General features: G+C 45.3%; 1 protein-coding gene across 1 annotated transcript; it reads right to left on the reverse strand.

Moving 5' to 3' along the window:
• Positions 1 to 1,925: 1,925 nt before the first annotated feature.
• Positions 1,926 to 57,672, reverse strand: Actr3b (actin related protein 3B). The gene is made up of 10 exons (XM_038320001.1): positions 57,547 to 57,672; positions 55,807 to 55,917; positions 42,320 to 42,415; positions 39,854 to 39,961; positions 34,790 to 34,933; positions 32,762 to 32,935; positions 31,617 to 31,709; positions 3,599 to 3,724; positions 2,882 to 2,965; positions 1,926 to 2,021 (listed from the first exon to the last, which is right to left on the reverse strand). Exons 2-10 carry the CDS (start codon positions 55,876 to 55,878, stop codon positions 1,926 to 1,928), a joined length of 993 nt encoding a protein of 330 aa, XP_038175929.1. The 5' UTR covers positions 55,879 to 55,917; positions 57,547 to 57,672.
• Positions 57,673 to 72,089: the final 14,417 nt, after the last annotated feature.

Raw genomic sequence — 72,089 nt, forward strand, 5'->3', positions numbered from 1 at the left:
TAGTTACTTGAATGTAGTCTCTCTGCTTATCAGAATTTTTCATTGAATATTCTCAGACTTTGACTGTGAGTAACTGAAGATAAAGGAGGCTACAAAGCTCAAACTTGCTTCCCAATGTAAACAGTAAACCAAATGTTACAAAGGGGAGTCTTCTGAGAGGAAAACATATCTCACAATTGGAAGGACGATAATAACCATCTTTAAAGTAACAAGGATTATAGGGGGAGGGGAGCAGCCTGGATCTCCTGACCTCCATCTGAGTGAGAGAAAGACTCAGCAGACACCCGAGAAGCCCTGAAAACTTTCCTAGGAAGGGGGCCTGGACGGCTCAAGGATGCACCCACCCGCCCAAAACACATCAAGCAGGTTATCTAGCCACTCCTGGGGTTAGTGTCATCACTTTTAAGACATTCTATACACACATACACACACACACACACACACACACACACATACACACACAGACACACACATACACAAACATACACACACATACACACACATACACAAACATACACACAAACATACACACACATACACACACATACACACACACAAACATACATACACATACGCACATACACACACATACACACACATACACACACATGCACACACATACATACACACACATACACAAACATACACACACATACACACACATACACAAACATACACACACATACACAAACATACACATACATACACACACATACACATACACACACATACACACACACATACACATACATACACAAACATACACATACATACACACATACACACACATACACACAGACACACACATACACACACAGACACACACATACACACAGACACACATATACACACACATACACACAGACACACACATACACAGACACACACATACACACACATACACACACACATACACACACAAACATACACACACACATACACACATACACACACATACACACACAGACACACACAGACACACACATACACACAGACACACATATACACACACATACACACAGACACACACATACTCACACACACACACACACACACACACACTGTATCGATCCTCAAATCCTCTGCAGACCTGTAACAGAGCTCAAGGATCTCTGAATGGGCAGGGAAGCCGGAAGACACCACAAGGAGCAGTTATAAAGGTTCTAGCAGCTTTTATTACAACAGTGTGGCTAGCATTTCATCCAACATCAGCAACATTGACCCGTCCGTCATATTCTAGAAAACAGCCCAGGAAGCTCAGGCACATCTGGAGCAATGCTCACCCAACACTGGTTAGTGTCCAGACTTCACATCACCCCGATAACATGTGATCGTTTCCCAGCAGGCGTGTGGCATAAAGCCTGCTGCTTTGTTTGCCTATACACACATCAGAACATGCCTCACAGTTAAACACTTTATTACAGAACTCCGTGACATCCAGACTTACTCATGCTTGGTGTCAGTCGGTTATACCAAATACCATAAAATACAAAATGATAGGAAATATAAACATGTATTTCAAGTTTATAACATTTTATTTACAAAAATAGGCTGAGAAGGCCAGGGGTCCACCCCACATTCTTTCCTGGAGAAACCGCTTGGCATCACGGTTCCTTTAGTAGTTTCTAAGGTTGCGAGGAACTTCTTCAGAGCTGTACTTTTCAACTAGAAGCTCAGATGGAACGGAGAGAAAGTGGGAGGGGAAGGGGGAGGGGGGAGGGCAAAGGGGAGAGGGAGGAGGGCAAGGGGGGAGGGTCTCGAACAGTAACTGGATAGATGGCTTGACGGGAAGGACTGCAGCCGGCCCGCGCACTGGTGGTGAGAGCACCCTGCTTGCACTGCTATCTACAGGAGCCCGGCTGCTCAGTTCTGAAGGACACTTATTCCCAACACGACACTGTCAGACGATGGCGCCCAGGCAGACACTAGGACATGACTCCAAAGACGGGGTTGTGGCGGCAGATGCTGGGGCCGTACTCCTCATAGTCCTTCTTGGTGTGACAGACCTGGAAGAACTCCGGCTGCAGGAGGAGCAGCGGGAGGGAGAGGATGAGCAGGGGAAGGGGAAACCAGTGAGCTAAGGGGCACGGGGGCTGTCCTCATCCAGAGGTCCCTCTGCCAACCACTGGGTGACACCCAGGCAGAAGTTCATTTCACTTTTAAAAATTCCCTCAGCAGTTCCCAGCACTGGAAAACAACAGATTTACTCAGTTTCCACTTATTGGGATCAAATATCTGTTAACCTGAACTAAAAATAGCTGCTAACAAACTCAAGGGGGGAGTATTAATACATTAAAATAATCATTTGGAAAGGACCCAAGGAGGTGCTGGGGAGAGGGCTCAGTTGTATACGCTTGTCATATAAACGTGAGAACCTGAGCCCATCCATGCACCCTAGGGAAGCCAGGCATGGCAATGTACACCTTTAATCCTACTGCTGGGGAGACAGACAGGTGGAGCCCTTGAGATCCCTCACCAGCCTAGGCTAATTGGTGAGCCAGGTCCTAGAGAGAAAGCTGACTCAAAAAGAAAAGGGGATTGAAGAAGATCCAATATTGACCTCTGGCCTCCTCACACAATTTGCACACTCCTGCACGTACATGTGCACTCATGTGCACACACATAGGAGAAAGCCAGGATGCTCTAGATTACTTTCAGATTTCATGTACACATGTTTATCTGCAACCCACAATTAGCAGGGTGCTTGTGAATGAGATATACAATTTAACTGATAACTAACATTTTTATATCAAACAGAATTTAGTCTGTTTAAAGCCATGCAAACAGAACACATGGTATTTAATTTTCATAGACAGTATTTATCCAAACCCTACAGAGACGAACAGATGACAATGTAAAAGTCATATGAAAAGGGACTTACAGTTGAGGCCAGCATGGAGCCTCCAAACCACACGGCATAGCGCTGCATATGGTGTGTTATCACCTGCACCTCCACAGGCTTAGGCTGCAAAAGAAAGCAACTGCAGTTAGTCTGCACAGTACATCCTATCAGCTCCTCCAGTGACGGCCTCAGCCACACTGCAGTGCCAGCCCCGGGAGACTCAGGAAAGGAAGTGCTCGTGCCTGACCGAGACCCTCTCTTCTGGTACTAACACAATTAACCTAACTGATGGCTTTATTCAAACAACCCAGATGGCTTATCAAGGTCAATAACAAAGTGAACCCCAAACACTACAACAAAATAAACACTGCAACAGGTCCCTCACGGCAGAGGGCTCTTTGCTCTCACTTCCCTACCAACACCCATCTCAGGGAGATGCCCAGGCGGCACCCCAGTGGCTGAGAGCCGTGATGGGCACAGCCTCGCTCCCTGGCCCAGGCGGCACCCCAGTGGCTGAGAGCCGCGATGGGCACAGCCTCGCACGCATCGGTTGTCTCGCTGTAACGGGGACGTTCCCTCACCGTAAGTGCTGCCATCTTGTCTCGGTAGCACCCTGGTCGCACAAACACACCCATGCCTGATCTTGCAGAAGAGGGGATGAGTGGTCTTAAAGACATCCTCCAATGAACATGGCCATCCAACCTAGCTGCCCTGCTGGCCATGCTGGAGGACAGTGGGCCTGCACACTGCCCCTACCTTTATCCTGCCCCCACTGAGCTCTTCACTCAGCTTCAACCTGGCGTCCACCACTCTTTTCAAGTCTCTCTGTAGACGACGTCCAAAGTCTCTAAACATGGTGGAGCCTCCAGAAAGAACGACATTCTGAAAGACAAAAGCAGATGGTGAGCGGCCTTGGGTGAGACCAAGCTGCCTGTGACTGTCCAGTAACTGCTCCCCAGCAGGCCTGCTTGTGTGACTAAGGCTAATGCAGATGTAAGACACTAACCGAAACACCTGCCCTCCCTTCTCCCAGTCTCGCGGGGTTACCAGCGGCAGCACACCCCTCCCCACATCCCAGAAGTCTGCAGAGAGTCCACAGGAATTCCTGGGAAGGAACTGTGTCTGCAAAGACAGGTGAGAACGGTCGTGATGTGGGGAGGTTGGGACGCTGAAGCTCTAGAGGCGAGTTACCTACCCCAGGCCAGCGTGAGCCCTCTGCAGAGCCATTCCTTGCCCACCTCTGTGCCCAAACTAACATCCTGTGACTAATGGCTAAAAACCCCTGTGATCTATTAACTTAGAAGATGCCTAGCTTCCACCAAGCCAGAGCCAGTCATCAGACAGCATCTAGGCTACAGAACAGCTCCCCCATCTCCTTGCAGCCACCTCTCTGATGTGTCCACCACTGTACTTTAAACTTGCCTTGACTGACAGCTTCCTTTCTTCTGTAAAACCATCAGGCTTTATGAAACCACTTTCATATTGGAACACAGAATTTGGGGTAACCTACATCTGCAGTTCTGGGACATGGTCACTCAAATTGGGCTCCAGTTTTCTGTTTCCTTTAAGGTGAGAGCTATATTTTTTTTCATTTTGAAGGGGAATCAGAGACAGCCTGGCTGCAGAATCTTTCTGAGACATCTTCCTCCTTCCTCAGAGACCTATAAAGAAGGCCTCTGCTCCTGCCTCATGAGTCGATTCTCCTCAGAGCTCTGCTGTGCCGTCTGTCTGTGGAGCTGGGACCTGACTCCTCAGAGTCCCCAACATGTCTGACTGTCTACTGTGGTACTAACAGCTGTGTCCCCCTTGACTCCCTCACATGAGACCTTTCACTAGCCAAGAGCCATAGGTTGTATGTTTTCCATATGAACAGGCCACCAATCCCTCCCTCGGAACTTTCCTCCACTGTAAACAGCCGAAAGCACACAGCTACTCAGCCTGCGCTGCCCCCACCCCGCTCACCCCTGCCCCCGGCAGAACCCTCACAAGAGCCGAGGAAACAGGAAAGCTGTACTGACCAACACTGGCTCTTGACAAATCACTAACATTGATCTTCAACTGTTTTGCCTTAATAACCAACCCCAACTGGGCCTTTCGTTCATACTGGAACCCCTTCAGAAGGGCGGCGTGGGAAGAAAGCATATCAAATCACCTGGGGAAACATTTTCAAATGAGTCCCCCACACCCACCCACAGCTCATGAGGACTCCAGCTCTGTCACATGACTGCATCAGATGCTTGATGAGTGAGGAAGGACAAGAATCATTAAACCGTCCGGCTGTTAGAATGAAAGATAACAGTTCTATTCTCTCAGGCTACAGAATATTATTTAGGACAATGAAAGCGAAATTGCCCTCATTTAACTTTGTGACAGAAAATATCATTTGAGAAAACTATAGAGAAAATAAAAATCATCTTTCAAGGAGCCCCAAGTCCCCAACCTTGCCTTCTGGGATGCCTTGTGCAGCTGCATTTCCTCAGCCAGAAAACCCCTCGCAAGTTTATGAGGAAGAGATGTCGTACAGGCCTAGGCCAGAGAGCCCAGGTTATGGCAGGTCTGCTCTGCTCACTGCTCTCCCACGCCAGCTGAGGCCACAGTGGCAGAGGCAGGATTTGCAGAGCAGGCAGTAGAGACAGAGGCAGAAGAACAGAGTCCTGCGAAGCCACCTCAGATCTGGTCTCATGCCTTGCGACCTATTCCAGTTCCAACCTGAGTATCTGTAGAAATTTTCCCTCTAATAACCTGCCCATAGACTTGGGAGAGCCTACAGGAAGCCCTCACTGTTCCAAGAGCTGAGGACCTTCAGGGACAACACATGACAGGCCATGACAAGAGTTGAGCCAAAAGGCCATGCATGAGAAAGCACAGCTGAGTAGCCACTGCAGCCAGATGTCTTTGGGAGGGTCCTGGAGGGCGCTTGCAGGTCAGATACGAAACACTTCTGGGGAGAGCCTTCCAGAGCTCTCCAGTAGGAAGAGGTCCTCCAAGGCCATACCCTGACCATCCCTGGAGCTCTCCCCAATTCTTCCCAGTCAACGGGAGAACTACATTAAGCAAGAGGTCCCTTTCTCATGGAGCCCACCTAGTAACAGGTGTGCTGGGCAAAGCAAACCTGAAGTGTGCCATCTGGTCCTTGCTTGGGCTTGGTGGTCAAGGCACCTGATAGTAGGAGCTCTGCAAGATTGGAGTAGGAGAAAGCAGGCTGCTGCTGACTCCTTTCTTAGACAGGGATTCTAGAGTCCTCACCACCCGGACTCCAGCCCTAAGACAGGGATTCTAGACCTTCAGCACCCAGACTGCAGCCCTACTAAGCCCCAGCCTCCTTCTGGGTGACTGGTTACATCTAGATCCCCAGGCCAGTGTCCTGACCATGCTGTCTTCCTCTGTTGCCATGTGGAGAAACCCTCAGACAAGGTGTGACTGTCAGAGACCAGACTCACGGGCACAGCTATGCCAAGCTCAGGGTGGTTTGTCTATGGAATTAATATCAAGGGTGCCCAGAAGGCTAGACAAGAGGCAGTGTTCAAGAATGAGTGTGTTCTGACCCAGCTCCTCTCAGACACGGACCTTAACCCCGCATAGCTGTTTACTGGTCAGAAGACTTTAAACGTGGTCTTGGCATTCGTGTCTTTAGGAAAAGCCTCAAGCAGTCACTGGCACCTCTCTCAAATAGACACAGTCAGTTATTCCTAGAGCAACAGAAGCCGGATCCTGTCCAGTTAAGAATGAGCTGAGGGCTGGGGATGGACAAGGATGCAATGTGACTTAAGTGCGTGTTTCTAAGGGTACTCTGGTTTCTACTCTACCTTCTCTTCTGACCACTATAAATAAGTCCTTCTTGAAATCTTCAGACTCCAGTTACCACAGCCCGTCAGAATCCTGGGGCCCTGGACATGTCAGGGGGCCTCACATAGCTCCTGGGGAGCCTGGGTCCTACTGGGCTCTTGCCTGCTCATGTCCATACAGAGGGAAGACCAATGAGTGCCAGGTGCTTCTGTGGCTGTCACAGAAAATTATTATTCCTGCACATAACAGCCAAAGCAAGGCACTGGGCACACAGTGCCCCTCACAAGGACTCCCCTCCCCCAACCCCAAACCTGTGGCTTTGTCCCTCTAAGAGATAATGAGATGGGTATGGAGCATGCCCACTCTGCTTCCTACCATTCCAGACTCTGTAGGAGCACTCTCATGGGCTCACGACTCTTCCGTATGTATCCACCCAAAGCACGTTTGTCATACTAAGACAGGTGAAGGTATGACTGAGGAGGTTCTAAAGAAAACTGTCCCCAGGCCCAGTGTCAGGAAATCATGGCCCCTGGGCAAACACAACCAGCAGTAACACAGCAGTCTCGCTTCCCACCGGCCCTGCGACTTCCACCACGGAGCCAGCTTCCCTCTTCCCGGACTGCCAGAAGGCTCAGCACAGTGTGGCTGGGATGACAGACACATACCCACTGCCCTTGGCCTGCTGGTCTCATGCCCCTAACTCTGACTCCTCTAGCTAGCTCCTTCTTTTCTACTGGACCAACTTCCCTGATGGTCTTACACCACGCAACGGACAGACAGCCAGCAGGGAAAGAAAGGTGTGCATATTCGAGTTGGGCAAACTGAACATGGAAACAGAATTATCTTCATGCAAAATAGGGAGAGGTAAGCAGACCGCTTCGCTAAAGAGTCTGCAGGCGACGAAGGACTGCTGGAACGAGAGAATCAGCCTTCGCCAGGAACGAACCCCTGTTACCCAAAACCAAGTCATCAGTCCTGAAATCATCACAGACATACAAGCAACACTCAATGAACTGAGCAAATTGTATTTATACATTTGTGTGTGTGTGTGTGTGTGTGTGTGTGTGAATAACAACTAAAGATAAAGAGGCCATAAATTTGAAAGGGAATGGGGAAGGACCCAGCACAGTATGAGTTGGAGGGAGGAAAAAAGGAAGGGGGGAAATGATACAATTATATTTTAATTTTTTTTGGGGGGGGGGTTTTCGAGACAGGGTTTCTCTGTAGCTTTGGAGCCTGTCCTGGAACTAGCTCTTGTAGACCAGGCTGGTCTCGAACTCACAGAGATCCGCCTGCCTCTGCCTCCCGAGTGCTGGGATTAAAGGCGTGCACCACCGCCGCCTGGCTATATTTTAATTTTATAAATAAAAAACATTTTAAAAATTAAAAAGAATGTCTAGTCCTCTAACAGAATTCCTTTCTCCCTTCTCTCTGAAAAGCTTCAGATTCTCCCCAGATACTGCCTCTCTCTTCCTGTCCCTTCCCAGCTTGCACCCAGAACCCACCCCACCCCCGCCCCCGCCTCATCCTCCCGTCTTTGGGGCCACAAAATCCCACAGCTCAGCCTGTTTGGGCGCCGGGGACCTGGAATTGAGTGCACCCAGGCCGGTGGGAGGTCCCCTCCTTCATTAGCCTGCCTGCGGCAAGGTAGGCCCTTTGTCAGAGAGCTGCTTGGCCTGCAAGGGGACCTGACAGTCTGCCAGAGGATCCATCATTCATTGGGGTGAGTGAGGAGTGAGTGCCCGAACCGCGGCAGCTGCCAGGAGAGGGACCACAGACATTCCCCAACTCCCCCCTGCCACCCGCACACTTCCTGCTCTTCCAGCAGGGGTTATTCTCCCCGATACTGCCTCTCTCTTCCTGTCCCTTCCCAGCTTGCACCCAGAACCCCCCCCCCCCCCCCGCCTCATCCTCCCGTCTTTGGGGGCCACAAAATCCCACAGCTCAGCCTGTTTGGGCGCCGGGGACCTGGAATTGAGTGCACCCGGGCCGGTGGGAGGTCCCCTCCTTCATTAGCCTGCCTGCAGCAAGGTAGGCCCTTTGTCAGTGAGCTGCTTGGCCTGCAAGGAGACCTGACAGTCTGCCAGAGGATCCATCATTCATTGGGGTGAGTGAATTTAATTCATTGGGTGAATTGAACTTCTAAAAGAAGACCCAAAAGGGATTATTCAGAGGAACAAATGGGCAGGCGCCAATGCAAGAATTCCTCCAACAATTTGAAAAACAACATGAAAGCACCAGAACCCAGCGAACTTATAACAGGAGGACTTGAACACACTAATCAAGAAGAAGTAGAAAAAAATTGACTTTATGAAAGTAATAGAGTCCCTTAAACAGGAGGTGAAAAACTCCCTTAAGGAAATGGACGAGGAGAATAACAAAAAGTTTGAAGAATTGAGTAAATCCATAAATGATATCCTAGGAAACCAAGAAAAAACAATCAAACAGATAATGGAAACAGTGCAAGACTTGAAAACTGAAATGGAGGCAAGGAAGAAAACACAACCCGAGGGCCAGCTGGATATAGAAAATCTATGTAAACGAACAAGCATAACCAACAGAATACAAGAGATAGAAGAAAGAATCTCAGATTCTGAAGATACCATAGAGAAAATAAACGCACTGATCAAAGAAAACAGCAAATCCAACAAATTCTCATCACAAAACATTCAGGAAATCTGGGACACAATAAAAAGACTAAACCTAAGAATAATAGGCGTAGAAGAAGGAGAAGAAATACAGCTCAGTGGTCCAGAAAATATATTTAATAAAATTATAGAAGAAAACTTCCCAAACCTAAAAAAAGATATGCCTATTAAGGTTCAAGAAGCTTACAGAACACCAAATAGACTGGATCAAAAAAAAAATCCCCTCGCCATATTATAATCAAAACACAAAACATACAGAATAAAGAAAGAATATTAAGAGCTGCAAAGGAAAAAGGTCAAGTAACATATAAAGGTAAACCTATCAGACTAACACCTGACTTCTCTATGGAAACCATGAAAGCCAGAAGGTCCTGGATAGATGTTTTGCAGAAACTAAGAGACCATGGATGGAAGCCCAGATTACTATACCCAGCCAAGCTTTCATTCACTATAAATGGAGAAAACAAAATATTCCAGGATAAAAACAAATTTAAACAATACATAGCCACAAATCCAGCCTTACAGAAAGTAATAGAAGGAAATTCACAAACAAAGGAGTCCAGCATTGCCCAAAATAACTCAGACATCTAGCGACCCTTCACCAGCACATCTCAAAGAAAGGAAACACACAATCTCTACTACCGAATAAAAAATGACAACCGGAGTTAACATCCACTGGTCATTAATATCACTTAATATCAATGGACTCAATTCACCTATAAAAAGGCACAGGCTAAGAGATTGGATACGAAAACAGGATCCAACATTCTGCTGTTTACAAGAAACACACCTCAACCACAAAGACAGACATCTACTCAGAGTAAAGGGTTGGGAAAAGGTTTATCAAGCAAATGGACCTAAGAAACAAGCGGGTGTGGCCATACTAATTTCTAACAAAGTTGACTTCAAACTAAAATCAATCAGAAGAGATGGAAAGGGACACTTTATACTCATTACAGGAAAAATCTATCAGAATGAAGTCTCAATCCTGAATATCTATGCCCCTAATACAAAAGCACCCACTTATATAAAAGAAACATTACTAGAACTCAAGACAGCCATCAAACCAAACACACTGATAGTGGGAGACTTCAACACTCCTCTTTCACCAATGGACAGGTCAATTCGACAGAAACCTAACAGAGAATTAAGAGACTTAATAGAGGTAATGAACCAAATGGACTTAACAGACATCTATAGAACATTCCACCCAAACAGGAAAGAATATACCTTCTTCTCTGCGGCTCATGGAACCTTTTCGAAAATTGACCACATGCTCGGTAACAAAGCAAACTTCCACAGTTACAAAAACATATTAGTAACCACCTGCATCTTATCGGATCACCATGGATTAAAATTAGAATTCAACAACAATGCTACCCCCAGAAAGCCTACAAACTCATGGAAACTGAACAGTCAACTACTGAACCACACCTGGGTCAAGGAAGAAATAAAGAAAGAAATTAAAGTCTTTCTTGAATTTAATGAAAATAAAGACACAACATACTCAAACTTATGGGACACTATGAAAGCAGTGCTAAGAGGAAAATTCATAGCACTAAGTGCCCACTTAAAAAAAAACGGAGAAAGCACACATTGGAGACTTAACAGCACACCTGAAAGCTTTAGAAAAGAAAGAAGCAGACTCACCTAGGAGGAGTAGAAGACTGGAAATTATCAAACTGAGGGCAGAAATCAACAAAATAGAAACACAGAAAACAATCCAAAGAATCAATGAAACAAAAAGCTGGTTCTTGGAGAAAATCAACAAGATTGACAAACCCCTAGCCAAACTAATGAAACGGCAGAGAGAGAACACACAAATTAATAAGATCAGAAATGAAAAAGGGGACATAACCACAGACACAGAGGAAATTCAGAGAATCATTAGATCTTACTACAAAAGCCTGTATGCCACAAAATTGGAAAATGTAAAAGAAATGGACACTTTTTTAGATAAGTACCATATACCAAAGTTAAACCAGGACCAAGTAAATGCTCTAAATAGTCCTGTTAGTCGCGAAGAATTGGAAACTGTTATCAGAAACCTCCCTACCAAAAAGAGTCCAGGACCTGATGGGTTCAATGCAAAATTCTACCAGAACTTCCAAGAAGACCTAATACCTATACTCCTTAAGGTATTTCATAATATAGAAACAGAACAGTCATTGCCAAACTCCTTTTATGAAGCTACAATTACCCTGATACCTAAACCACACAAAGACTTAACCAAGAAAGAGAATTACAGGCCACTCTCACTCATGAACATCGATGCAAAAATTCTCAATAAAATACTGGCAAACAGAATCCAAGAACACATTAGAAAAATTATCCACTATGATCAAGTAGGCTTCACCCCAGAGATGCAGGGCTGGTTCAACATACGAAAATCTATCAATGTAATCCATCACATAAATAAACTGAAGGATAAAAACCATATGATCATCTCATTAGATGCAGAAAAAGCATTTGACAAAATTCAGCACCCCTTTATGATAAAGGTCTTGGAGAGATTAGGGATACAGGGGTCATTCCTAAATATAATAAAGGCTATTTACAGCAAGCCGACAGCTAACATCAAATTAAATGGAGAGAAACTCAAGGCCATCCCACTAAATTCAGGAACGCGACAAGGCTGTCCACTCTCTCCTTATCTCTTCAATATAGTGCTTGAAGTTCTAGCAATAGCAATAAGACAAAACAAGGGGATCAAGGGGATTCGAATTGGAAAGGAAGAAGTTAAACTTTCGTTATTTGCAGATGATATGATAGTGTACATAAGCAACCCCAAAAACTCCACCAAATAACTCCTACAGCTGATAAACTCCTTTAGTATCGTGGAAGGTTACAAGATCAACTCCAAAAAATCAGTCGCCCTCCTATATACAAAGGATAAGGAAGCAGAGAAAGAAATCAGAGAAGCTTCACCTTTCACGATAGCCACAAATACCATAAAATATCTTGGGGTAACTCTAACCAAGGAAGTGAAAGACCTATTTGACAAGAACTTTAAGTCTTTGAAGAAAGAAATTGAAGAGGATACCAGAAAATGGAAGGATCCCCCTTGCTCTTGGATTGGGAGGATCAACATAGTAAAAATGGCAATACTACCAAAGGCAATCTATAGATTTAATGCAATCCCCTTAAAGATCCCATCAAAATTCTTCACAGATCTTGAGAGGACAATAATCAACTTTATATGGAAGAACAGGAAACCCAGGATAGCCAAAACAATCTTATACAATAAAGGAACTTCTGGAGGCATTACCATCCCTGACTTCAAACTCTATTACAGAGCTACAGTATTGAAAACAGCTTGGTATTGGCATAAAAATAGAGAAGTCGACCAATGGAATCGAATAGAAGACCCAGATCTTAACCCACAAACCTATGAACACCTGATTTTTGATAAAGGAGCTAAGGGCACACAATGGAAGAAAGAGGGCATCTTCAACAAATGGTGCTGGCATAACTGGATGTCAACCTGTAGAAGAATGAAAGTAGATCCGTGTCTATCACCATGCACAAAACTCAAGTCCAAATGGATTAAAGACCTCAATATCAATCTGAACACACTGAACCTGTTAGAGGAGAAAGTGGGAAGTACTCTACAACATTTGGGCACAGGAGACCGCTTCCTACGTATAGCCCCAGCAGCACAGACATTAAGGGCAACATTGAATAAATGGGACCTCCTGAAGCTGAGCAGCTTCTGTAAAGCAAAGGACACTGTCACTAAGACAAAAAGGCAGCCTACTGACTGGGAAAAGATCTTCACCAACCCCACAACAGACAAAGGTCTGATCTCCAAAATATATAAGGAACTCAAGAGACTAGACTTTAAAATGCTAATGGACCCAATTAAAAAATGGGGCACTGAACTGAACAGAGAATTCTCAACAGAAGAAGTTCGAATGGCCAAAAGACACTTAAGGGCATGCTCAACCTCCTTAGCAATCAGGGAAATGCAAATCAAAACAACGTTGAGATATCATCTTACACCTGTCAGAATGGCTAAAATCAAAAACACCAATGATAGCCTTTGCTGGAGAGGATGTGGAGTAAGGGGTACACTCATCCATTGCTGGTGGGAATACAAACTTGTGCAACCGCTTTGGAAAGCAGTGTGGAGGTTTCTCAGGAAATTTGGGATCAACCTACCCCAGGACCCAGCAATCCCACTCTTGGGAATTTACCCAAGAGATGCCCAATCATATTACAAAAGCATTTGTTCAACTATGTTTATAGCAGCATTATTTGTAATAGCCAGAACCTGGAAACAACCTAGATGCCCTTCAGTGGAAGAATGGATGAAGAAAGTGTGGAATATATACATATTAGAGTACTACTCAGCGGTAAAAAACAATGACATCTTGAATTTTGCATGAAAATGGAGGGAAATAGAAAACACCATCCTGAATGAGGTAACCCAGGCCCAAAAAGATGAACATGGGATGTACTCACTCATAATTGGGTTCTAGCCATAAATAAAGGACATCGAGCCTATAATTCATAAAAAAATCCTAGAGAAGCTATATAAGAAGGTGAACCCAAAGAAAAACATATAGTTATCCTCCTGGATACTGGAAGTAGACAAGATTGCCGGACAAAAAATGGGAACATGGGAGTGGGGAGGGATGGGGGGAGGGGAGGATGGGGAGAGAAAAGTGTGAAATGGAGGATGGGAAGAGCTTGGGGGAATAGGATGGTTGGGATATAGGAAGGGTGGATATGGGAACAAGGAATTATATATCTTACTTAAGGGAGCCATTCTAGGGTTGACAGAGACTTGACTCTAGAGGGGTTCCCAGGTGTCCAGGAAGACGCCCCCAGCTAGGTCCTTGGGCAGCTGAGGAGAGGGTGCCAGAAATGTACAGATCCTATTGCCATACTCATGAATATCTTGCATATCACTATAGAACCTTCACCTGGCATTGGATGGAGAAAATGACAGAGCCCCACATAGGAGCACCGGACTGAGCTCCCAAGGTCCCGATGAGGAGCAAAAGGAGGGAAATCATGAGCAAGGAAGTCAGGACCGTGAGGAGTGCGTTTACCCATTGAGATGGTGGGACAGATCTAATGGGAGACCACCAAGTCCAGTTGGAATGGGACTGATGGAACTGGGGACCAAACCGGACTCTCTGAATGTGGCTGACGGTGGAGGAGGACTGAGAAACCAAGGACAACGGCAATGAACATGAACTCTACAGCATGGACGGGCTCACTGTGAGCCTTGTCAGTTTGGTTGCTCACCTTCCTGGACTTAGGGGGAGCTGGGAGAACCTTGGACTTAACATAGTGAAGGGAACCCTGATGGCTCTTTGTCTTGGAGAGGGGTGGAGTGGGGGTATGGGTGGAAGGGAGGGGAGGGAAGGGGGAGGAGGAGGGAAGGAGATGGAAATCTTTAATTAAAAAAATGAGGAAAAAAAAGCTTCAAAGATAAGCACTGTGACAGACGGGACACAGCCTCTTCCGTCACCCAGCACTATCTCTGGAAAACTCCATGTACCAACAAACACCTCAGGTGGCCTGAGCAGACCCTGAACCAACGGGAGCACAAGCTGGCTTGAAGAGGGGCTTCGAACCTCTAAATCTAGACATTTTTAAAGGGGCCTATAACCTTGAAAGTTTTTGAGAAATGTGAAAATCACATTTTAAGATAGAAAATTTCTGTAATTCTAGAGACAAACATTTCAGAAAAAATACTTGCGATCTCATAACAACATTCATTCCAGGGTCCATGAAAAAGAACTGTGCTTGTTTCTTACATGGAAAAAAAGGGGAAGACGGGGCAGGGGAGATGGCACGGGGTGTGAGGGGGAGGGAGGAAGCACTGGCCACATTTGTGTGAGGGCCTGTGTTTGAATCCCTAGAACTCACAGCAAGATGATGGTGTGTGTGTGTGTGTGTGTGTGTGTGTGTGTGTGTGTGTGAGTGATCCTAAAATGAGGTGGGAGGCAGAGACAGGAGACTCCCTGAGGATCATGGGGCAGCCATCCTGATTACACAGTGAATAAGAGACAAAGTGGAAGGGGAAGGCCAACACCCAAGGTTGTCTACTGACCACACACACCTGCACTCACAGCCACAAATGTCCCCACAAACCACACAGTCACACACACACACACACACACACACACACGCACATGCACAGAAGAAAGGGATTTGGTGTTTTTGTTTTTAAGTCAAAGCAAAGTTTATCTTTCACCAGGAAACATGTGTGGCAACTTGCAAGTGCCCAGGGGACAGGTGAGAGAGCTGTGAAAGCCTGGGCCTGCAGGGCAGATAGGGACCGTGCATGAAGTCATGCTGTCCTCAGAGTACGCCGTGGCAGCACAGGGACCCTGCCAACAGTCCAACAGTCCCTGAACAAGGGCTGACAGCTCAGTCACAATGCCTGCTTGCGATCTGAAATTCACACTTCCTCACTGAGAGACTTTCCATGAGCTGAGTATTCAGAGCTCAGAACAGTGACCATGCTCATACCAGGGAGGTCAGCACAGTCAAGGGCTCAAAGAGGACTAAACAAACAAACAAACAAACAAACAAAACCCCACACTGTGTAGACAAAAGCTGAAAACAGCAGCATGAATATAGGCAGGATGCAGGCAGCCTTGGCCATTAGAACGGCTCTCAGAAGTTAAGACATTCACTGAGGCAGTGAGAAGGTGGACGGGTCAGTAAAAAGAGGGGACATAGAAGGACAGCTATGCACAGAACACATCATGTGTGAACATGTATGAAAACCTCACAGCAACAGTGATGCTGAGGGACACGAAGCCCCTAGAAGACGCGAACAGAAGGATGACAACAGCAATAAGTCACCTGAGAAGCGCCATTCTTTGAGAGCCCACGGGTTGTCCTGACTCCCGCCAAGTCCTCTCAGATTCCCACCCTGTGAGCAGGTCGTCTGGACCTGGCAGCCTGCTGCAAGCTTGTTTGAGTGGACTTTGTTGAGGCAGAAAACTGATTAAACACAGAATGGCGCTTAAAACACAAGTCAGTTCACACTGAAGGTCCTGGCACAAGAGTTGATCTTAATGGCAAGTCTACCTTCTCCACAAGGACTTACTGGCGGGTGTGCAAATGACCTGGTAACAACCTCAATAGTCCATCTCCATCTAAAGGACACTGAAGGAAGTAAGACTGACCATTAGGAAACTTCTACTAAGTAGTCCGGCCAACACCACTCTGGCTTCAGGGACAGATAGCAATATAGGACATCATCCCAGTGACACCTTACTCCTAGAACGGCCATTCTTTTTTTTTTTTCTCAAGGAAATGTCTTTTCATGGGCTGGGGTTACTCAGGGTAGAGAGCTTGCCTTAGCAGACAAGGCCCGGAGCCCAACCCCAACAAGAACAACAAAATGCCTATTCGGAAAAAAAAAAGCGCTGTTAACAGATATTTTAGTCCATTTAAATACTACATTTACAGAAAAGGGCAATCTTAAGCAGCTAGTTAATGTAACGACCTCTCGTGTTTCTTAGACGAAGGCACAGGCTACATGAATCTGTTACACCATTTTTATCTGAACACAGTTGCTATTTAGAAATATCATCAAGTCAGCGTGAGTGATGTGCCCTGCAGTGTAGGTGGATCTTCCTGAACGTTCGGTCAGCCATGTTCCTCCTAGCACCACTTCCTTCGTTTGAACCCCCGAGCTCACCATGTGTGCTCCTACACACTTCAGATGTGTCTTAGGAAGAATGCCACCACCGTCCAGCCACCCTCTGCATAGCTGCATCCATGCGCTGTCCTTTCCTGCCTTGTTCCTGTGCCCTTCAACAACGTTTACAGCATTTTCCATCCCAGTCCAAAATCCAGTTCGACTTTTACAACTACTTGTCATGTCCCTGCAATGGATTTCTTGATTATTAAAAGAATAATAATTTCCTAAGCTATAAAATAAATGTTCGCCAGAATACTTCTGGAGTGCGGTCAGCTCTTGGGTTGCCTCTCGAGGTGGAACATTTGGGATCATCTGCCTCTCTGCAGCTTCAAGAGGAAGCACTACACAGAGACTACGCACTGCACACCGTGCTGCACATAAACATCACCAGCAGCCTCACTGGGAAAGAGCAAGCTCTCCAGACAAATGGTGTGCGGTCCCGCGACCTCCTCACATTCATCTCACCTACATCAGACGCACAAGCCAACGCCAAACAGACTGCGGGCCTAGACACAACAGCTAACGACAGAGTTGCTAAAACGAGCTAGTGATAGAGATGTAGATATTTCTAAAGCTTTAAGACCTGAGGGTAAATTAAATATTTAGATAGTCCACAAAAAGCAAAAATACATAGACAAAAAAAAATTGAACCTCATGAATTCAACATTTCCATTTTTTTTTATTACGTATACAATATTCTGTCTGTGTGTGTGCCTGCAGGCCAGAAGAGGGCACCAGATCCCATTAGAGATGGTTGTGAGCCACCATGTGGTTGCTGGGAATTGAACTCAGGACCTTTGGAAGAGCAGGCAATGCTCTTAACCTCTGAGCCATCTCTCTAGCCCCCAACATTTCCATTCTTGTTCAAAATATGTAACAAAGAAAATTAGCTGGGTGGTGGTGGCGCATACCTTTAATCCCAGCTCTGTAAGTCAGAGGCAGGCAGATCTCTATGAGTTTGGGGCCAGCCTGGTCTATAAGAGCCAGGGCTGTTACACAGAGAAACCCTGTCTCGAAAAACCAAAAAGAAAAAAAAAGAAGAAAAAGAAAAAGAACTAAGAAAATTAAAACAATCCACAGACTAGGGGGGAAAAAAGATCTGCAACTCACATACTTGACTAGAAATTATAGAAAGAACATTTATAACGCAATAATAAACTAACAGTAAAACATGGGTTGAAGATCAAGCAGTCATCTTCCCAGGATACTCCTCAGCAGAGTCCCCTCCTGGCACACCCTGGAATGGGCTCCACAAGCCCACACTTCCTGAGGACACAGAGCCCCATACTGGCTACTTCTGTGTCAACTTGACATAGGCTAGAGTCATTTGGAAATAGGAAACCTCACCTGAGAAAATACCCTGACCCGACAGGCCCCATGTGCAAACCTATGGTGCATTTTCCTGATTGGTGATTGAGGTGGGAGGGCCCAGCTCACTGTGGGTGGTGCCACCCTGGGCTGGCTGGCAGCTCTGGGTGCTATGAGAAGGCAGGCTGGGCAAGCCATGAGGAGCGAGCCAGTCAGCAGCGTTCCTCTCTGCCTCGGCTTCAGTTCCTGGTGATGGAGTATGACAGATGAAATAATCCCTTGTTTGTGGGCGTGGTGTTTTACCACAGCAACAGAGACCCAACCTAAAGAAGCCCTACCCTTGAGCCCTAGCCCTCCCTTCCTCCCTTCCTCCTATCTCACTTTCCTCCTTAACTGTCACAGTGGTTCACCCCTCACCCACTGGCCTGCTGCCCCCAACAGCATCATCCACACAGTGCCAGGTAACCCTGCAGTCTCTGAATGATTACCAGAGATAGCAGGTCCTCTAAACACCAACAGGACAGCTCCTGTGCCGCTGCCACCCTCCCCCATAGCGGGTCCTGTGCCGCTGCCACCCTCCCCCTCTCTATACACACACACACACACACACACACACACACACACACACACTTCAGTGCCTTCCTTACCTTCTACCTTCCCTGGCCAGAGCTCAGCTCCTTCCCTGGACCCTCAACAAACCAGCCCCAACAGACGGGCCCCCTTCCCCCTTCATTTTCACAATATACAATCTTCAATAGTCTTATAATCAGAAGTAAAACCCAATGTACACTCAGCTGCTGCAGTCAAAACAATCTGACTTATTACAGTCACAGCACAGAGCTCCCCTCTCCTCCGTGGGCTAATTCAGCTAATTCAATTTATACAGGTGTCCTATCCGAGAAGATAACCGCAGCTTCTTCTCTGAAGTAAATCTAAGCTGATCTTACATATCTCAAGTTCCCAGCTGCCCCACCTGATCAGGGTCTGCTCCCGGGACCTCGTGACCTGGCATCCCTCTACTGTATCTCCACTAGGCCACTTTAATTAGTGAGACTGGGTCCCACTGACAGCAGTGCCAACAGAAACAACCACTCAGTGGTATTGATTGCGTGTGAAATGCCTCTCCCAAGCGCCTATGTTGAGATACTTGTTCCCAGCCAGTGGCACTGTTTTTGCAAGGTTGTAGAACTCTGGAAAATTGGGGTCTGGCTGGAAAAAGTGGGTCTCTGGGGAGATGGGCTTAGGGTTTATAGCCTGACCCTGTTTCTTTATATGTCTTTGCTGTCTGGCTGCTGATCTGTGAGAAAGCAGCTGCCACCACACAGGCCCCAAGCCACATGCTCACCACCATACCCCACCACCAGGCACCACCACCACCACATAGGCCCACTAACACATGCCCACTCAACATGCGTCGGTCACTATGCCACATGCTGTTTGTCCCACATAAGCCTCCTTACCCCTTTTTTCTTTTTAAAGGACCAATAAATGGAAGTGAAATACTGGCCCAAAGGCACACAGCTAGGAAGCTGCAGGCCTGCATAACTCAGAGCTCAAGGACCTGGGAGAAAGGGAACAGACATTTACTTGGAAACTAAATTCCTTCACCCTGCCCATATTCCTGCATGCCAAATACTACTGCATGCCTTTACAAGTAGTCCCTAGTTATAGCAGCCAGCAGACCTCTGACAGCACAGACCTTCCGCACCACAGCATCCCTATGAGGGCCTTGCTCCAAGGAAGCAAGGCTAAGAAACTGATGCTCATGCATGGCTAGGTTAGTACACAGTCCAGGCCGTCTGTGCCACAGAACCCACTCCTGACCATGAAGACAGGGAGATGGTGGGAGACGGTGGGAGATGGCGGGAGACGGTGGGAGATGGCGGGAGACGGTGGGAGGCGGTGGGAGATGGAGGGAGGCGGTGGGAGACGGTGGGAGACGGCGGGAGACGGCGGGAGACGGTGGGAGATGGTGGGAGATGGTGGGAGATGGCAGGAGGCGGTGGGAGACGGTGGGAGGCGGTGGGAGGCGGTGGGAGATGGCAGGAGGCGGTGGGAGACGGTGGGAGGCGGTGGGAGACAGTGGGAGATGGTGGGAGACGGTGGGAGATGGTGGGAGACAGTGGGAGGCGGTGGGAGGCGGTGGGAGACAGTAGGAGATGGCAGGAGATGGTAAGAGACAGTGGGAGACGGTTGGGAGACAGTGCATCTCAAGAAGCCTTGAATAGGAGCCAGTTCTTATTAGACAATCAGCGCATCTCATGGGTGCCAACCCTGGCTGTAACAATCCTCTGAAAAGACATTTTCCTATACCCAGCCACTCCACAAACCCATTTAACACTGTCACTGAAGATCTAACTGTATGTACTCAAAGGCCCAGTGAGGTGGGAGGGCATCTCAGTCAGCAAGAGCCAGTTCTGCTCCAGTCAGCAAGTGTTAAATTAGAACCATTCAACTCGAAAGCTTGGGAAACAGACTCTCACCCTAAAACATAGCACAGTAGAGAAAAACTGTGACCTGAGGAGAGAAAAACACCAAACACCCAAACCTAGGAAAGCATCAGTATTGAAACAGGCTTCATTAAAAATGATGTTTTTACAGAGTTCTGACTTGCTAAGTGTTTTCAATACCATGCTAAGTGAACACACAGAATAGAGAATATCACATTCATTACCTACTTACACTTCAGTTCAGGGCAATAGGAAAAGTTCTGCAATACCGACAATCAGAGACTGCAGAGTGACTTCTGCTTGTATGGAAGTTTTGGGAACATTTCAAGTCTCCGAATTTGAGTATGCATTTTAAATGAGAATAATGACCTTTGCGCCCCTACGGCGTCTAAACTTCCTATGATGAAGAAGGTTTTTACACCTAATGCTTTGGCCACCTGCCTCCCTCTGTTACGCCCCCTGCTCCAGTGGCTCTGGCTCCATGTACAGTGTCCCTTTGCACCATGTGAGGGTGTCAAGTGATCATGAAACCCAATGTCTTGTCTAGATTTTTTTCAAGTGTGGTTATGCAATTACCTCCCTGCCAAAAGGTCTCCATTTGAAGTTATCTTTGCACATGGAAAGGCCCCTTCTCTCTGCTGGTAGAGAATGCCAGGGCACAACATTAGACACACATATAACCTGTCAGTCTCCTGAAGTTTAAGTCAGAAAGGTTTAAAATAAAATCTGTACCACTAGCAAGTTCATTTGCTAGCCCCTAATATGGACTGGGGGCATAGCTCTCTGAGGGGGGCTGGCCACGCTCCAGGCACTAAGTCCCACCTTCTACCTGCTTGAAAAAGTAACACAATATCAAAAATAACCAAATTGCCGGCTCCTGTTCACATCAATGCATCTCAGGCTTGAGGCATTCCTAATTCCGTTTGATGGGTACACGGCGCCACCTATGAGCCATGATGTGTAACTGCAGGTATAATGTTAACGGCCCATGCAATCCCAGCTACTACTGCAATTCCAGCGACTCTGGAGGCTGAGGAAAGACGATTGCAAGCAAGATCTGCCTGGGCCAAGAGCAAATTCAAGACCACCCTTGGCAGCTTAATGGGACCTTGTCTCAAAAAAATTAAGGGGCTGAGAATGTAGCTCAATGGTACAATACTTAGCATATACAAAGCCCTAGCTAGGTTCAATCCCTAGCACAGGCGAAAAGGGGAACACTTGCACACACCGCATGTGGGGGGTTCCATCGGTTCCATTCCCTGTAGTGAAGAAAAAACAAACACAGAGAGACAGGCTGCGTCTCCTCTCTTGCAGTTTAGATGTCACGGCAGCTCCAGGTTCAACTGACAACTGAAGTGCACAGAGTTTGAGCACACACCTGAGTGACACACAACTGTGTGGCGCCCAACCTGTCCCTGTTGAAATCCAAGCAACTGCTCAGGGCTGCTCTAGGGGCCGTCACCACCAGTGACAATTCGTGCAGGAATTGCCCCATCTCTTAGCTTCCTTCAACTGCATTACTTTGGCCTCTGCACAACTCCCCTTTCAAAGCTAGTTCTGTGGGGACAGTGCCACCTGGCAGGCCCAGGGACAGTCACCCGTCCAGCATTCTCTCTGAGACTCTCCTGGCTTCTAGGGTGATTAATTTTGTATGTTGACTGGCTACACTATCACACCTGGTGACTGAACCAAACACGAATTCAGGTGCCGCGTGCAGTAAGTGACATGCTGTGGAAGGTGATGACCCAGTCAGCTGAAGGCAGTCTGGGGTGTCCCCAGGATGGGACTCTATCCCAACATGCAGTAGCAGTGCCTGCCTGAGTTTCCAGCCTGCTCTACAAATTCCAGGCTCGGCAGCTCCACGGCCCATCCTTATGCACGTCCTTAAAATACGTCTTAAAAAAAAAAAAAACATACATCTTATAGTGATTTCACTGTGGGGGAGAAGGGAGGAGAGAGTGGAGAGAAGGAAGGAAAGAGAAGAGAAAGAACAGAGATAGGGGAGGAGGAAGGAAGAGCCCTGCTTCTGCTTCTCTGCTTAGGCCACTGCACAACCATTCCAAAATCCTCGGCGACCCTCAGGACACAGGACAAACTCAATCTAAATCCATGCCAAGTCTGGTCTTGCCTAAGAGTCACAGCCAGCACGCAGTAGGTCACCCCTCTCCTCCACGCCCCATGTGATCTGGCTCTTTGTACATCTCGGGTTCCTTGCTCACTACCATGTCTACACATCAGGTCCAGGGTTGCCAAATCCATTTCCACCACAACACACTCCTGGCCCTGCAAACATAAGGATCTATTGTATTCTTGTAGTTATGTGTATGTATGTGCACACTCTATGTGTATGTTCATACATATGTGCAGGTGCCCACAGAGGCCAGCTGAGGGCACTGGAGTCCCTGGAGTTGGGGTGCGAGCTTCTGTGAGCCACCCACTGTGCAGGGTCTTATGTAAAAGCAGTGCATGCTCTTAACTAATGAGCCATATCTCTAGACCCAAATGATTGGTTTTGTTTGGTTTTGCTTTTGCTTTTGGTTTTTTCAAGACAGGTTCTCTGTAAAGACCTGACTGTCCTGGAACTTGCTCTGTAAACCGTAAACCAGGCCGTGAACTCAAAGATTCACCTGGAAAAGGACTATTTGGAAAGGACAGTGGGCTGGGATGTAGCTCACTTAGTGCAGTGCCTGTCTAGAATGACCCGTATCTGATCCCCAGAACTGAAGGACAGGGGAAGAAAAAGGATAAAAACGCTGTTGGTAAATATGTTTTCTAATTTTCTGTTTCAACTGTTGAAGATATCAGAACCATTCAGCATTAATAAACAGTGTACACAGCTCACTTACTTTGCCCCATGCTGTTCTGATTTAGAAGGCACTGAGATAATTACTACAACAGACCTGACTCAAGCCACTGGTTACAAAAAACCAACCGTGAGCATTATCGAGATGCATTCTCACTTCTTGACGACAGAACAGACAGGGTACTTTCCCAGCCTCCACTCCAGGGCCACAGCAGGACGGCAGACATCCTCTTACTGCTCCTCTCCCACCCCACTGCACCCCAGGCTTCAGAAAGGATGAATTCCTTATGCACCCCTAAGTCCCCACTCAATGCTCAGGGTCTTATGCCAGGCCAGCCTCTCCCCTACCAGTTCCACAGGCCAGGTCTGACAGGCTCAGAAGACACCTCCTCAAAGCCCGTCTTGATCCTCTCTAATTAAATGCAATCTGCTCATTCCTCAATTGCCATAACTGTATGATTCACTTTAATGACATTTAGCTTGTAGCGGTTCCCGTTCGTTATTTTGGTTTTTTTTTTTTTTTTTTTTGGCTTTTTGATCAATTCCTGAAGAACACCACCACATACATATTGAATCTCCTTAAATTTAACAATAAGCCTAGTACCAGCAGGCACCCAAGGCACCTCACAAACCAGTTCCATGAGAGAGCAACTGTAACTATTCCACCTTCATGCAGAGCAGACAAATTACTAAATACGAGATCATCCAAGAAAGGACCAGCTGCTGACAGCAGCTGCCAACTTAGCTAAGCCCTAGAAATGCTTTTCATACGCAGGTGCCCCCCTCCACTCTAGCCTGGGCCCAGCTGCATGAGGCTCTCTGGGGCAGGACACAGGCTTCTGTTAACACCAAGGTAGACTGTACAAGCATCCCAACACCTGAACACACGGGAAGCTACGCGAGGTAGGGAGTAAGTCAGTTAACTTGGCAGGTCTCTGCAATGGACACATACATCAGATCAACCTGGCTATACCTTAAACATACACAGATTTTATGTTAATACCCCCTCAAAAGAGATGAGCAAACGGTCCACATTTTCAGAACCATCTTCATTCTTGCCATTTTTTTCTTCTTGTCTGAGAGCCTGGCCAAGTTGTTGGCTGGAGGCCAGGAAAGCATCAGGTCTTCCAGCAATCTAAAGTGAGCTGCCTCTTCCTCACTAGATCATAATAAACCCCTGTAGGCCACCAAGATTTTGGCCCTACAGGTCTGGATTACTCAGGGAAGGGGAAGGAGCCCTCTGGTGCTGAAGAGAGTACCACAGAGCTTGCTCCAATCTCCTTCCCAGGAGCTCTCTGTGGTCGCCTTCTTGTCATTGTGTCCGCCCCTATTGTCGAGATCAGCGGTGCTCAACCTTCCTGATGCTGCGACCCTTTAATGATGCAGCTCCTCATGTTGTGGTGACCCCCAACCATAAAATCATTTGCTGCTACTTCATAACTGTAATTTTGCTACTGTTATAAAGCTTGGTGCAAATATCTGTGTTTTCCGGGGGTCTTAGGCAACCCTTGTGAAAGGGTCATTCAACACCCAAAGGAGTCTCCGGCCACAGGTTGGAAACAGCTGGCCGAGATAAAGTCCTAAGACTAGAGGGAAGACACACGGGAGGATGAGGTCAGGATCCCAGCTGCCTCAGTCCTGGGAGAGGGCAGCCCTACCCGTCAGGTAATCCATCATGGCCCAGAAGATGTGTTCTTTTCCTGTTCTAATCTGAGTTTCCCTGGCCCAGACCATGCTCCCTATCATTCTGATCCACTGATTGCTGCCTCGGTGTGAAGGGGACCTGAGGTATTGGCAAGAATGGGTCCAACATTGGTCCTGGAGAAGGCAAGCACCTGGGGGCAAGAATAAAAGAGAGGCATCCCCTAGAGACCCCTGCAGGTGTTTGGCTATGCACAGAAAGAGATCCGGGTATGGTACAGATTACTCAGTGTGTTTTCTTACATATTTGATTTATATACTCACACACCTACTATCTGTACATTTAGCCACTGAGAAAGAGGTAGAAGGATAATTTTCATGGCAAGCTTCTGCCCACACTCAGGAGAAGGAGCTAGGAAGGGTCCCAGATAGAGCGTGCCCCACACAGGAGCAAAGCATCACAGTAAAACATCGTTGCTCCAGGATGCTGCTTCCAAAGAACGCTTCCTCCATCCCACACAGTGTGGGTCCATCTGGGCAGAGGACTGACCACTTCCAAATACCCAGGGAGCAGAAGTGCTGCCTCAGCATCCTGCAGCTCTCACTGGGCAGTGCCAGTCAAAGTCATAAACCCTAGAGTGCCACAAGCCCGGCAGCCATGATTTCACAGAGTCTTCTCTAGACACGGCCCTGACTGGCTCATGAACTAAACACACACCTGCACACGCAGCCAGCCGCAAAGAAGTCCCACCTACCTCTCAAAAGCGTAGAGAGCACTACAATTAGGAACTAGACTCAACTGTCTATAGCAAGCTGCCTGCTGTTTTTTGTAAATAACGTTTTACGGAAGCCAGCCTCTTCTGGTGGTGCCCATATTGTCTACAGCAGCATTGGCAGAATGGAGTGAATGCAACTAAGACCATATGGCTCCGCAAAGCCAAAAGATTTCCCATCTGGCCCTTTTCAGAAAATGTTGGCCAACTCCTGGTTTGAGATTTCCATAGAGAAAGAACCTCTCTAGTGGCTGCACTGGTATGGATTAACACATAGCAAGTGGGCATTTGTAAATCTCAATAGTAAACTTCAGTTTACTCCTCACAGCCCTGGCTTTCGAAAGAGTCCCTTTCTTAAGTGACTGTAGAAGCTGTGGTGCCCACCAAATACTTCCAGAGAGAACAAAGCGACCCGAGGGCTGCCTATCCTGCAGCAGCAACCAAGAGTGGCAGCTTCCTGAAGGAGTCACAAAGGACGACAGCCCACTCAGGTTCCACAATGGACACCGCCATGAGAAAGACAAAAATCTCCACAGCTCAGCCCCGAGGTTCGTTTTCCACGTCAGAATCTGGTCTACATTAATGAATGTCTCAGGAGACAAAGCAGAGGGCAGCCCCATTTGACTCTCTGTTCTCATGCAGAGTTCAGCTCCATGATAAATGACAGAAAGCGTGCCCAACTTCATTGAGACTTGAATTCTATATCAATCCCAAAGCTGCAATAACAACTAGCAACCCCAACCCTGTCTGCCTGCCAGCCTACCTACCCTCCCCCCCACTACTGCTGGGATAACTGGCTTTGATGTCAACACAAGCTAAAGTTATTTGAGAAGAGAGAACCTCAACTGAGAAAACCTCAGATTGTGCCAAATTGGCCTGGGGTACATTTCCTTGACTGACTGATATGGGGGACCGAGCTCACTGGAGGTAGTGCGGCCCCTAGGCTGGTGGTCCTGGCTACTGTAAGAAAGCGGACTGAGCGAGGAGGGGCAAGCCAGTAAGCAGTACACCTTCATAGGCTCTGCATCAGCTCCTGCCTCCAGGTTCCTGCCTTGAGCACCTGCCCTGGCTTCCCTTATGTGGTTGAGACACATAAGCCAAATAAACTCTTCACTCTTCAGGCTGGTTCTGGTCACGGTGTTTACCACAGCACTAGAAAACCCGAATAAGACAACCATCTGCACATCTACTCTCTTCTCTCTCATGCAAAGGCAGCCGGTAGGACACTAGTTACTGGCACAAACTGGATTGTCAGCCAAGGAGTGGTTACCTAGGGAGAAAAAGACTCGGTTTCCTTTGCACCGCCTCTTCTGTGATGTGCCATGTAACAAAGTGGGAGAGGCCTAACTTTTTCAAGACACAGGGATCTGGCTCAAAATCCACCCTTGCCATTTAGCAGTTAACATGACTCTCCCAAATGTACCCAAGTTCAAAGATACAGTGTGCTGCAGACTCCCTGCATGCAGAAGCCTCACTAACACAGAACTGCAGGGATGGGCCTTGAGCTGAGGCTTGTCTCAGTTTGCCTGTGATGTGGAGACAGGAACAGCAGCCCCACAGGGAGCGGCCATGGGCAAATGCTTAATCCAGGTCTTCAACACATACTATGGCTGCCCGGGGGGGGGGGGGGGGGGGGGGGGGGGAGCAGCCTCCAGCAGCAGCAGGGCCGGGGGATCCACATAGTCAGCGCACTATGACCTTTTATCTGAGGGGGTGAAGGGAAAATACACTCACACACTCTCTTGATGGCTTCCTTCAGACTTTTCTTTATCCTTCTCTTACACTCTCTAGTCTTTAGTTTCCTAGTGAATTCCTTCTCTCATTCTCAATGTTTTCCTTCTAACTTTCTCATTCCTTTTGTTGTTGTTGTTTTGAGACAGATTTTCTCTGTGTATCTTTGACTGTCCTGTGACTCTATAAACAAGGCTGGCCTCGAACTCACAGAGATCCACCTGCTCTGCCTCCCAAGTGCTGGGTTAAAAAAGCGTGCACTACCACCACCCGGCTTCCTCCTAACTCATTTTAACTCTATCTTTATTCTTTTCCCTACAGCTTATATACCTCATTAAAATCTTTCAGGCAATATAAAAATTACAATGTGGTTACATTCTGTTTTTCAAGTGAATGATTACAATGAACACAAGTTAAAAAACAGCATTTTTCCCATATCTTTTACATGATTAAACATTTTACATATTACAGGTGAAAAACAAATTAGCCTAAGAACCCACGTACATTCACACCCAAGCAACTTGCTGTGGAGTAGGAGAGCGTAAGCAAACAAAGTGTTTCTTCACTGGCAGGCTGCATTTTGCGTTACAAAGAAAGGACCAATCACTTTATTACTTATCCTGAAAGGTAATCTCACAAGGACCCTTAAAGGAAACAGAAATCTAAACTTTCATATACGAAAAAGTATTAGCCAGCTCTATTTTAAATCTTTAAATCTTTAGGGTGCATACCCACTTCCTTCAGGAGACTGAGGGCAAGAGTGGGTACACTGAATTTATCATCATCTTTGATCAACAACCAGCCCTAGCAAGGAAAGTACATCCAAACTCTGTATAAACCAGCATTATTATCAACTAGATGGTACAGCTTAGGGAGGAATCCTCTTCCTAATTATCCACAGGTAATCCAGTAGAACGGGATGCTCCCACGAGATAAACACCCTACACTACAGGCAGTGGGGATCTCCCCACGCCCATTCACACCATGCCAGATACCAGAGAAGGACAGCAGCAGCAAATGTGTAAAGGCACAGTAGAGAAGCAAAGCTATTCTGGAGTCTGTGTTGGTGGGGCCTTGCTATCCAAGATTCACCCATCAGAGATGCGCCTCCTGGTGGCTGACACCTGAACTTCAACTGCCACCTGCTGCTCCTCGGACACAGCCACCAGCAATAAACATACTCAGAGCATCACAGCTATTTATTAAATGATTTCAGGCCTATGGTTAATAATATAATTTCAAAAACAATCTGTTCAGATGGAAGAAGCTCAAGGTTGCTTCTGAACATTAACAGGACCTAGAAAAGTAACAAGACACAAAAACTCAGTCACACATTTCCAGTCACGTGGTTACTCTCGGCACAGGACTAATGAAAACTGACACTTTCAAAATTAGCAAATACTATACATATAATCCAACAATCAGAGGGACTGAAAGTTCAGGGCCAACCTAGGCTACACAGAAACACCCAATTAATTAATTAATTAATGAGGGAATGCAACCCCCACATAGTTATTCACGGGTGACTTGTCTCGGCCTTTACTCGGAGTCTCTTCTGACACCATGCTTCCATTACAGTCCTCCGTCAATCCTGACCCTAACCACAATGGACTCTGCTCTCAACTCCTTTAAGTAAATGGCCCATAGAAAAGGCTAGCTTGTACTCCTGCCACTACCCAAGATAATTACAGTAGCTGGCCAATCCCCACTTCTACTCTTTGTTCCACAACCACTGTAGGAACAGCCCTGGGGCACGGTAGTGCACTTCTGCCATCCCAATACTCAGGAGGCTGAGGCAGGAGAACTGCAAGTTCAAGGACAGCATTATTGAAAAACCAAAGGCTGGAGATGTAGTTCACCATATGTCAGATCCAGAGAGCAAGAGAGAGACAGAAACTCTAAAGAGACATATATAGCTAATTAACATCTCATATTATCTCCCGCTATCAGGGTACCATGGTTAGTGTCAGACTTTGACATCCTTGCTGTACCTCAGCACTCACGGTTAGGGCAGCCTGGAGAAGAGTACCAGAATTGCGGACAAAACTGTAAACAAGGATCACCTCTATACAGCTTTGGAGGGGCCAAGGTAGCTAATCAGCCATGTCTAGAAAACAGATGCAAGCTGGATTTGGTGGCTCACACCTGTCATCCAGGGCTTGAGAGCTGAGATGGAATAATCCCCATGAATCTGAAGCCTAACTAGGCTACACAGTGAGTTCCAGGTCAGCCTGACCTATAGTATGAGACCCTGTCAAAAAACTAAAAAGCAGATGGAATTTTAAGTGGACTCTCCATAGAGGGGGATGGGGGAGATTCAGGTCAGAGCAACGCCACTGCCACCACAACATCCCCTGCAGAAGACATCCCCATTCCTAGCCCAACACCCACTTCCTCCTCTTCCGCATAAGCCACTTTCACTCCCTAATTCTAACAGCACACCTGACCCAGGCCCTCATCTGCTGGGCCAACCCCACCCTCTAGGAACTGTCTGCACGTGACCTAGTATGCCGCAGAGGCCATGTGCATCCTTGTCTTGCTATTTCAGGAAGCTTTCTTGAGTTCAGGGTTAGCACATTCTGCAGTGTTACTTAATAATTGAGTAATTCCAAAATGGAAAGGGCATTCCAGCTACGCTACCAGATTCAAAGGAGGTTCGTGCAGGTGAGTGCTGCCTCATTCAAACTACCTTTAGTTTGAATCAGTGAGATTAAGAAACTGAGAAATTCCTTAATAAAATAAACACAACAAGACCTAAGTACAAGGCCCCTGAGCCCATTCTGCCCTTCACCTTTCCATTCCGGGTCACCATGCTTTAAGGGCTGGTCTGCATGAGCTCCAAGGCCACCGCAGCCCAAGGGCTGCATTAGTGCAGTTCTCACTCAGCAGAGCTGATTCACTTTTCCTGCAGCTATGCACTGTATGTTCCCAGCCTTCACCAAGACCACACAGCCACATGAGCGACACTGAAGAGCAACACAGCAACACACGCATCTAACGTAAACCCAGTCTATTTAGCTTATCTTTCCTGCTGCTTCCTATTAACTGTTTAACATATATCACTCAGAACTGTAAAGTACATGCATATGAGCTGCAGGCCAGTAGCTGCTTTCCTACCAGAGACTTCCTCGTGGGAATGTAGTGGATTTACCTCCGTCTCTCAAAAGGTGTGTAGGATCTACTGTGGAGTGGAGCAGTAGTTACTTCATTGCGACCGAGAACCTTTCTCTGTTTAAAATGCAGATGTCCACGTGTGCAGAGTGCAATATGGAATCATGAAGCTGAGTGTCAAAGGCTTGATGCATGCATGCAAATGTTAGCTGGAGATGAAGGAGTGATTTCTGCTCTTGCTAACTGGCTGTCAGCAATATTTCCTTTTATGCAATAATTATTAGATTCCTCTTATTTCAAGTTTTACAATTCTGGACAACAAAAGAATTCTTTTAAAAAATTCACATTCTTACTTGATCTGATTGTCCCACTAGAAGCCCTCACTGTCATGCTACCCCAGCACTGACGGACCCTAAATGCCCATGGACGAATAAGAGCAGTTCCCAGGTAGCAGGAAGGGGGCACACCTTCCTCTTACAATCAGTACATATGGCTCAGACTGTCTACCTTCAGATCCAGTTTGCCAGATAAGAAGAAAAGATAGCTCAAGCCAGGCATGGAGACACGGGCCTGAAAGCCTAGTGCTAGGGAGGTGGAGGCAGAAGAGTCACAGGTTCTAAACCTGGGCCAGCCTGGGTTCAAGAAGAAGGGGAAGGAGGGTGAGGAAGGAGGAAGAGTCTTAAAAACCCCTCGGTTGGTGGTGTCATATTCCCGAACATCCCGCTCCTCTCCTCTGACAAAGAGCTCTCCGTCACCGCACTGGAGCAGGCCCAGGAGCGGGAGCACGGATGACGGCACACATCATCGGGAGCTGAAATCTTAACACGGGAACAAACAAGGCACCTTACCTTATACAGCGGCCGGCGCACATCGATGGGACAGTTCTGTATAACCTCATCAACAACATCCGAGATGGACTCCATGAAATCTGGGTTGGCAAACTAAATTTTATAAAGATAGAAAAGAAACATTATACATTTTCTTCAAATAACACAAGCTTTGTTCAGATGACATTTTAAGACTTTGTTTTTAAAACTCTTGTTTTAATTATATGTGTAGGTGAGTGTGTCTGAGTGTGGGTTTGTGCACATGAATACCGTATGCACTGGTGCTGGAACCGAGCTGGGATCCTCTGCAAAAGCAGTCCATGCCGTTACACGGGGGCATGCTTCCAGGCCCCTCAGCTACATTTCTTTAAAGGTAACCAACAAATACACAGTTCCCTAGAACTGAAAGTTCATTGCATGAAAATCAAAGGCCGACCACATGTGCGTGGAGCGATGTGAACATGACATGTGTGTGGTTAGCCAAGGAAAAGTACCCATCAGTCACCAGGACAGGCAGCCCTGCTAAGGAGAGCACAGCACCTCACATCAGTCAGAGAGAGGGGAGGGCACACACACCAGCTACAGGCACGCAATGAGAATTACACTTGTGAGTATTGGTACAACAAAATAGTTAACCAGGCTTTGAGAGGAAAACATGCTATAGTGATGGCAGTGATGTTAGAACCGAACAGCCCTTGCCACAGTCACGGCGAGCAAACAAATAAACCCCTTTACGAGAGTATGAACATGTCAACTCCAAATACACTTCAAAACCCAGTGTGTACTCCAAGGTCTCGGAGGAAGAAGGTGACATCCAGTCATTCACCAGCTGGTCATGCACTGGTTTAGGACAGTCACAGAGCTGGACAGACTCTGTCCTAATCCCACTTCCATGCAGGGGCCAGAGTACACCAGTATCCGGGATTAGTGACTTAGATTACCACCGACCCCTTAAGGTCAGTTTCAAATCCATTTTCTTCTATTGCTATTCAAAGTTTTCCTCATCTCAAGGAGCCTTAAGTGTTAAAGGTAAGTCGATGGCAAGGCAAACCAGGCAGCCACGCATGCTCTCTGGGCCCCTGTACTGAGAGCTGCTCCTGGTGCCCACTAGGGGGCAGCATTGCTCCACATGCACTGTACTCTGCAGCCTCAGAGACAGCTCTTACCTCAGGGTGAAAGAATATTTCAGGTCCCAGGAACCTTTCATAACCAACATCTATAATGAACTTTTTCTGGTTGATCGCATTGATTCCCGTGTACTGTTTGATCCACTTCCGGGAATCCATGTCATATTTAGCAAATTCTTTGACAATATCAGGGCAAATGTAACAGTGCTTCTCCTGTGTATACACAAAAAGACATCGCCAAGCATTAGTAACCGCCAGTCTCTGCCCTCTGCCAAATACACAGGAACCCACACATTACAGACAGCTGAGTCCACCTCTGCTACACTGTAACCCGTGTAGCTGGACTGTCAAGCTCTTCTCCCGCTGTCTTTCAGCTCAGACATGACTGAGCTTGAGCAAGTAAGTCTGCTTTTTCTGCAACTTGGTTATTCATCACTAACAAGTCCACCTAATTTTGTTGCCATATTGTCTGCAATAATACCTCTCTGTAAACATCAGCACCTTGTCTCCATCCAGGCTTTACAGGCTCCCTCGGGCTCTCTCGGGCTCCCTCTCCGGTGCCTTCTCACCACTGCCCATGTCTGGATCAGCAAACTAAGCTTCGCCTACTGTAAAGTACAGTAACCAACCATATCCTAACGTGTGTGCGCGTGGGTGGGATACAGAGGGAGTGCCCTCTAGCTTCCGCTAGACGTCTGCCTGCAGGGAGACCCCTGGCCCGCAACGTGCCTGAGATTGTACCTTGCTGGTCATGTGTTCTAAGTCACTTAATCAACACTGGAGATACAGTCAACGAAATCCTTAGATCCCAGTCAGAAATAACCTAGCACTGACGTAAGTAAACAACGCAGGATAGCAGATACTACAGAATAAAAGCAGGATCAGGCAGGAGCACTGGGGTTGCTAAGAGATGGCCGCCACTGAAGAAAGGAAAAGAGAGGCTAAGGGAAACGAGAACACTTTAGCCTACAAGGAAGTCTTGGGACACTTGACAAACCTCTCCACAATGGAGAAGGGACCAGCTCCACCTTTCGCTTTAGCACGGAGAGTTTCCCCAGTCCTGGAAGGTCCAGGCCCAGGAGGCAGGGGTTAGTGGCGCCCTTTTTGTAGGATCCTGCCTGATATCTGCCCCATCCTGAAAGGACGGTTTTCAACGAGTATCAGCCAAATGTGGAAATCTTGTCTCATGCATCCTTGTATTCAACCAGCCTCGGGAGATGCTCAGCTGAGAGGAAAACAGCAGGGGGGATAACCCTCACCCCCCCACACACACACACAACTACCCTGAACCTCAAAACCAGAGAAAGGAGATACTTAAGGTCACACGTCACACCCCACCTCAGACTCTTCTCCAGATCCAAACAGAACCTTTCCTCCTTCACTCTATAGAATAATCAGCCTTGGACTCTTAAGAATCTCCTTCATTCTCATTTTTTTTCATGCTTTGAGTTTGATAGCTGAGAAGAAAATTCCTTTAAAAGGCTCTGTAACTGCTATACACAGAGCAATACAAAGACAGCCAGGTCAAGTAGATACTCTAAATAATGACCAAAGAACCACTTTGGTTCTTTTGTTATTAAAGATTCCTGTCACTGGTCTAGTGCTGAACCGAGGTCTGGAGCCATGCAGGGGGATTGTGTTCAAGGATGCTAAGACTCAGACTGGCCTGGTTCTGAGGTGCACTCTCAGGGCACAAAGGCAGGCAGGCACCCCGGGATTCCTGACAGCCACGCTGCTGCTGTGACTTGCTCCTGATTCCAAAAGGAAGCATGGAAGGAGATGTGGAAGCAGTGTGCAGCTAATTGAAGGTTTTGTTTAATTAGGCTCCAATTAAACGATGCTCTACTGCACACGCCGGTGGCTCAACACCCGTTATCAAGTCGCTCTCTGTGTAGAAGAGCGCACTGAACCTCAAGTTCCCTGCACATTGAACTCACTGGTAAGACAGTCAAGGCCACACTCTCGGGGACAGGAAGGGAGCAGGAGGGGGATGATGGGCATCGAGGGAACGTCCAAGCACCATTTCTCTCTCACCCCCAAACCAGCCAGGGTCCCTTCTGTTTTTACCTTAATGGCTTTTGCGGTCTCCAGTGACTGCTCAGGAGGGATTCCCACCTCCCTCTCCCTTAGCAGCTGTTGAATGAAATACGTAATATCTCTACCTGCAATTGGGATGTGTTTGATGCAGCTTCCAATTACATAACCTTCTGCCTGGAGAATAAGAGGAAGCAGGACAGCCATATCAGTAACCACAGTCCAGAGCCAACTGGACCCAGGAGGTTCCCAGCCACACCTTCCCAGCCTCCCCTCTGGTTACTGAACTAGTGTGTAAGGGCTCCCATTCATGAGGCTCAGCGCCTAAGGTCCTTTTAAATGACTGCATCTGCAGTTCTATTAATATTTAAAATTCTAAATGACTCCAATAACCTGAATCTCCATAAGCAACCAAAACGTTGTTTTCATTAGGAACACAAGAGAAACTGCACAGGTTTGGTTCATTTCTAAAAGATAATGCTGTCTGAGAGAAGCCATGTTTTCTTCTAACTAGACAGGAAAGACTGTCTATGTGCTATAAACCAACTGTAAAACTCCTAATTCAAAGTCAGTGACAGGCCTGGTACAAAGGCCTGTGGTCCCAAAACAACTTGGATCCCAACTTTTTTTAAAAAGATTATTTATTTATTACATATACAGTATTCTGCCTGCATGTGTACCTGCACCCCAGAAGAGGGCACCAGATTTCATTATAAGATGGCTGTGAGCGACCATGTGGTTGCTGGAATTGAACTCAGGACCTCTGGAAGAAGAGTCAGTGCTCTTAACTCTGAACCATCTCTCCAGCCCCCTGGATCCAGACTTCTAACCTTCAGCCTAGTGTGGAGAAAATACTCTGAGGACATTTATAGTGTAGATGGAACAAAACCCTGCCTGCCGGATATGTGCCTTACGGCAGATACTACAAATTCAACGAAGGGTTCCACTCAGCACACTGAAAAATGACTTAAAGAAGCTGACCAGCCAGTGCCTCTGCAGACTGGTGAGGCTCAGGCTCTGCATTCTCCCTGCTGACCAACCAGTGCCTCTGCAGACTGGTGAGGCCAGGCTCTGCATTCTCCCTGCTGACCAGCCAGTGCCTCTGCAGACTGGTGAGGCCAGGCTCTGCATTCTCCCTGCTGACCAGCCAGTGCCTCTGCAGACTGGTGAGGCCAGGCTCTGCATTCTCCCTGCCGCCCTGCCGCCCTGCCGCCTTCCTTAGCTACTGAAGGCATGTCTGCTAATGCCCGCAGCACTACAGTCCCCCCACTGACCTTTTGTGGGTGCAGGCTTGCCACACAAGCCACAAGCCTGCTACCCATCCAGCTTGTCTGCAGAGATACAGACTGGGGACTGATGGTCGGGTTCGCACTCTAGCACTTCATGGTCTCCGGGCCACAAGGCCCAAGGAAAGAGAGGGCACGGAGGTGAGCTACTGCTCCACGCTGCAGGTGTGCGATCTCGGCACGCATGCAGATGGAGCCCCACACACACATATAAGCTGCAAGGACCGCCTTCCCAAGGCTTCTGGGCTTTTGGCTCATGGTCCTAACTTCTAAACAAAAAATTAGGCCTTTCTGCAAGGTACGGGTATTTGTAAAATATTAAAGATGGAGATAAGAGGCACGGACAGGTGATTAAAATATTTCCTTCCTACACGCTGCCTCTTCACAATCACACTCGGCCTCACACACCATTTCCTAAATGAGCACTAATGAGCGTGCAGCATGCCACACACCAGCAGCAGGAGAGTCAGCACTGGGTCACTTCAGGACCACACACCTGCTGTGGGACAATGGTCTTTTATCCTGTCACCTGTATTATATTTAATAACATGCTGACTGGTCGGTAGCCAGGCAGGAAGTAAGGGCAGGGCAATGAGAATGCAGGGAAGAGGGAAGGGCAGTCTGCAGTCGTGTCCCAGACACAGAGGAAGCAAGTGACTGCCTCGCTGAGAAAGGTAGCAAGCCACGTGGCTAACAAAGACAAGAATTACGGGCTAATATATGTTATAAGAGTTAAGAAGCCTGAGCTACTAGGCAAATCAGTTTATAACTAATGTAGACCTATGTGTAGTTCTTTGGGACTGAATGACTGCAGGACCGGGTGGGACAGAAACTTCAGTCAACACACACCATGGCTTTAGATAATTATTCTTCATAGACTATTTGACCGTAATAGAAAAAAAGTATCATTAAATTTATATGCAAAATATAACTTTAGCATCATTTATATGGTATAAATTCTACCCCAATTTAAAATGTGGACATATATTTACATATATCTGTGTCTTAACCAAAGCTTGACAGACAGTGCAGCTGATAACGTGGCTGTCTGAATGGGTTTTCTTATTGTTTATGGTTTTACCCAAATTTTCAGTAACAAATAATTTTTGTAAACGGGGGAAAAAACTAAACTACAACACGGTGAAAAGTTACCTGGGTTCTAACGTTTCCGGCCACACTGTGCTGAGCGGCCCTGGACAACTGAACAAGTGACTAAAGAACAGGCATCTGCCTTGCCATCCACAGTGTGTGGGTGATGGGGAACCAAATGCACACAGGTCTGGGGCCACACACCTGCAGCTGCCCTGCTGCTCCGCATCAGAGGGACAGCAGGGAGCCAGAGTGCCAGACTGCTCTGAAGGACCCCGGTCTGGCTCACACACCCCTCCCGTGGAGAAGACACATTGGCAGGGGTGCAAGGGTAAGAGAGACTTGGAGTGTCCTTCCTGGCCATTAAGGCTTTCACAGTGTTAGCCTTTCAGCAAACACAAAAGCAGCAGAATGTCGCTCCTTCAGTTACTGAACCAAAATTGTGACTATCGCTTCTCAATTAAAGGAAATGTACTTGTTTTGCCTGGTTTGGGCTTAGTTTTGCTTTTGCTTGCTTATTTTTAGTTAGTTGTGTGCGTACACGCACGAGCGTGGATGTGCACATACATGTAGGTGCCTATGGAGGCAGATGTCGGAATCCATGGCTTTGGTTTAGACAGGGTCTCACGTATCCCAGGCTGAACTTAACTTCAGAATACAGCCAGAATGACCTTCTGAACCACCTGTGTTCACCTCCCAAATGCTGGAACTATAGGCATGTGCTTGGAATATTCCTTTACACTGTGTGAGGATATGTCACTGTGATTGGTTTAAAAGCTAAATGGCCAATAGCTAGGCAGGATTCTCGGGCATAGAGAATGCTGGGAAGAAGAAGGGTGGAGAAGACAGAGAGATGCGGAACAAGTCAGACACACGAAATGGGACAGATGTAAAAACCACATGATAGAATGCAGATTAATAAAAAATAGGTTAGTTTAAGTTTATAAGACCTAGTTAGGAACAAGCAAGCCTAAGCTACAGGCTGAGCTTTCATAATTAATAATAAATCTCCATGTCATTTTCTGTGAGCTGGTATCCCATAAAGAAAAATCCACCTACAGGTATGTGCCACCTCACTCAGCTTTGGATTTTTTTAATATCCTAATCTGTATTTTCAGAACAGGTATAAGGGCCAGAGAAATGGCTCAGTGGTTAAGATTATGCATTGCTCTTGCAGTGGGCTGAAGTTCTGTTCCCAGCACTGACATCCGACAGCTTACAACCACCCTTAACTCCAGTTCCGGGGATTCTGATGCCTCTGGCCTCTGGGGGAACCTGCATTCACATGCACAAACAAATACAGAGACAAATCCATATAATTAAATAAACCTTTACAAATTTTTTTTTCAAAATTTAATCTTGGGCTGGAGAAATGGCTCAGAGGTTAAGAGCATTGCCTGCTCTTCCAAAGGTCCTGAGTTCAATTCCCAGCAACCATATGGTGGCTCATAACCATCTCTAATGGGGTCTGGTGCCCTCTTCTGGCCTTCAGGCATACACACAGACAGAATATTGTATAATAAATAAATAAATAAATAAATAAATAAATAAATAAATAAATAAATATAAAAGAACTTAATCTTAAGGACTGTAAAATGGTTTAGCAGATAAAGGTGCTTGACCTGAGCTGATACCTGAAACCCACATGGTAAAATGAATCAACAGAGTCCCCCAGTCGTCCTATGACTACTACATATGATCATGGCATGCACTCCCATGCAAACATGTACATACATATATTATTTTTCAAAAGCAAAAATATCAGAATTTAAAAGGAACTTCATATATTTATGTGTGTGTTTATAACTGTAGTTAACATTGTATCCATGGTTACTGAGGAACCTAAGGGGAGTGATCAGGAATGACTGACTTTCCACTGTCACTAGTTGATTTTTCAGAAGAATAATTTTTAAATAATTTCTTGGACCAAAAGAAAGACACAAAAGTCTCCTGAAATTGGAATTTGGAGTCACTGCCTTAAATGTCTTAAGACCCAAAGGTATTGCATGGCCTTCTGCAGTCAAAACATGAGCTCTCTCTTTCTTAACTCTTAAATACATTCAGAGGTAAGAGCAAGTTCTCCAAAGCCCCAGCTGATCAAGCCCTTCACGGGCATGCCCTGCCCCTCAGCTCTGGCCTCCAGAACCAGGTCTGGCTGCAGCAGCTTGAGTGAAGAGTCAGGACACCAATGCGGCACCTGTGGGAATACTGCAGAAGCCTTGGGGTGGGGGAGAATGACTACAGAATCTGCTCCACGATTTTGAAAATGCCAAAGGCACAAACATGGCCATCTTTTGAACTCCTTAACACCTTCCAAGGCTTTCTAAATTTCTATTGCCTAGACCAGGTACATACTCTTTTAATCCCAGCACTTGCGAGGAAAGCAAATGAATCTCTGTGAGTTCAAAGCCAGCCTGATCTACACAGGGAGTTCCAGGCCAACTAGGGAGACCCTGTCTCTAAAAAAAAAAAAAAAAAAAAAAAAAAGGAAAGAAGAAAAGAAAAGAAGGAGGGGGGAAGGAAGGAAGGAAAATGAAGGAAAGAAGGGAGGAAGGGAAGGGAAGGAGGGAGGAAATGAGGGAGGGAGAATCCCATTGCCATTTTTAAGTACATCACATAAAAAGTCAGAGGGGGTTGAGTTTTGCCTTGCCCTTTTCAATTCTCCTCTTACCTCAGGACAGGTGTTAAGCCTCAGAGAGTAAAACAGGAACCCTGTGCTTACCACTGGGATAACGTGGGTGACACCATCTCCACTATCTATGACTATCCCCGTCAGTGTACGCTCACCAACTTGCCGGGATGTCCATGAGGCTGCCAGAGCCAGCACTGCCTGGAGAGAGACATTGAACACCCTCTGAAGAGAGATGGCACCTGGAAGGTCAGCAGCCATCACTGACGGGTCTCAGGTTCTGCAGTGAACGTTTCATACTTAAGGAGTCTGAGACACCTCCCTTTTTCCCATTCCACATCTCCCAAACTACAATGCCCACCTAGTCAACTGGCATGCCAGTTTTCATTTCAAATGAAGCTGGGTTTTTGACAAAAACAAAGTTTTACAAGCAAGAAACAGTGAAATGGAATTCCACTGCTAAATCCCAAGATTTCACTTCTAATCTACTGATGATCCAAGGGCAGCCACAAACACAGCCTGGGTTAGTTGGTTGGTTTGTTTGTTCACAGAATTTGTCTGTGGTTTGAGGCGGGGGTCTCATGTAACCTAGGCTGGCTTCAAACTCATCATGGGCCAAGGATAGCCTTGAACTCATAATCTTCGAGAATCCGAGGAATTCAGATGTGCTCCACCATACAGCTTCTTCCACACTTGATTTCTTGTCAGTCATTTCTTGATTCCCTGGGATCAAACCCAGGGCTTTGTGCTGGGCAAGCACTCTCCCTAACTCGGCCCACATGGAGCTCTTCTCTCACAGGTGATGAGACCTCCATGCAGAAACTTTGATCAGGTAGGAACAAGACAGTGGTTCTCAGCCAGGGGCAGCTCTGCTCTTCACAGAACGTCTGGCCACTTCTGCCATTGCTCCCTATCAACAATTACTATCAGAGAGGAGGCTGGCTGCTGCTCTACACTCTGCAATGCACAGGACATGCTACAGCAAGGAACTAGCCAGCCCAAAGCCAGGCCAGGCCAAGATGGAGCACAGGAATTTAAAGGTTCCCCTTTTTTAAAAAAAGATTTATTTAGTATGTACAGTGTTCTGCTTGCATGTATGCAGGCAGGCCAGAAGAGGGCGCCAGATCTCATTACAGCCAGTTGTGAGCCACCATGTGGTTGCTGAAAATTGAACTCAGGACCTTTGGGAAAGCAGCCAGTGCTATCAAGCACTGAGTCATCTCTCCAACCCAGGAATTTAAACTTTTGAAAAGCATATTCTGGGTGAAGTTGACATATAGACCATCTAAAGAACCATTAGGCCTTGTGGGACATGGTAGCAAACACAGTTCATCACAGCACTCAAGAGGTTAGGACAGGAGGATCACCCTGAGTTTGAGCCCAGAGTAGGCTATAGAGTGAGGTCCTGTATAAATAATAATAATAACAACAACAACAACAACAATAATGAAATCCAGTATCTGAGTACCTCCCTGCACTATGTATGCCTTAGGAGAGAACAGAATTAGTAGATTTCTTCTGTGGGAATGGGTGGAGTCTTTACTGTGTGAACAGGCACTATGATTCATTACGGGGAGACTACAGCACCTACAAAATGCATCTCTCCACAAAACACTTCTTTCTTAGAAGGATATACTATTATGCAGGAAATTTTGGAGAAAGACTCAGCTCAGTTACTCCTCAAGACTCCAACCAGCTCCCTTGTATATACCAAAGCAACAACAAAACTGTAAGCCAAGAAGAAGAAGCTTCGAGATGAGCTCTGGAAGCTCCCGGAAACTCCGGGCCTCTTGGAGCAAGAGCTCATGGAACTAATGGAGCCTAATCAAGGGGCTCTCCCAAGGCATTTACTCTGTTTTAGCTTTTGTTTGCTCTGTTGTTGAGACAGAGTCTCGCTCCGTAACCCAGACCTGCCTCAGAACACATGCTATAGCCCAGGCTGGCCTAGATCCTCCTGCTCGCCCTCCCAAGTAGTAGGATCATTGCTTGCGCTCACTTTGTTTTCCAGTGGATGTTATGCTTCTGTGCTGTCTTGTCATTTTATTTGTTTGTTGTTTCTTATACTCACAATGATCCAAAGTAAGTGTAAAACGCTTTAAAAAATAAAAACAAAAACCAAAAAAGCACATCTACACCTCTAATTTGACACCCAAACACATAAGACTCCACCTGGGAAAACTGTAGAGCCAGACCAACTTTACATCAGTGGTAGTTATATAAAAATAAATTACAGAGTCGGCAGTACTGGCACAAGCCTTTAATCCCAGCACTTGGGAGGCAGAGGCGGGTGGATCTCAGTGAGTCTGAGGGCAGCCTGGTCTACAACGCAAGTTCTAGGACAGCCATTGTGGTTACATAGAGAAATTCTCTTTCCAAGAAAAAAACAAAAACAAAAAACAATAAATAAATAAATAAATAAATAAATTACAGGCAAGATTCTTTATGGTGCTTTGATTCAAACCTGTGATGGGGTGAGAGAAAAGAGAAACATCTAGCCTGGTCTGAGCACAGAAGGCCTTGGGATTACTGTGAGAATCAGAACGACAATACTGTTTTTACCTGTACTGCAATGTAGAGTCCTGGTACATTAAATGATTCAAACATGATTTCTGCAAGGTACTCTCTGTTTTCTGGTGTGTTCAGTGGAGGTTCTGTCTGTAAGAAAAAGTTAGATTTAATGCTCTCTCGAATTTCACATAACTACATCAGAATTATAAAAGGCTAACTTAACAGCCTGTTGGATAGGGAATTAGAGAACTCCCTAGTTGCAAAGACAGGGTTCACTAGTTAAAGGTATCTGACTGTGGGTCTCGAAAGCTTTAACAAGGCAGAGTGAAGACTCTATGGGGCTTCTGGTATCAGGACTCACCCAAAGTTCAAAGTTCAACAAGACACAGAAAAAGAGGAGCTCGTTCATTACCTACATTACACAGAGCATCCAGAACTGAGAACCATGATGCAGGATGCCAAAGGCATGTATTCCTGAATACAGCCAAGCGTGAAGACTCATGATGCTATTCCCAGTACCCAGACCAGAGACAGATGAGCTCTCCAAAGAACAGGCAGAGGGAAAGCTGCTGCTTGAAGCAACAGAAGTTTCCTCCCACCTGGCACTCACAGTGGCTCAACGCACCACACTTCAGGATGGCTGCCATGTCCCCAGGGCAACGACCTCCTGTGCCTACCAAGCCCACACTCACACATGCAATGAAGGCAAATGTTAACGGCTAATGTTACATAAAAATGCTAAAAGAAAGAGAAAAGTAATCAAAACACAAATGGATACAAACCAAAAACATACAGAGGAAGCATCCTAAGATGCCTCAACCTGAAACTCTGAGCACCGACCTGACACCACAGTAATGTGAAATTACCCTCTGGCTACGTGTACAGATCTTTATGAAACATAATGCATTTAGCACTTAGACCTCAGTCCTAACCCCATGATATCTCATTATGTATGTTCAAGCTTTCCGAACTCCAGAAATCTGAAAGCTTCTGGCTGCATGCATTTTGAGCAAGGGATACCAAGTGTACACCTAGAGCGATATGAAACAAAGCAGAAGAAAATCTTGAGAAACTGTCAACAATCCAAATCCTTTTTAAAACAGTGTTATCAGATAGGATAAAAAATCATCAGACAACAACCACATTAAAACAAGGTGCTGTTCTTTTCCAAAATAATAAAAATCTACATCTTGTATTAACATAAACTACAAAAATAATGAAAATGTTCTGGACTGTCTGGCAAAAGGTCCACATTGCCGTTTACTATGGACTGAATTGTGATTCCCCCAAAATTCATGCATTAAAATCCTAACCCACAAGTCTCCCCTTCCTCTTTCTCTCCCTTCCTTTTTCCTCTCTCTGCCTCTCTCCCTTCCTGATGTGGACTATTCCTTTATACTGTGTGAATATATGTCACAGTGATTGGTTTAATAAAAAACTAAACAACCAATAGCTAGGCAGGATTTCAGGGCAGAGAGAACACTGGGAAGTGGAAGATGACCAGGAGTAGCCAGCGGATGTGGAGTGAGTCAGACACACAAAATGGGCACAGGTAAAAGCCATGTGGTAGGGTATAAATTAAAGACACGGGTTAATCTACATTATAAGAACTAGTTATAGAAGAGCCTAAGCTATCAGCTGAGCTTTTGTAATTAGTAATAAGGTCTCCGTGTCATTATTGGGGAGTTGGCAGTCCCAACAAAAAGTCAGACTACACCTCCCTTCTCCTTATACGCATTAGCACAGAGAAGAGGCCATCAAAAGCCAGGAAGAGGGCCCTGGCCAGGAACCATCCTGGCTGTACCTCCCTAATCTTGAACGTGCAGCCTCCAGGACTGAAAAAATAAGCCTCTCCTGTTTAAGCCTCTTTGTCTGTGGCATTCTGTCAAGACAGCAGAGCACACCACTAACACTTCAAGCAGGGAATAAAGCCTCTGGCTTTAGAATGGCTACTTAAACCCCGTGGCATACAGGGATATACTTAAGCGTCTCCATGGCAGGAAGGATAACCCAATAATTTGGTATCTGGCCACAATGTCAATCCAGAATTTTGCAAAACCAAAATATCTTTAACTGTGTATAAACTCAGGAAATCAATTAATGCTGCGAAGGCCTTTTATGTACTGCTCAGGGTGAGGTGAGGTGCTACACTGTACACAGTCCCAACACTGTTCCTGCTCAAGATCCCAAAATTAAACCCAATTCTCTCTAAACAAAGAATGCTCAGATGAAGCCTCCTCCCTGAGGACTAGCTTCATAGTATCAGAAGGTGCTATGCAAACTGCCAAAGGAGGTTAGCAATTAATAGCCCTACCCAACTGTGCCGCCTATGAACCACAACAATGACCAGCCCTGCAAGACAGTCCTAAAGAGTGGCACTCAGACTTTCTGGTAACCAACAGCCCTCTAATTGGACCTAGGGCCTTCCCAACAGCCTAGTACTGAAAACCTAGCCAACTACCGGGGGCTATTGAGGTCAAGGATCTTAGGGGAGAACCTGCTAACACCACTTTACTAGAACAGCTAACTCCCAACTGCATTCTAAACCCTTATCCTTACACCCATAGGTGAGTGTCGCTCTCGTCCCCCATCAGAAGCTTGTTTTCACAGGAGACGGAGACCATCACAAAAAACCACAGCTGGTCAAAATCCAGCCACAACAAATACACCGACCACACAACTCCTGCACCCTTTAAGGCTCGGGGAGCATCAAAGAAGAAAGGAAAGAAAGATTGTAAGAGCCAGGGGACCAGAAAATCTGCTTTGAGATCGTGTCTCCTAGAAATGACCCAGAAGCTTCACCCATGATACTGAAAAAATATGGCTGCCTAAACAAGACCCAAACAATATCAACAGACATGCTGATGTGCAAGAGGGAACGCTCATGACGCTCTACCCGAGACACGCTGCTAACCACTGCTGAGAGAGAAAGAATTAGATTTCCCCAGGGATGAGCCCCCTTAGTGGCTATGCAATACCAAGTGGTCAGCCCTGAAATCGTGCACATACAAGCAACACTAAGTGGACTTGGCAAGTTATATTTCTGCATTTACACATATAATAATAATAGCAATAGTAGAAGTAGTATGAATTTGAGAGGGTAATGGGGCACACTGGAGGAGGTGCAGCAAAAGAACACTGTTGTTCTGACCTCTGCACAGTGCTGCACCTTAGTCCACTGCCATCTCAGTCAGCAATGGCAACGCTGCAGTTACCAGTCTGGCTGGCTGCTCAGGCCTCAGTCTGGCCAGAACTCTGCTCCCACAGGCACCGGCCCTATTACTGCCACCACCTGTAGCTCTGATTAAATCTCTAGCGTTCTAATTATGAATAAGACCCAAGATTCAAAGGCTGGGGTGAAAACCTAAGAGCTCAGAGAGGCTGAGCAGGAACCAGTTAATCTTCTTTCCTTGCTGGTGTCCACAGAAGACCCAGAGACTTCCACTTAGACAAACCCCAGAGAGAGCTGTGCCACTCCACACCCCACCCCACTGCTTCCTGTGACTATCTCTTGAGGATGCCCACTGAGGCTCTAGGATGACTTTCTGTCAACTAGTTGCTACTCAACCTCCTGTCCCAAGGTTAACTTTATTTAATTAATGCAAATGCAAACTTGGGGTTCGTGGTGTGATCAAATATCCCTAAACAGAACACAGGAGGGGTTCAAGGGAGGAAAAGAAAGGAGGGGGAAATAATATATTTTAATTTAAAAAAATGTTAAATTAAGAAAAAAAAGAATGGCTGGGCAATAGTAGTGCACACCTTTAATCCCAGCCATTGGGAGGCAAAGGCAGGTGGACCTCTGTGAATCTGAGGTCAGCCTGGTCTACAAAATCAGTTCCAGGACAGACTCCAAAGCTACACAGAGAAACTCTGTCTCAAAAGAGAGAGAGAAAATGCTCTAGGAATAACATGATACATAGAGCTGTGGGTGGTGGCACACACCTTTTATCCCAGCACTCAGGAGGCAGAGGCAGACAGAGCTATGAGTTCAAGGCCAGCCTGGTCTATATAGGGAGTACCAGGCCAGCCAGTACTATACAGTGATACAGCAACAACAAACAAACAAAAACTGTATCCCTTTATCCACAAAATTATACTGTTTCTTAGCGATCACAAGCAGAAGTCAAAACAGACAAGAGCCAGCTGCTGGCTAGCTAGCCATGCAACTGTGATGGCCATGGCTATGGGAACTGGTGGTTTGAAGCGAAATGTCTCCCATGGGCTCCCAAACTTGAACACAGACCCTGTAGGTGAAGCTTCTGGAGAGTTTTGGAGATGCAGCCTTGATGAAGGAAGTATGTCATTGGGAGTGGGCCTTGAGATCTCACAACTCCACCCATTTCCTGTTTACTCTCTCTGCTTCCTGTCTGTAGTAAAGATGTGACCTCTCAGCTTCCTGCAGCTGTCACCATGCCTGGTGCTTGCTGCCATGCCTCCCAGTCAGACAGACTCTCCTCTCTCTGGAACCGTAAGCCAAAATTGAAGTCTCTTCCTTAATTTGCCTTTGGTCACAGTGTTTTATCACAGCAATAGAAAGGTAACTAATATAGAAACTGCAAATAAAAAGGAGCAAGGGCCACCAAGAAGGCTCAGTGTGTAAAGGTGTTTGCCACCAAGCCTGACGACCTGAGTTCAAGCCCCAGGCACTACATGGAAGAAAGAAAACTGACTCCTTCAAGTTGTCTTCTGGCCTCCACATGAGCATACATATACTGCACACACAAACAAAAAAAAGAGACATAAACAAGAAAATGGAGTGTAATACTGTACATAAAGTATAAAAACATGGGTGAAAAGGGAGAAACTAAAAAATGTTCACCATCTCTATGTTAATGGGATGTGACTGAGAAAGGCACAGACATTATTTCCAGACATTCTGATTCCTCCCTTCATCTCTACCATTACAGGAAGGAAGCTTACACCCCGGTGAGACTCTGCACCAGCACCTATATACCCCTCACATAGCAATGCAACCTCCTTAGCCACAGACCAAGCACTAAGCAGAAGTAAACCCATCACAGAGCTGGAGCAGACAGAGCATGGCCATGGCACTCCTGGCCACTGGGCCCCTGATTCAGGACACTCAAGATGGACAGAACACAGCAGAAGACACAAGAGCAGTTGAGCTCTATTCGAGCTGCTGTCTTCAGACCCGTGAACTGCCTCACCCTGGCAGGCAGTATGAGCTGTACTTTATTAGCCCTGTGGGGTCATGACTGATTAGTCATTGGTTAATACTAGAAATGGCAACAGGTCCAGACAAAAAGTATAACCTAGACTTCTTCATGGACAAGGATGACTAAGTAGCTAAGCTCTAGCCAGTCAGATACAAAAGCAGATACCTGTAGAAGGAGTTGCAGGCCGCTTCCCGCCGCCCAGCTCCCAGCCACTGGCTAGCTTTACCCAAAATAATTACACAGAAACAGTATTTATTTAAACACTGCCTGGCCCATTAGTTTCAGCCTCTTATTGGCTAACTCTAACATCTTGCTTTAACCCATATTTAGTAATCTGTGTAGCACCACGACATGGTGGCTTACCTGGAAAGATCCTAACCTGCATCTGTCCCAGAGGGGAGAGTCATGGTGACTGCCTCACTGCCTTCTTCCTCCCAGCCTTCTGTTCTGTCTTCCCCACCTACCTATGTTCTGATCTAGCAGGCAGACAGATGACCCTCCTCCATCAGGTACCAAACAGTAGAGCCTCTTTGTCTTTACCCCTCCTTCTTCCTTTAGAATAAGGGAATAGCTGAAGCTACAGTAACCAACCTTGGAATAATCAGCATCCTCATCAGGGAAGCCAAACAGCAAATACTCTAGGGAAGAGAAATCCCTCATGACACCAGACCAACACCTGCCTTATGGAGGACTCTTATTCGTTAATAAAGAAACTGCCTTGGCGCATTTGATACACCTTAGGTGGGTGGAGTAAACAGAACAGGAAGAAGGAAGTGAGGTAGATGCCTCAGGCAATCGTCATGCCTCTCCTCTCTGAGCAATTGCCATGCTTCTCCTCTCTGGGACAGATGCCATGAAGCTAGCCACCAGGTCAGACATGCTGAATCTTTCCCGATAAGAAACCACTTTGTGGTGTTACACAGATTATTCGATATGGGTTAGTCAAGATGTGAGTAAGAGGCTGAAACTAATGGGTCAGGCAGTGTTTAAATGAATATAGTTTGTGTGTTGTTATTTCAGGGCATAATCTAGCCAGATGGCCGGGAGCCAGGTGGCAGGAATGCAGCCCACAGCTCCTCACTACAGAATGGCGCCCACGTGGATAACTGAATCCACAGAAAGCCTGAGAAAGCTTGGGAAAGAATAGAGTAAAGCACGGCTTCTTGGTGGCAGCAATTTCTCGGGTCTGCTCTGCTTGCTAGAGACTAGCAAGCTCTCTCATCTAAGAGAGGCTTCCTGACTCAGCTTTAGCTGCAAAACCCTGCAGTTCTTTTAAGAGGTCCTGCCATGAAACACTTAAATGGTGTTGATGAAAAGCTGAGCGCATGTTTTTCGGTTTTCGGCCGTAGCAGAAAAAAGGTTGTGCCGTTTTGAAGTGCCAGCTTTCTGGGCCGTCCTGCCGGGGCAGGCTCTGACTCTTTCAAGCAGGCAGTCCTGACTATGGAGCTTTTGATTGTTGTTTAACACTGTTGCAGCTTGCTTGCTGGCAGGGACCTTGAACCCTCAGAGTTGTGGTGATAAACATGGCTACAGCCGGTACCTCTGCCATGAGGCTGGAAGGCTAGGGAATGGGCTAGATCTAGCTGTCAAGGCCATGGCTTTGGTCCTACCTATGTTGCTTGGTAAATTAGAGACTCGTGTGGTCAGAAAAAGAGAGATATACAGTAAAAGAAAGATTCAAAGTTGAAGAAAATGTCTAAATGATTTACAATGTGTTAAAAATATATGCAGGCTAAAGTTCTTAAAAGTAAAAAAGAGAGAGAGTAGTTTGGGTGTGGTGGTACACACCTTTAATCCCAACACTTGGGAGGCAGAGGTAGATTGACCTCTGTGACTTCAAGGTGTGGCAGGACACACCTTTAATCCCAGTACCTGGGAGGCAGAGACAGACGGGTCTCTGTGAGTTCAAGGACAGCCTGGTCTATAGAGTTGTTCCAGGACAAAGATATACAGAGAAACTGTCTCAAAAAGCAAAAAGTTAAAAGTAAAAATAAACGAAATAGAGGTTAAAATAAAGCCACACAAAGATAGAAAATACACAGATTATCTTGATGCTGTATGCTATTCTGCTCTCTTTGAATTGTTTGAATGCTGAGGAAGGAGCAACAGCTGCTAAAAGATATTTGTTTACAAATGCTGCTGAACTAATCCAAGATAGATATTTTGAAAGTACCTTGACTTCAGAATTTGGATCTAAGGATATGATACTTTGGAAAAGAGATTCTTCTTTTATTTTTACAGAAAATGAGACCAGTTGGGTTGCTTCTATCCCAATATGGTATGAAAGACCATGCCCTCCTGAAAGGTTGCTGTGAGCACCTTCAGAAAATTACTTTGCTCAACTGCCGACTGAGAGGAACCTAGCACACAGGTTACACCATGAAAGACCTGATTAACAGCACCCCCATTCAACAGGAAGAAGTTTGGAGAGAAATAACTGCGCCCATATTCCCAAATATTGTTTATAAGTGTTCTTTTACATTTAAAGGGGGATATGATATAGATATGAATAATTTGCATTGATATGGATTTTGCTTTAGTGATACAATTTTGTTATATGTATATGTATTTCTGATATTGATTAAGGTATTGTGATTGTGTAGTTCATTTAAGAATGTAATTTATAATTAGGAAATATAGGTTAAGAGATAATCATCTAAAATAGTCAAGTTTGTAGTCATGTTAGTTAGATTTTCTAGATATATAGAGATATATTTCAGTTAGATAGGCATTTTTCATCTCTTTCAAAGACTACAGAATTTGGCATTTAAAATGTTTTAATAACTTAGGGCTTTTCATGACAATGAGACATGTCTGCTCCTGGCAGCACCAATCTACTTCGAGAGGAAGATGGGTATTGAAGAGGCTCCTTATGGAGTTTGATAGCCATTTGGGCAAGAAACTGCTCTTGCCTGGACTATTGCATAAACTGGACACAGAGAACCCTCAGAGAGAGGACTGCTGAACTTGCCTAAAGGTGAGATGATCTTTCGGGGTTCCTGATTCATGAAAGAGTCTGCGAGACATTCTACAGGACACAGCAGATACTGACTGAACTGCCTTTGAAATTTCCTGCTTCATGGAAAAGTCTGCTGGGTACTATGGGCCTGTAGGTCGAAGATGGATGTCCCAACAGTACAAAAGAACTTTGGGTGACTGTCCAGGCAGCGAGATGTCTCTGTCATTTCTAGAGTTTTGGAAGTAGCTTACTTCTTGTTTACCTAGGTAATATTGTGTCCTTCTGGAGTCTTTGATGGAGTTAAAGAATAGATAGATAGTTATAGTTTTCCTTAGTTGTGATAAAAGATAAAGTAGATATAAATACTGTAACTGTAATTCTTACTTGCTAACTGTTATATGAAATTTTACTATGTTAAGGTTAAAGCCTTTCCTTTTTGTTTAAACAGAAAAAGGGGAAATGATGGAGGACTCTTATTCGTTAATAAAGAAACTGCCTTGGCCCATTTGATACACCTTAGGTGGGTGGAGTAGACAGAACAGGAAGAAGGAAGTGAGATAGATGCCTCAGGCAATCGTCATGCCTCTCCTCTCTGAGCAATCGCCATGTTTCTCCTCTCTGGGACAGATGCCATGAAGCTAGCCACAAGGTCAGACATGCTGAATCTTTCCCGGTAAGAAACCACTTTGTGGTGTTACACAGATTATTCGATATGGGTTAGTCAAGATGTGAGTAAGAGGCTGAAACTAATGGGCCAGGCAGTGTTTAAATGAATATAGTTTGTGTGTTGTTATTTAAGGCATAAGCTAGCCAGACGGCCGGGAGCTGGGTGGCAGAAATGCAGCCCACAGCTCCTCACTACACCTGCCATAAGCTGACTTGTAAAGAAAACTGAAATCCCTGCCCTGTTTGAACTACTATTTTTAGGCTCCTATTACTGGCTACCAATCACAACTCACCATCTTTGAAGAATTAGACTCTCTACTTCCTCGTCAGGGAATATTTGCTATGTACTCCCCAGTTCTCTGGGTCTGGAATCAAAGTATTCTTTTTGTTTGTTTGTTTTGTTTTGTTTTTCAAGACAGGGTTTTTCTGTGTAGCCCTGGCTGTCCTGAAACTCACTCTGTAGACCAGGCTGGCCTCAAGCTCAGAGTTATCCACCTGCCTCTGCCTCCCAAGTGCTGGGATAAAAGGTGTGCTTCACCACAACTGACCCAAAATCGGTATTCTTAAGGCTATGTCCTCATAACCCATTTCCCCCTTGGTTTTCCACTTCTTCTGTGTCCATCACCAAAGGCATGGGAAGTATTTCTTTGGAAGACACACATGAATAAAACATTCCCAAACAATTACACAAAATCAAAGTCTTTTTATTATCTTAATATTAAAGCATATGATTAGAATATCACATAAAAGGAAACTACACAGCTTTATAATTCATAGCAATAGTAAAATTACCACCTGGTATTTATTCAAAATGAATAATTAATTAGTATTATGAAAAATAAACCTATATTTCTCCATGAGATAAAAAATTAAATGCATATGCCTAGAATTAGTTCCACCTTTAACCCCCCCCCCATGATTGTAGTGGAGAAATGCTTTCCTATTATTGGTATATGTGTGCACATGAGCACAGATACACAAGTGTTATGTACACCAGTGGACGTCAGAGGATAACTCTACAGTGCCAGCTTTCTCCTTTCATTGAGGGCTCTGGCCATCAACCTTGCACAGAATGCACTGTTACCTACTGAGCCATCCTGAAACCATTTTTAAAACATAAACACTCAAAGAAAAGAGAGCAAGAGAGGAGATGACAACATGCTAGAAGCTTGGAGACAGGTGGACCAGCACAGGCTGAGCAAACCCATGTAGCCCATCTCTGTACTGGCTAGTGGTCACTGAATTAGGAAATGTAACTGAAGGTTTCTCTTCTGCCTGCCAATTCCCAAATAAACACTCAGAGGCTTTTTATTAATTAAGCAAATTTAGCTAATAGCTCAGGCTTATTATTAACTAGCACTTACAACTTAAATTAACCCATTTTTATTATTCTATATTTTACTATGAGGTTTGTGGCTTGTTACCTCACATCCTGCTTCTTGGGTGACTACTGGTGTCTCCCTTACTCTGCCTTCTTTTTCCCTTTATCTTTGCTTGGATTTCTTGCCTGGCTTTATTCTTTCTGGCTATTGGCCAAATCACCTTCTTTATTAACCAATGGTAACAAAACATTCACAGCATACAGAGAGACATCCCACATTAGGGAAGAGCATGTGTAAACCATCATTAATATGTTAGCAAATTTTATCTCAACTCAAGACAAGCTAGAGTTATCTGTGAAAGGAGGGAAATTCAATTGAAAAAAATGTCTCCTTAAGATCCAGCTATATTTTCTTAATTAGTGACTGATGGGGAGGTCACAGACCATTGTGGTCCTGAGTTCTATAAGAAAACAGGCTGGGCAAGCCATAATGAGCAAGCCAGTAAGCAACAGCTCCTGCCTCTAAGTTCCTGCCCTGTTTGAGTTCCTATCCTGACTTCCTTCAATGAGGAACAGTGATACGAAAGTGTAAGCCATATAAACCCTTTCCTCCCCAACTTGTTTTTTTGCATGTTTTCATTACAATAATAGAAACCCTAACCAAGACTATCAACAATCCAGAGAATTCCACAGCATGATGTAGATGTATGAAGCTGTCATAGTGAAATCCACTCATTTGCTAACCAAAAACCTAATTTAAGAAAGAGAAAAGGAAAAGAAGGGAAAGAAAGGAAAAGGAAAGGAAAGGAAAATAAATTGGGTGTGGTGGCACATGCCTATAATCCCAGAACTGATAACATGGAAATAGGTGGATGCCCAGAACTTGAGCTTGTCAGTCAAGCCTGGGCTACTTGGTAAGTTTCAGAACAGTAAGAGAACGTGTGTGTCACTCTCTCACACACAAACACACACACACACACATACACACGAGTCAATGTCTAGCCTCTCCACTCTCACCCAGCTCCACCTCTTACTAGCACACCATGGCCCCACACCGTGGCCCCCCACCGTGGCCCCCCACCGCCCTTCTTCACTCCCATCTCACAGGCCCTCTAGTTAAACTACTCTAGTCAGTTCTTCAAAGTTACCATGGTGTCCTGAAAATGGATTTCTCTAGGTTCGCAGAAACCACCACCTATTTCTTCCTGACAAGGATTATATTTACCAGTTTATAGATATGCCTGCTAACCCAGGGAAGGACGTGTGTGTGTGTGTGTGTGTGTGTGTGTGTGTGTGTGTGTGTGAGAGAGAGAGAGAGAGAGAGAGAGGCAGAGACAGAGAGACAGAGACAGAGAGACAGACAGAGGGACAGAAAGTAAAAGAGATAGGAGAAAGAAGAGAAAACAGAAACAGAAAGAAACTGTGTGGTTTTCCATTTTCTTCTCTTTTTCTTCAGGAAAGAGGAAAACTGTCCTGTGATATGCATCTGCACTTACTCCATAGGCCTTAGGTTAGATGCCCTTTAATTAGAGGCTGAGGAGAGATCCTGGTTCACGAAGCTGAATCAGGCAGGAAGCAGCTGGGCACTGTGCCTGGCCCTAAAACCCTATCCAACAGGTAGTTAGTGATAAGCTAGAACAGGAAAAGTGTCAGCCCAAGCAGGTGGAATCTGAGATATGTTTTGGCCACACAGACAATGTAACTCACACGCTGTCAGTTACCTGGTCGTTTATTTCATACAACCACTGTGTGTGCTCAGGAAAGACAGAGGCCTATAAAACACAGGCGTCACACTTGACATTCTGAGTTTGAAGATGCACCTGAGGGTGAAGTCAGAGCACCTTTAAAGATTTCCCTTGATTAATATAATTAAAATCCTAATGTAATTCTAATTAAAAATTATTATATATTATTAATATTTTATTATATTAAAATAATTAATACACATTAAATAATATAGATTCCATAACTACTAGCTTTGTAGTTACCACTTTTTCTTTTATAATTTGTTTATTTTTATTTTATTTGTATTGGTGTTTTGCCTGTATGTATGTCTGTGCTAGGGTGTCAGATCTTAGAGTTACAGACAGTTGCTAGTTGCCATGTGGGTGCTGGGAACTGAACCTAGGTCCTCTGGAAGAGCAGCCAGTGCTCTTAACAACTGAGCCATCTCTCCAGTCCCACTACTTTCTAATATAATATTATATTACATATTATTATAACATAATAATTAATATACATTAAATATATAGACTTTGTAACTACTAACCTTGTAGATACTTCTTTTAATTTTCCAAGACAGGGTTCCTCTGTGTAACAGCTCTGGCTGTCCTGGAACTAGCTCTGTAGTCCAGGCTAGCCTTGAACTCACAGAGAGCTGCCTGCCTCTGCCTCCCAAGTGCTGGGATTAAAGCCATAAGCTACCACTAAACAATTCTAAAGAGCACATGTAGTAAACATTAGAAAGAATTATAACTGGATATTGAACCATTTGATAATGTACTTGCACAGAAAAATCAAAGCTAATTCATGTAAGTTTTAATATGCAACTTATCTTGTATAGAGTTGTTATTTATGAAGCGATCATTTTATGCATGAGGTTGTTTTAATGTAGAAAGAATATTCTATGGAAGGAAACATTATGTTGAATAGAACAATGAGATCCCATAGGTCCCAAGAGGTATTTCTTCTCATTTCTCTGTGCTGTTTTGTTTGACTTAAGTACAATCACCAGGGTGCAGCCCAGCTCCGCTCCCTTTTACAATAAGATCTAAACACTGGAAAAGTAAGGTCTTGGCTGAGGATTCTCTGCAACAGAACAGGCACAGCATCCACTCGCTTCCCACACAAGCCACGCCTCCCTCTCCAGACCCTGTGCTGGAAGTCCATCACAGTGCTTACCCTCCTCCCAGTCTAAGAAATCCACAGACAGCTCAGGCACATGGGGCAAAACCACTGGGAAGGTTCCTAAGAATGGCTTCTATGGCAGGAAAAGGCTTAGTGGAGATGCTGAAGAGGCAGCACAGAAAGCTGGACAGCCATCCTGGGGCACCCGAGAGCCAACAGAAGAGGTCACACTAAAAGATGGGTCCATCTCCAAGCGGCTGAACTGAGCAGCCCAGGGCAGCCAGACTCTGGCCTTCCTGCTCTTCTTGCTCTGCAGAGTGATAAGTCATTTAGGTTCTAGATAATTTTAGTGTGTGTGTGTGTGTGTGTGTGTGTGTGTGTGTGTGTGTGTGTGTGTGTGTGATCTTTCTGGTATTTTCCCCTAAAGCAGCCTGATTCACATGAAAGCCTTTAGAAGGACTTTGTGTTTAAAAATCTAAGTAAGTCTTTAGAAGGACTTTCGTGTTTAACAATCTAGGTAATTTGGAATTCACGGGAGTATATTCCTCTTGGCTCCAATACTCACCATTAAAAAATAATGGTCCTCGGGTTCAGCACGAAGATACTTAAAGACCACTTGTTCCATGAACCTTTCCATAAGATCCCAGTCTTCAATGATGCCATGTCGTATAGGCCACTGGAGCAAAAGGAAGCAAGATGTATCCAGATAGTAAGAAATGGAAAGGAGCAATGGCTTCACAGCACAAGTGCAGAGGAGGCTGTGCAGCCCAACAGAATAAAGGCCTCCTGGCGGGAGGCGGTGAATCACATTTCAACAACACACTTTAACAAGAGACCAAGTTAGGTACTGTAATTTATTGCTTCATCTCTAAGTACACAGAACTACCTGGATGGCAGCGGGCAGAGTTCATCCACCATGCAACTCCCTCTGGTCTTTTTGTTTTTTATAGAAGAAAGGCCTGCTTTGCTGGTGAACGAGTGGAGAAACGAGAACTATTACACAGGGCTGGTGGGACTGCAAACCGTGGCAACTACTGTAGAAGTTAGTGTGAAGGTTCCTACAAAGAACTAAAAACAGGGCTGGGGAGAGGGCTCAGAGGTTAAGAACACTGCTGCTCTTCCAGAGGTCCTGAGTTCAATTCTCAGCAGTCACATGATGGTTCGCAACCATCTGTAATAAGATCTGGTGTCCTCTTCTGGTGTGCAGGCAGACATGCACATAGAACACTGTATACATAATAAATCTTTAAAAAAAAATCAGAACTACTGTAAAGCTCAGAGACCACGTATGAGCATATACCTGAAGGACCCTAAGTCAATAAATTACAGAGCTATATGCACATCCATAATGACCACTGTGTATTCACAGTAGCTAAGAAATAGAACCAGGCTAGATGTCTATCAACAGATAAATGGACTCTTTTTAAATGTAGTACATAGATGCAATGACATTTTATTTAGTCATAAAAAGTGAAATCATGACAACTGCCGGAAAATGAATGCCAATGGAGATTAGTAAGGTAAATGAAATAAGCCAGATGCAGAAGACATATATTGCACGTTTTCTCTATATAAAGCCTAAATTTAAATTTCTCTCCCTCCCTCCCTCCCTCCCTCCCTCCTTCTCTCTCTCTCTCTCCTCTCTTTCTGCGAGTGTGACTGTGTTGGGGTGTGATGCATGAAAGTCAAAAGGTAGCATGAATGTGGAGGAAGTGGTCTTACGGGAGGAGGGAGAAAAAGAGAATAATAGAATACGTGTGTCATGAGAGCAGAAAGGAGGAAAATCTGGAGGAAGGGAGGGAACCAGCAAGAGTGGGCAGGAAGATGAGAGAGGTCATGAGGTCATTAGAGGAAGTGGGGTGAATAAGAACAGAGTAAAATGACATATATGTATGAACATGTCATAATGCAACCCATCACTTTGTATGCTAAGCTTAAAAAGTAATTTAAATTATTTTTAAAAGATGCACCTGCTTTAATAGTAGTGCATCTTAATTGTTCAAGTCTGCAGGTTTCCAAATCTGACAGGCACATTAGTCAACCTGCAGCTCCCCAGAAGGCAGCTCTTCCTCGAGGGCACTGCGGACGGCTGGGTTGTGCGACTGGGCCTTTGTTAACTCACGTGGTTCTCTACTCAGAAACAAGCCCCACTGGTCAGCTACCCACCTCCACCCAAGCATAGGAACAAAGCCACAGTCCACAGCTCACAGTACGGGTTCCGGACAACCCATCATTTGCCTCAAGCACCCTACGCTCTGTTCTCGGCTCTGCACTCACACAAGCAGACCTGCTGGCACAGCTTTACCTTGGTAGCGTAGGTAGGTTTGTCCACGGCTTCATCCCCTATGAAAAAGTCAAGGTCATCAACTCCTCTCAACACCCTCCTTTGGGCTTGATCAACTACCTTTGCAGATTCTCTGATGGCGATACCTGAAGGGGGGGAAAGAAAAAAGTTTTATCTTTCACAAAGATGCCATCACTACCCACGTGTTATCTGAATTATCAAGAACAGATAACATAATCTGTGTGTTTGTACAGTAAATGGTGATTGCTAAGGCTTTATCTGTGGTTGGGGTGCTCACAGGAGACAACGAACACATGAAATAACAGAGAAACAAACAACTCTTCCAATATCGTCTCAGCGTAATGCAGGAAACTGTTCTAAATGTCGGCACAGAAGTGATGTTATTAATCAGCCTCATCTGGAGAAAACTCTTAAGAAAGCAGGTGATGTTACGGGCCTTACACCCGCCACATATTGGCTGTAAAATACAGCTTGGAGGGAACAGAATTCTATACAACATAAAAGAGGAAGGGAAACTGAAAAATACTGCTTATATGCTCTTAAGTCATTTTAATAAAATGACATCAAATAGTTTTTAAATATATAGTCTAATTATAGAGGGGGGAGCTGTGGCTTTCAATTAAAATAAAAAACTACAAGTCTGTGGGCTGGCATCTGTTGCAAAAAGAGAAATACGGTATTAAAACAACCGTATCACAGAAGATCTTAACAGTACATAGTTGCAATAAATATTTTATTTTTATTATATTATATTTATTATACGGTTACTTATTGTAATGAATAACCGTATAAACCTCACTCCAGAATTTAACATCTAATAAAACTGTGAAGTGCTTCACAAGGATTCAGTTCGCATTGGCACTCCTAACCCTGTTCACAATGGAGTTCCCTTCAGCTCCTCCTTCTCCCCATCAGGTCTCTGGAACGCCATCCCCTCCCTGTGAATTCTCCCTGCCGACCTGGTAACTGGAGGCATGTTCTCAATGGCCAACGGCCCGCCATACTTCCATTAATGCATTCTCACAACGGATGCTAACCAGTCCACCAACAAGTCTGTGGAAATCGCAAGTCAGAAACTGTGAGTCTTCTGATGCTTCTCTGGGGGCGGGCACATGCAGATCCCTGAAACGGGGCACTTAGGTTGACCTACGGGGAAGGACGACTACCACCAGTGAACAGCAGAGGAATGTAGGCCATGTTAACATTCTACTCTACTGAAACGCCGATTGTGAATTTGGAAAATGTTCAAACTATGTCAAATTATTCAAACATGAGCCTAATTCTGTAACTTTGCCAACAGAGCCTCCAGAGAGGTTTAATGGATATTTGGTGAAGCCAGTCACCAGCATAAATAAATGGCAGTGCCAACTGAATGAAGTTCCTCAGAATTCCCCCCTGAAAATCCTGTGCACCTCACGGGGGGCGGGGCGATCATTCTGATATGACCTAACCATTCCAGGGGTGTGGCGGCTTCACAAAATGAAGTTCCCTTTGAACATAAAGCCCAGCACTTCCCAGCTAGCTGCCAGCAGGAAGTGCTCTTCCCATGAAAATAAGGGACATGTCCCACCACCCCTAATGCAGGGCTGCAGCACTGCATACTGCACACAGACACTCAGTGGGGACACAGCACACCCAGTGACAATATTAACCACACTGAAAATATGCCTGAACTCTTACAGGGCAGCACGATGAAATCGCTCTGGGGAGAAATCAGAAACACTGTGACATGGGGTCTAGCCAATAATTTGGCATTTAAAAGTCACTCTCAAGAAGAGTCAGTGAGTAAAGGTTCAAACTGAAGGATGTTCTGTAGAACTAATCACAACAGCAACGAAGTGCAGGAAAGGGTCCTGAGTCATCTGAAACCAGAGTTGGCCAGACTGTACCAAAGTTTCAGCAACTCACAGGCCACCCATGGGTGGGCCTGAGATTGTCAGCCAAAGCAGGACACAGCTGACCCTGGGCAGCAGGACCACAGTGGCTATTGTTTCTAAATACTAAACATATTGGCTTTCCAATTATGGGGGTGGGAAGGAAGATAACAGAACAAAATTTAAATTTTTGCGAAGCTAGAGCACTCTAGCCTTGAGCACTCTCAAGTTCATTTGTCCTAACAGGCTGTGTCTGGCTTTTGTCATCTACAAAGCTAACGGTTAAGAACTGCACAATTGAGTTATGGGAGTTTGTAACTTTGTGTCAGCCTCATCATCCTAAACTGCAGGCAGCCCCACCCAGACCCCAGGCATCAGGCTGGACACACACTACTTCCACTTATAACAAGCCCACCTATAGACCTGTCTCAGAGTGTAAGATATCAGCTTTGCTGTAAATCTATCCTAAAAATTATTCCAGGCGCAACAAGATGGCTCAGTGGTAAAGGCACTTGCCAACACGCCTGGTGACATGAGGTCAATCTCCAAAACCAAGGTGGTAGGAAGAGAAAACTGACTCCAGCAGGTTGTCCTCTGACGTCTGTGCACACTACGGCACAAGTACACACATACACACACACACACACACACACACACACACACACACCAATAATAATAATAATAATAAATAAGTAAATGTAAACCATTATTCCAAACAAGTAAATATACATGTACAATTATTACTAAAAATGGATTTTCTGACACCCTCAAATTATTACAAAGACAGCGTTTAAGAGTGAAGTGGATGCCTTTTTGTTTCTCAGAAGAGCATCATGAAGTAACAGAGAAAAGAAAAATCTCGAAGAAGGGGCTGGGGAGATGCTCAGTGGTGGTTAAGAGCACTTGCTGCTCTTACAAATGACCTGGGTTTTATTCCCAGCGCCCATATGGTAGCTCACAACCATGCACCTGTAATTACAGTTCCAGGAGAATCTGATGCCCTCTTATGACCTCTGTGGGCAAGGAATGAATTTGGTACACAGACATATATTAAACTGCCCAGCCACAATAACAGAATGTGAGGTGGCGAAGGGAAAAAAACAAAAACAAAAACAAAACAAAACCCTACAATCCATGACATCACTGAAGTTTACCAAGAATTTGAGGGCAAAACGTGAACCAAAAGAAAAAGAAAAGCCATACCCCCCACCACCACACACACACACACACACACACAAACCAAACAAAAAAACAAAAACAAAAACCACTAACACTTTAACAGGAAATAAAGGAGAACAACAAAAATTTAAATGACAATAAAGTAAATCTTAACCCTCCCAGAAAACTAACTCTAAGTAGTATGAGCCCAGGTCAAAACAGAGCTAAGTTTTTGTTTTTGTTTTTGTTTTTTTGTGGGGGTGGGGAGAGCAGGGGATAGAGAGGTAGGAGGGAGGGAAGAAGTAGGAGGGCAAATGGTACTTCTTTAACAATTAGATGACAGGGAATGGAATCCATGTAAAGCAATAAAGATGCACAGAACGTGGGCTAGCGGAGAAGCTCAGTGGTAGAGTTCAGCTAAACAATGGCTGAGGTCACCCAGCTACCCCAGCATCAACAAGTAAGCTGCAGAGCCCTGACATCTTCCCCACCCAGCAGTAACACAGACACCTTTTCCAATTACATACCCAAAAAGGTGAAGAGGAAGACTTGCTCTTTTACCCCAAAATGGCAGAAACAGGGGTCATTCCCCCCTAAAATAAGATCAAGAATCTCATAGCATAATAAACCAAATTCCTGGTTTTAATTTTTAAAAACAAAATTCTCACCCTAGCAAAAACCAGAAATATCAGCATAAATAGGACAACTCCTAGTTAAGATGGAGATAGCACAGATATGAAATTATCAAACAAAGGCCCTAGAACATTCTTCAGATACAGCTTCAAACATACAAGGGTGACCACACATTGTATTCAAGTCAGTTCCCTGGAATAGAATAGTATTTGGTCCAGGCTGGTAACAAGCTCTCCATCCTTCTGCCTCAGCCTCCCGAATGCTAGGATTCCAGGCCTGGGTAATCCTGCCCAGCTCCCAGATCATTTCTTTTTTCTAGTTTATTGTCGTTTCTCTTTTAGCTTTTGTTTAAGACATTTAAGACAACCAGTCTCATGTCTGGGCTTTGAACTCACTACATAACTAAAAATAACCTTAAACTCAACAACTTCCTATTTATATAGAACGCTTTTCACCCTATTGAGCCAGTCCATTTGTCTAATGATGATATACATGGTCTAAACTGCAACAGATCTAAAAATATGAATGTACTATAAATACACATCATACTTACATTTTTCTGAGCCAAACTGCATTATTCTTCTCTCTCTCCTTTCTCTCTCTCTCTCCCCTTCCCTTCTCTCTCTTGCCTTATGTGGTATCAGGCATAGCTCTAAGACATTGTTAAAACCTGAAATAGCATGGCCATAAAAACCTAGATAGAACCATTAATGAAACACTATAACCATACTCTCTTTAAACTCAGTAGGACAAAAGCACCTACTAATCCCAGTTCTGTCACCATTTTTATAAAGGTTCTGATCAACATAACAGCCCCCCAAAGATGGCTTAAATGGTGCTTGCCACCACGCCTGATGACCTGAGTTTGATCCCTGGGATCCACATGGTAGAAGAGAATTGACGTCTGAACGTTGTCCTGTTCTCCACATGCATATTGTGGCATGTGCACCCCACATAAATAAAGAAAGAAGCCACAGTAAGGAACACATTAAGACTAGAATTAGAAGCTGAGCATCATCATTACTTGCAGGCAATACAATGGCCTGCAGACAGGGCTCAATCTGTAAGGTGCTTGCTATGCAAGCAAGAGAACCTGAGTTTGGATCCCCAGCCTCTAAGTAAAGGCCAAGCACAGAGACTTATGTATCCAGAACCCCTGTGCTGGTGAGCCGGCCAGTTTCGCAGAGTTCATGAGTTCTGAGTTAAGAGAGAGATCCCGTCTCAAAAATTATATGGAGAGCAATGAACATGTACACAGCCTCCACACATAGGCATGCACATGTGCATATACCCACAATGAACATCTTCACATACCACAAACAGAGAGAGGTGGGGGTAGGGAGAGAAGGGGAGGAAGTTCTACCTGCAGACTATCAAACAAACATTGCTGGAGGTAAAAAACAAATTGCAAATCTCAAGAACATTATTGTTTATGATCTATTTTACCTTAATTATGCATATATGTGTCTGAATTTACATGTGGGAACGTGCACGTGTACTGCAGATGATGACATAGGATTCCCGAGAGCTGGAGCTACAGGCAGTTGTGAGCCGCCTAATAGGAATGCTGGGTACTGAAGCCAGAGCCTCCGAAAGAGCAGCACACACTCTCAGAGGCTCCAAAACAAGACCGTTCTTATGTGCTAGCAATAACTAATCAGAAAACTTAATTTTAAAAATAAATTCACAAATAACAAAACATAAAAGTCCCTAAAAATGAATCTAGCAAAAAACATGTAAAAGGATTTAAATAACATCATAAAACATTATTAAAAAAACCCCACAAGATATGAATGAACAATGAAACACCTATACTACATTCATAAACAAGAACTGGATATTCAATTCTTATCCATGAATACCAAATTAAAAGCAAAATTTTTAATTAGCCTATAAAAGAGTATTTCTAATCAAAACCTCATCATGGTTTGTTATAATTAACTTAAACTGACTCTAAGATTTATAGTCTAAAGGAAGAGCCAAATCATTCAAAACATGAAAAATGAAACCCACTAAAGAAAACTGTATGACATGGCGCTGGAACTCAAAGTGCATACTTGGAGCAGAGACAGATGAACGCAACAATGCAGCAAAATAAAGACCAAAATGTTTCCAAGCATAGGGCAGGCATGGTGACACACATCTGTAATCCTAGCACTCTGGAGGCTGTGGCAGGAGAATTAAAAGTTCTGAGCTATATGGTGAAATTCTGTCAAGAAAAATATTCCCAAGCATAAATGTTACTTCAATCTGACAAAAAAAAAAGAAATATCAAATTTGAATGTACTTTTCAATCATTGCTGTTGGAGCAACTGGCTTGTACTTGAAAGTAAGATCAGCTAGCTCTCGCTCATACATATTCAAAACTTAACTTTAAAAATGTAAAATTCCTTTTGAGTTTTTTTGGAAAGGGAATGCACCTTTTAAAATAGAAACATTACAAGCTGAAAAACATTGAAATTTTAGACCCTATCAAAATTTAAAATTTCTAAATGACAAAAAAATCTATTTAAAAATGTCACGATGTACTAGGAGGGTAGCTCAGTGTTTAGTACACACAAAGTCTGATCCCAATGCCACAAGAATATACACAAAAATAAACACAGGAGAAGGTATCTATAACAGGTCAGTACGTGATACTAGTGTCCCTCTGACACCATAAGTTCTCAAAAATGCAGCTTTTAAAAAGGACCAAATCATGCAGAGGCACTGAATGATGCTCAGCTTTACCGCTAATCGGCATAATTTTACAATCGCTGGACTTGGGGTTAACAGCGAGGAAGCAGAAATTCGCTTGTGTTGCCAGTGGGCTGAGGTCAACACGGACCCAGGAGATGGCACCCGCCGAGCTGCAGTGAAACCAGAGCATCTCGGGTCCCTTGGGGAAACCGTGTGTGCAGAAGGAAGCACTCACTACCCTGCTCTCTGCAATAAGAAAACTGGAAAATGCTCATGTTCTAAAGATTTTAGCTGGACACATGGCCCTGTCTGTAATCCCAGCCCAGGGAGGCGAGGCGAGAGGGCTGGGAGGTTAAGGTCTGGTCTACAAAAGGAGACTAAGTGGTACATTCATGTTAGACTCTCGCTTTAGACCTGCATGCATTAGCAGCGATAGATACTAAAAACAACACTCAAGAGGCTTTTTTAAATATGCTAAAACTTTGCAGGAAATTGTTTTAAAAATTCACAGAGCCCTTGTATATATGATGCAAAACTGAAACACAAAACTAGAAACCCAGACAGAAAATATTCAGCAGAGGAAGGGAACAAGGACAGAGAGGAAAGGGCTAGGGCTGAGAGCCAGCCTGAAAGGTGTCAATCACAGACATCTGTCATCTGAGAGACTCAGTCTGGGTGATCTCATAGCAGGTGTATTCACACTAACTAAAACATCTCCCAAGGCCTCTGTCACATGCAGGCCAGCGCTGGCCAGCACTTCCTTAGGTAGCACATGACTCTACGTTTACTCTGACGTAAAGACGGAACATTGGTGTACTTATCATGGGGAGTGGGTTCAAGGGTCTTTACTATGTTCTATTTTTGCATTTTATTACCCGAACCAAATTTTTAAAGCTATATTTAATTAAAGGAGAAAAAAACAGTCCAGGAGTGGTGCACACACTTAATCTCAGTACTCAGGGAGGCAGACACAAGCAGATGTGTGTTAGGCCATCCTGGTCTACATGGAGAGTTCTAGGCCAGCCAGGACTACATAGTAAGCCCTGTCTCAAAAAAGAACAACGAAAACCACCACCTGAGGACCCCTCTGCAGTCAAGCTCTCATCCGGGAGCTTCCAGCCTCCCACCTAGTCAGTCACCTTCTGGTAACTTTCCCAGCATACAATGACCACAGGGAACTTCCTTGTTCCCACCATTCCCTATTCCACTGTCCTCTTCCTGCTGTGGTCACCATGTTCCTCTTAGGCTGAACCATTCAGTGGCTCCCAACAGTCTCCAGCAACATCAAAACAAAAATACAGCAGAAAGAATAAACTTCCTCCAAACAATGAGGCCAAGTCTACACAGAAGCTTCAACAAACTGGACCCAAGCAGAGCCTGGACAGATGGACTGCCAGCCTAGTCCTGGTGCCCGGGCCCTGAGGGAAGCCCTTGGGACCATGTAAACAAATGCCGTTCCCTAGAAAGACAATCCAGTCTTGACCACATGGTTCTTCTCCAAACTTCAACCCCATCTCCTGGCAGACTGCATGGAGCTTCCATTAGCTTCCACTTATCCACACCCAAATCTGACCTTGCTCCAGCCCCCAGCACACGTCCTTCCTCCCTCTCTCTGCCCCTCTTCCCATCCGTCTTTCCTTTTCCCTCCTTCACAACTGGGGCACAGGTCTGTAGCACACCAGGCAAGCCTAGGGCATAGCTCCACCTCAGCTCTCCTGAGGCCACTTCAGCATGCGCACCCTCGGACTTGTCCTATAAATGAGACCTCTGCAAACAGAAAACCAGGTCCACTATCAGCCGGAGACAAGCTGTGCATCAGCCCTCCAGGGTGACTGAAGCCCGGCACCTATCTAAACACCCTCAAGTATGCCCTCACTCTTCAACAGTGCTTCTGCAATTCTCCCCTAACAATTTCAGCCAACAGTATCGCCAAGAATGGGACTGGAGAGAAGGCTCAGCACATCCTACTGTTGCACAGGACTTGAATTTGACTCCCAGCACCCATCTCAGGGGGCTCGGGATGCCTGTAACTCCAGCTCCAAGGGACTTGATGTCCTCTTCTGGACTCTATAGGCATTTGCACTCACTAACACACAAACCCACATGCACACCCAAGCCCCCCCCATATCCATACACACATAAATTATAATATAAAATGATGAGGATAAAGAGATGACTCAGCAGCTAAGAGCATATCCGCTCTTCCAGAGAACCTGGGTTCAATTCCCAGCACCCATACTGTGGCTCAGTCCCAGGGGATCCAATGTCCTCTTCTGGCCTCTGAAGGCACTGCACACACACACACACACACACACACACACACAGTGCACAGATATACATGCAGGCGAAACACCCATACACATAAAAATAAATATGTAAAATTTTCAACAGCTAAGACAAATCTTTTTTAATCCTGCCATCCTCTTACTCCTAGTCCTTTGACATCTTACTGTCTTCTAGCCTTCGCCCCAGTCTGAGCGCTCCCGTCTCTTGACAGTGACTCCTGCTGGTAAAACCTTCGATCCCCTGGGTGAATGATGACAGGTTAAGTGGTGCCGTCCACTGAGTGCTGCTGAGTTTTAGATGGCAGCGGAGCAAAGCAAAGGGGACATGGTCAGTTCTTTTTAGCTGACGCACTTCACAAGGTCCAAAATCTAATCTCTGCTTTCAAAACCCAGGAAGTCCGACTTGTCAGCTCAGCATGGAAGGATCATTCGTCCTCACAAAATACAGTGACTGATCGCCGTTCAGGTGTCAGGTGTCATGGACCCAACTGTGCCGCCACAGAATGAAGCCCCAACTTGCAGCATGACTGAATTTAGAGACGACAGAACTTTTACGAGCATCGGTGGATGTTAAAAGGTCATAAGGGCAGGGTCCTAATGCAATCAGAGTGGTGGCCTCACAAAAAGGAAGACAGACATCCTCACGCAGAGAAAAGGCAACATCAAGGCACAGAGGGCACCAACCATGCCAACACCTTGAACTTGGCCTCTGGACTTCCAGAACTGTGTTACGGTTCTGTTGAGTAAGTTCCCTTTCTTGCTATTTGTCGGGCAGTCTTTCCAGACAAATATTCCACTTTATGACTTTAAAATGAGGACACAGTCAGCCGATAATACCCATCACCAGGAATAGCCCATGTAAGGCATCTCCACTCCCCAAGGAGGCCAGAGCTGTGTTCATTATCCAGCTAGCACAGAACTGGAGTTTGTGGCTTAAATCCCCTCAAGGAATCTGGAGTGCATCATCTAGTGATCTGATGTTCACACCAACCACAAAAAGGCTTTGGCCTTGACCTGAACACATTCTAACCAAGCTCTCCTCCATTAATGTCTAAGCTGGGCCCGAGGTTCTCAGGAGGGGTGTATGGGAAGCCAAGCTTCCCCTTGATGCTGGGCTCATTCACCTTTCCTGTGGGCAAACTGTCTCTGGGATTCAAACCAGAGAATTCTGCCTCTGAAGCCGGAGCAGCCCTCGGAGAGACTTCACGGGTAATAAGGAACAGGCAGGATGCGCCCAACGTATGACACCTAAGTGCATCACCCTTTGCTGACAAAAAGTTAAACAAAACAAAACACTTCTGAACAGAAAGAACAATCAGTAGACCTCTCATTTTCGCTAAAAAAAAGACTTTCAACTGTGTCCGGTGCCATGCAACACTCGGCTAAGCCAGCCAAACTGTGTATCCTTACAATGACAGTCCAGCCTTGAAGAGCCAGAGTGACTGCTCCAGCAGCAGGGACACTCGCGGCACACCGAAGGCCTCCGGCAGCTCCCTAAAGTAAAACTAGACGGCCAGTGACAGAGAAAGGCACCAAGCACAAGAGCACTGCTTAAGGAGGTTCAGGTCACGGCCATCTCCTGCAGCAGCTTCCAAAACTGGCAGCCCTTCCCAGGAATCAGAGTGATGGTCTAAAAGAAGACACTAAAAACATTCACACACCTTGATACACAGGACTGGAATGCTTTACAATGCTGAGAAACACAAGCCTTTAGGACCCAAGGAAGAGCTTTACTTACATGACGGAATAATGAACTGTGGCTCAGTGTTGCCTGCGTAGCCAAGCTTGGTATACCTAAAAGCACAAAGTCATCGACACAGGTTTAGACGGCAGTGCTCCCAACCACATCCCACTCATGTCTTTCATTATAAGCACACCAAGCCTAGAATACTCCCTTGAAATAAAACAATAGAGAAAAACAAGCAAACTGTGCTCACTGACGATCATTTCAAAGTAGTTGCGAATCTGAGAGGATCAGCTTGTTTGCGTCAGAACAGAAACGTGACTAACCCTCGTGCCTGTCTTTCTGTCCCTCCTGACTCTCACAGTGCCTCACGCTCATCTCACGTCACAAAAACACAAAGAAAATACAATTACCCCGATTCTGCAGACAGGAAAACCCGGGGGCTGAGAAGCTAAATTGCCCAGACTAAAGAGCTAGTAAGTCGCAGAAAAGCAACCCATGTCTAACTATGCAGCTAACTAGAGCGCAGGCTCTGTCGAACATCCTTACTTCCTAACTTCCTGAACTTTTGGAGCATTAGAGACTGATTATATAATTTTCTTGAAATGCCATGGCATATGTCTAGATGCAGCTCCTGCCATCTCCTGAGGATCATCCGACCGGAGCATCTCTCTACCATCTCACTTCAAAAGAAGCCCACTTTCTGTCAAGATACTCTGGTAGATTCCAAAAGTCTCTACGAAAACAAATGCCAAAATACTACTTTCAGTTCCAAAAGCATTCGATAATCTCCTAAACAGAAAGTGGGGGAGGGTGGAGCATCACTCCAGCCATCTGCTGGAAGGATAAACGAGAAGCAGTCCCGGGAGCTAAGGACCAGCGCCCCTCTCTCTGCAGGACTGTTCACAGGATCGGGGCAAGCAGACTTTGCTTCCAGGGCTAAAACAGTTCCCGGGACTAGAAAGGAACAAGGGATTTGTTCTCATTTACAAATTACTTCAAGATGTTTGATATTAAATGCTTCCATTTGATAGTTCTAATTTCTTATAATTTTATGACTTTTTTAAAATACACTTCCCCATAAGATGACTCTGGTATTCTGAAAGCACAGTGGGTGAAACAAGCAAGCTGGCTGCGCGTGTGTCACACCTACTGCCCACCGTCCACAGGACGGGAGTTCTTCACAGCACCAAGAGGACCAGGCCAGGCTGGCCCTACAAGACAAGGCCAGTCTGAAGCCCCTACTGGTCTACACACTTGAGAGCTGGAACAGAAATTAATAACCAAGTGGATCTGCTGTCTCCCACATCAGGGATCACAGGCCCACGGGAGAGGAAGGTCTAGGCCAACCCAGGCCCTGGAGGCTTCGGAGAATGAAGCCGACACAGACTGATTTGAGAATCCAAGACCAGTGCAGTATGGTGTCAGAGCCTATAATCCCAGCACTAGGGAGGCTGAGGCAGGAAAACAGCCAGATCAAGGCCAACTCCATAGTGACAGACTCAAAGACAAAGACATCCCTAACAGGACCAGCATTCTGGAGACATGCTCCAACAAACTGAGTTACTGGCCCAAGGCTAAGAAGCTTACAGAACCAATAAGCAGGCCAGAAATCACTAAATCGTGAAGCCTAATTATATCATTTTTAACATGCCATGTCACTCATTTGCCACCTACTCCCCAAAACTATGCCCTTGCACTTAAGTCACTTGAGTAAATCCATTCTTTCCCACTGTTAGTTTATAAGTTCCTGGCCCTAACCCTGCTCCCTGGGACAGTACCTGGGCAAGCAGCAGAATTTCCTAAGTACCTACAGGTTGCACTCTTGCCAGATGCTGAGCTATGGGAGAAGGACTGGTATTTAGCAGGGAGATGCTGAAGGTCATGGGAAGAAAAAGTAATGAAACCAAAAAAAAAAGAATCAGACGCTAATACGAACTACTGTTCAGAAAAGATCTACTCCATGTAATGTGTTTAAAATATGGCAAAATGTAAGCATTTATTACTATTAGATGCTAAGTACTACTCATGTTTGCTATTTTTTTAATCAAGCACCTTTATTGTTTTTATTTAAAACTATGCAGCACACGCCTTTAATCCCAGCACTTGGGGGGCAGAGGCAAGTAGATCTCTGGGAGTTCTAGGCCAGCCTGGTCTACAGAGAGAGTTCCAGACAAGCAGAGCTGCATAGCGATAGTGTGGGACAATTCTGTATTCTGTCAATTATGTTTTAAATAAATGCTGATTGGCCAGTAGCCAGGCAGGAAGAATAGGTGGAACAACCAGACAGGAAGTAGAGGTGGGGCAATGAGAACAGGAGAATTTGGGAAGGAGGAAGCCCATTCCTCTCCAGTCCTGGCCCATCCACTGAAGAAGCAGACGTATCCAAGAGTTCCACAATAGCCCAGAATGGAATATAACAAAGGTTTATTTACTTGGGATAAACTCACAGCAAGGGTAGCAATCCTCTATGTGCACTGGGAACTGGGAACCCGAATCCAGCAGAAAAAAAGAGGTCGTGCACGCTTTTCATCTGCACTTATAGTACCTCAGACCACGCCCGAAATGGGCCAGTCTAAAAAGCTAGTGGCTGAAGCAATTCCCACAACACCCTTTGGCACTGGGTGGTCTGGATTCTAATCCTACCTCCACTATTTGTTAAATCTGAGAAAACTGCTTCACCTCTCTGTATGTTGGCGTCCTTGCCCCCTTCAGGACAGTCGGAGCAACAATACAATGGCAATAACATGCACTAAGATGATATAATGTACTTATAAGTTTCCTGTATTGTTTTACTAGCATTTTTGTAGATGTTTGAAATGTATCTTTACTTAAAATTGTGAAAGGGAGCTTATAATCCTGGCACTGGGAAGTTCAGGGTCATCCTGAGCCTCTGCAGCACAGCAAGTTTGGGACCAACTACATGAGACTCTTCAGAAAAAAACACTGTTTTATTTTTTTAAAGTACTATTTTTTGTGTTTTTTTAAATCTACTTTGTCTACAGGAGACACTTCAGCAAAAATATTCATTTAATGTTTTATTTTTTAAGAAAATGTACTTTGTCATAAGTCACAATGGTCACTCTATACGAGAGTCAGTCTGACTTGAGGACTGGTGAGAATGAAATGACCCTTAGTGGTGACTCCAGGAGACACCAGACGTCCCTCAGCAGCTCCATCCCATCTCCCTGCCACAGCACTCTCCCCTGAGCCCTAACCAATGCCCACTGCAACAAGACGTCAGGCCAGAGAGACGAGTAGGAACTCTATGACCTCCAAACTTCAACCAAAACTATCAGTGCCATTCAGCACATCTGGAGCAACATCCTGACCCCACCCATCCACAGGACCTGGTGCCCACAGGGCTCTGAAGGCACCTTAAGCACCAGGAGCATTATGCAGCGATTTTCATGCTAGAGGCAAACTGCCATAAAGACACATTACATTTTTACATGCTGAACTGTGAGACTCTTTCCTACCCTCCATGGAGTACTAGAGCCATGTTGGGGGGCAGGGGAGGGCATTGGCAAAGACACAGACACAATCACAACATGATAATGAAATGTCTTTCAGATTCCCTGTACTGTTCTCTATAAAGTACCACATACCTTTGACTTTTGTGACTTCAAATAATCACGATGCAAGGCATATCTAACATAGGTTTTCAAATTTGAAATTTTAATAAATTCTCTACCAATATAGGCTCCTACCAAACTTCCCTGAGAATCTATGAATCATAACTATAAAAGTAACCCATAGGTGTCTACCTCCAAATACTCTCCAGAACCTGTCCCCTCCAAACAACCAATAAGAAAAACCTAATCCTTAAATCTGGAAAGGGTTCAAGTTACCATTTATAAACCAAGCTTCCCATGGGAACCAGTAAGCCAACTAGAATCTATGTAGCTCACAGTCACCTAGAATACTGAGAGAAGAGAAGGGAAACAACCCAAAGATCGTCAGAATGGCCCTCAAAATGTCTATTAGAAACATGACTTCAAACTGAATCTCATAAGCAAGTTTAAGGTCATCTGAGCAGGAGCCACCCACGACAAAAACCTACCAGGCCAGAGCAAGACTCTCCAGAAAGAACCTGACACCTGCATTTTAACATCCTATCCCCTTTGCTCCCAAGGGTTCTGTCAGTCATCCTAGAACTAATTCCCGGACCTACCCCATATTACATACCCTCTCATTTATACAATTATGCAACACAAGCTCCTGACCTCA

This window comes from Arvicola amphibius, chromosome 2 (assembly GCF_903992535.2).
Source record: "Arvicola amphibius chromosome 2, mArvAmp1.2, whole genome shotgun sequence".
NCBI classification, from domain to species: Eukaryota; Metazoa; Chordata; class Mammalia; order Rodentia; family Cricetidae; genus Arvicola; species Arvicola amphibius.

What these genes read in the sequence shown, in the direction of transcription:
- Actr3b (XM_038320001.1), bottom strand. Translation starts at nt 55,878, where the DNA reads ATGGAAAGGTTCATGGAACAAGTGGTCTTTAAGTATCTTCGTGCTGAA. An exon ending in GACTCTACATTGCAGTACAG is followed by an intron (nt 39,962 to 42,319) that starts GTAAAAACAGTA and finishes GTCTCTCTCCAG; the next exon opens with GCAGTGCTGGCTCTGGCAGC. An exon ending in GCTCCATGCTGGCCTCAACT is followed by an intron (nt 2,022 to 2,881) that starts GTAAGTCCCTTT and finishes CTCCTCCTGCAG; the next exon opens with CCGGAGTTCTTCCAGGTCTG.